At 41.2% G+C, this 72,089-nt stretch overlaps 1 protein-coding gene across 1 annotated transcript; it reads right to left on the reverse strand.

Moving 5' to 3' along the window:
* Nucleotides 1–328: 328 nt before the first annotated feature.
* On the reverse strand, nt 329–59,969 carry LOC144224315 (renalase-like). The gene is made up of 4 exons (XM_077755233.1): nt 59,804–59,969; nt 54,964–55,137; nt 22,495–22,670; nt 329–842 (listed from the first exon to the last, which is right to left on the reverse strand). Exons 1-4 carry the CDS (start codon nt 59,967–59,969, stop codon nt 690–692), a joined length of 669 nt encoding a protein of 222 aa, XP_077611359.1. The 3' UTR covers nt 329–689.
* Between the last annotated feature and the right edge of the window lie 12,120 nt (nt 59,970–72,089).

The raw sequence follows: 72,089 nt of genomic DNA on the forward strand, positions 1-72,089 counted from the left end.
ATCGATATATTTTCACTCAGTTTCTGTTTAATTGTCATTTTCAGATTAAGACTGATTTTTTTTTTAAGGTTAAAAACCATTGTATGACTTGGAAGGTCCAGTTGAATCTGGTTATTTTCTGAAAATGTGAAGACAGGCTTCTTCGTCAGTCAGTTGCCCTCCCACCACAGTCCTAGAGATGATGACGATATCTATGACCTACAATTCAGGATCATGTAATAACTTGCGAGAGACAGAAATTACACTGTGTTATCCACAGTTCAGCGGAATCGAGTAGTTCAGCAATCTGCAGAAACATTGAATCAAGGTCAGGCTCCAAGACTGAAAATGAAGATTTGATAATAATTATTCTTTATTTGGAATTGAAATTCTCAAAAGAATAAAGGCCTGGAACATGAACTATTATTTTGATTTGACACGCTCTTTTGGGGGAAGGGTCCTTTGTTATTCTTAAACATTATTTTTCTTTAGTATTCATGGCAATTCAGAACCCCCGTGAAAGGTGCACGGTACAAAGAATCTTCATTGTAACATGGGTGGTAACTATCAGAATCATGAAATCAATTTTATACCCCATATGAGACATTTTCCAGTAATTTTTCTCAACAAAATAGAAAACAAAATAATCGATCACGGGGAATTGTGAACCCCCAAACCGCAAGCTCATATAGAGAATAAAGATCCAGGTGCTAAACATGGTTCTTTAAAGCTTCCAGAACACACAGGGCAGAAGAGACGCAGCCGTCGAAGTTGGACTGGGTGAACCCATCCCCTCCACACACGAGGGAAGGTTCCAGATGAAGGGTCAACTGGCCATGAGAGTTGTCAGGGGCATTTGTAACCTAAAATGTTAAAACCGACAACAACAACAAATAAAGAAAACAATTGCAATGGACATTCTCTGCCCTCTTGTGCAGCTATGTCAACACCCACCCTGGGAAGCATCTCTGCCTGGAGAAATCACACTCTCTATCAAGGAAACAGCGCACCACACGAGGACCCCAAACCCCTCCCCTCACCCAAGTATTTACGCTGACGTTCTCAAATGTTGGCATTTTCGGTTGCTTGATAAACTTCTCCCAAGTGTGCCGAACTTCAAAAATGGTAGGTCATGATATGCTCAATTAGCTGAAGGCACAGTATTTTTTTGATAAGGGGGGAATGATATTCATGAAATCATTTACTGATTATCGAGGCCCAGCTATGGGCTAGACAAGGTAAACAGCAGAGATTTAAGGAATGTGTCTTGAAGGTCTTTCCAGCTCAGCACAGACTGCTAGCACATTACAGTGTCTGAGGGCTAAGACAGGGTGAATAAGAAGGTGCTGTGGAAACACTCGGCGGGGTGGGGGGTTCCCAACCCAGCACAACAGATAGAGAAACCTTCAAAGAGGAGGTGGCAGGTCATTTAAATTGGGTTCTGATGGATGCATAGGAGTTTAACAGTGTAGAAAACAGGAATAGGGTTTCCTAAAGAGAACAAGCATCATGGACAAACACCCCATTGTTCAGTCCATGGGCAAGAAAGAACAATGTGTGTTTAGGAAACTGTGAGGTTGGTCACACTGTGTGTGTGTGTGTGTGTGTGTGTGTGTGTGTGTGTGTGTGTGGTAGGGCTAATCTGAGGAAGGGACATGGCTGAGAGACAAGATAGGAGGCATCTAGTGTTTCAGAATTAAAATGTATAAAACTTATAGACACAGGTCTATTAAAAATGTAGAATTGACTTACTTACGAGCCAAAAAGGGAGAGAATGAGCTGAAGTCCGGGATTTATTTTATTTTATAGAACCAGGTTTGAAACATTTGAAATGGTGAAAAGGGCACAGAGGTTATTTCCTGGAGAAAAAAAAATATTCCCAGACTTGGGATGGATGTTGCTAATAGTCAATCCGAGCCTGGAGAATGAGTGGGTGGTGGGGGGTGAACTCAGTCATCTTGGACACTGAGACGATTTGGCTCCTGACACACCCAAAACCCCTAAAATCCACATCACACAAGTTTATCATAAAGGCGATCTCTGGGCACCTGGCTGGCTCAGTCGTAGCGGATGTGGCTCAGTCTTGGGGTTGTGAGTTCGAGGCCCATACTGGGGATAGAGTTTACTTAAAAAACATAATAAAATCTCTTTCTCTATAGAACAAAGGCAGTCTCACTTGGGGTCACACCCTGGCCCAACTTCGGGGGATGCCGTTCACACAGACGACAACCTGATCATTCTGCTCTCTTACACGTTTTCACGGAAAGGAAGGCCCAGGAAGACTTGTTTATTTAAACATTACCCCCCACCCTTCCAAAATCAAGATATATAACAAATATTATTTGGATTATGGGGCTGAGATTTGGTTCTAGATAGGCTGACTTAGTACATGCTTTTATAATTTTTTAAAACCAGAAAAACATTGCATAGATTTTTTTTTGTTTACAAGCCATATTTTGCTTTAAAAAGGGGGTTGGGAGGGCACCTGGGTGGCTCGGTCACTTAAGCATCTGACTCTTGGTTTTGGATCAGGTTATGAGCTCTGGGCTCTGTACTTGCAGTGAGAAGCCCCCTTGGGATTTTCTCTCTCCCCTTCTCTCTCTCTGTCCCCTACCCCCTCCCTCTCTCTCTCTCTCTCTCAAAATAAATAAATAAACTTAAAAAAAGGAGGTTAGGTACAAGTATTTCTTTGTTGAATTCCTAAAGATATAGACACTTAAAGTTCCATTGTCGCTAATATACAAATGAAGACTTTTAAGAGCGCCCTCTCACTTTTCTGGAGGTCATTTGACAGCAGCATTTTCGAACAAACTGTAGATAATCATTTTTAAAAAAAAATTATGCCATAGTTTTAATTTATTGTGTTCAATTGTGATTTCATTTTTTGCTAGCTTTCTTGAGGTATAATTGACAAATAAAAATTGTATATATTTAAGGTGAACAACTTGATGTTTTGGTATACGTGTATACTTTGTAAAATCATTGTCATAATCAAGCTAACTAATGTATCAGCTCACAGTTATCATTTTCTTTCTTCCTCTCTCTCTCCCTCCCTCCTTCCTTCCTTCCTTCCTTTTTTTCTTTTCCTGTCTTGTCTTTTCTTTTTTCTTTAGCATTTCTTGAATGTTCACGGCACGCCAACTGCATTACACGTGCACCCATTTCATGAGCACGGCAACCCTGCGAGGTGGTTATGACTATGCTCATTTTATAGAGGAGAACACTGAGACTCAGGAAGATTGTCACCTGCCCAAGGACAGAGAGGTAGGAGATGAGGAAAAAGAGATTCGAATAGAGCAAGCAGACTCTGGAACTTTCAGAAACTGTCAGAAACATTTCCATGAAGACTTGATTTAAATAAAAGAAACACAAATGAGTGATAGTCACTGATAGTTTTATGCATCTGGAAAATTCATCTAAATGGGACAACTAATGCATATACGTATATACATATGCACATAAGAACAATACAAAATAATGCATGCACATATGTATGTATAATATTTAAAACAAAACAAAAAAATTCAACAATCTCTTAGCTTAATGCATCTAGAAAATTCACATAAATGGGATAACCCATTCATATGTGTTCATACATATACATACATATGTGTGTGTCTATGTACAATTTAGACGTACACACACGCTCACACACTCATAAACCTCCATTTGTGGTAAAAGTTTGATACGTTCTGGTTGATATCCTTGTACAGAGAAACCATACCCTACTCAACATTAGCAAGTATTAGGCAGGAGGGAGCTGAAGGGAGAAAGTTCTGCCGAAGGGGAGGGGATAATTTACCAGAGCTGTGTGATTCCATTTGATGAGTGGCAAATGCCAGATGGCAGGCCACGTGGCTGCAAGGCCAGGCCGCCGGAGAGCCGTCTGCAGTGTGGAGGAAGCCAGTCTCCCTGCATTTAGGTGCAATCGTCCATTTTGCAATTACCCAAGGAGGAAAATACGAAAACACAAAGCGTGAGCTGGCAAAGCTCCTTCCCCCGAGTGATGCAGTCGGCCCCTCACCAGAGGGGCATGTGATCGCCAAAGCCACAAGCTGTCACTATAGTGAGGAACGAGCTGCAGTGAGGAACCACAGCTCAGGGCTATGTTTCAGGACAGACTTCAGGGCTGAACCGCCACCTTGGAAGCCCAGGTTGTCTTAGCTCACGTGTGTACCGGGGCTGGTCAGAGAAAAGTCCTGCTGCATCTGCTGCTGCTCTAGAATGCAACATTTCTAGATGCTTAGGTGATGACTGGACCAGACATACAAATTCGAAGCAGAAAAAGGAGTTTTATTTCTAAGCTATTTTAGCCCATGTGAATGTGTTCTATGCCTTCTCTCCACCTGTAGAATGAAATGGAAGCTCATCGGCTCCCCATGGAAGTCCTTCCATGACCACGTCTTCCCTGCATTCGAGCCTCAGCTCTTGTCCTGTCTCTCACCTTTGCCTGTGTCCTGTCTACATTCACACTGACCTTCTGCAAACATGCCCTTCTTTGTCGTGTTTCTGTGACTTTGAACAAGCCATCCTGTGTGGTGAAGCCGCACCGTTCCTCTCTTCTCTGTCAAGCAAACTGCTCATCCCTCAAGAACTAACACCCGCTCTGAGGCCTTCGTGCCCTGCAAGGCAGGGTAAGTACCTTTCCAAGCTGTTATTTTATCTGTGATGTTACTTGTTATTTTGCGCTGTAATTATGCCTAGTCTTGTCTCCCTTCTAGATTTCGCGCTCCAAGTGGGCAAATCTCAACTGTGTCACAGATGATCGTGGCGACCCCAGCGGGCCAACTCCTGGCAGCCATCACTAATCAACTGTGGCCTTCTCTCCCACTGAATCCAGCAGTGGCTGTGGCATTCTTCCCACCTCACAGCTTCAGCCAGCCACGGCCAGTCAATCAGAATTGGCACTGGTGGGAAATCCTATAAAACCCATCCTGGGTTAGAAGACTGCAGAGTGGAAGACTGCAGAGCAAACATGGAATTAGGCATAAGTGAATTAAGTATTCTTTACTGTTTTCTTTCCCTCTTTTCTTGTTACGCCAGGATAGTCTGATGCATCGCCTTCGTCTCGACCAGACATGTTTCAACGCCAAGAATTTGGAGCGCAATCAGGAGCTATTTCCTCTAGATGATGCCAGAGGCCCAATTCTAATTTCTTCTAATGACCTTCTAATCGTCATCTCCAACCCTTAATTCTTAACCTCCCTCCACACTATCGTCCCTCCACGGGTCACACTGGGGCTTTGACTGCCGGGTGAAGATACACCCGTATTTTGGCTACAGCTGCATGCTACAAATCTGGGCATCGCAAGTATCAGGGCTTGTGGGAGAGGCAGAGTTGGAGCAGATCATTCAAAACCACTAGAGCTCTGACCCAAGCGCTAGCATAAACAATCCCCATCCTAGTAAAGTGATTAGCACAAGGAATGTTCCCTGCATCTAGTGACACCTTTGCAGCCTGAACTCTGCTTCCTCCTCCAAGATGTGAGGAGACCATTTTCATCTAAATTTAAAATATCAGGGATGTAGCCTTCATCAAGTCGTCATCTCACCAAAGGGGAAACATCTTGGTGACTTCATCAGCACTCAACGATTTCGCCAGAGAGTTTACTGTGGCAGGAAACCCAAAGGTTGTTAAGGCCACCGTGACAACCACCGTTTGCCCTAAAAGAAAGGCACCTCTGGAGATTTTTTGAGTTTTTTCTTAAGATTTTCATATTTGCTAAGGCTTCGTCTTTGCTTGTGAGAAAACTTGCCCCGATCACTTGAAAACATAAACACGTACAAAACTAGTACGATCCTCCTAGAATCCTGATTTCCTGTTTCTCAACTGCATTTGAAATAATTCACATTAAAAAGAAAAACCCAGGTGCTATAAAAGACAGTAATTCTGTGGCTCTCTTGTGTTACATTCCATTCCGGAGGGTCACGTTAACTGGATCTGGGGATGCCTGAGTCCAGACACACAGAGATGTCTGAGGCACCCGTTGCGTTTTCGATACCCACGCTGAATGTTTACATTGATTTCTATCAATTCCAAAGTCTGAGGGCGTCTCTTTCCTCCAATTGTCCCGGGAGCCCAGGGAAACCTTACTGTCTCCTGGTGGCACACGAACTTGATTGGGGCAAACTCTGAGTAAAAATCTCCTTTTGTGGGCATTTCCCCAGACCATTGTGTGTGGGGGGTACTGACCACACTGGCAATAAGAACAGCGAGCAAGGCTGAGATGGAATGGGGCTGATTCATACATTTCCTCACTTCCTCCACTCCGCCGCCAGTGTAAACCTGAACCCATGCCATGGTACATAAACAGCTGAAACTGAATATTTGGTTAACTTATTCTTTTATAGCCCCGATGCAAAGCTCAAAGGTAGTGGTTCCCAAAAGTCAATCTATGGCAAGAAGAGAAAAAGTAAGGAGAATTATGAGCTTTTCCATAGAGCTAAATGTATTCTATTTATAAATCAGTTATGAGGTTCTATCTTTACTATATTTTTTTCTTTTGGTTATCCCTTCCATTAAATTCTGGAGGTTGTGTTTGTGCTTCCTAAATTCTTAATTGCAGAATGCAAAGACAGCAATATTATACTGGTTCCCAAAACATTTAGAGGGATTTTACTGGTCCATGAAATAACCACAGCTGTGGGGCGAGGCTTGACGTGGCTCAGAGCACAGAGATGGTCAGCCTGAGGGTGGGGCGGGGGAGGGGCAGAGGGGAGGCAGAGGTCAGCTTTGAAAAACGACCAGGAATCTCAGGTAACACTGCCTAACCTCGGTTTGGACTTGGTGAGTGGATGACTAATTAAAAATAAATGGAATAAAATCTCGTGTACAACTAATTTCCCAGAAACTTGTGCAGCCGTCCTCCAACCAAATATTAATCTAAACGGAACTAGAATCTAGGGTAACGCATTCTTCCTCTGTTCGCCTGTGGCTAAATACTCAGGTAGTAAACATAAGGCTTCAGAGAAGAATCGAGGTGGGGGAAAGACTTAATCGAACGTAGAATAAATGCCTACCTTCACACTGTATGACCCTAGAGAGAAAATGTAGTTTGTCTTGGTTCTATGTATACATCTCCCCATTCCTACCATATTCTCAAGGCACTGATTTTAAGCATCTATCATATGCCTGTTTACAAAAAACAGGGAGAAATGTAAACAAGTGAAGAGAGACCAGGGAGTGTGCTGATGTTAGTGGAAATGTCTGTTTACATATTTATAGACACGGATCCAGCCCAGGGCCTCAGAAAAGGATGAGACCTCATTGTTGGGTCAGTCATGAAAAAATATTATCAACCCCTAAGCATTTGTGTTTTCTTGAGTAAAAAAAAAAAAAAGTGTTCTATTGGTCAAATTAAAAATGTAATGTTTCTATGCTTTTATTTTGTAAAAGTCCCTTTGGGGACTAATGGAAATACAATAAAATGTTGCCAATTCCTCTAGCTTAACTCCCCAAACTGCAATTTGGTAAGAGATATTTGTTACTGAAAAGCCTTGTGCGCCCTCGGAAATCGCCAGCTACGAAGGTTGTTATTCGTTTTCATATTCCCAGCATCTCTGATTCCGCTGTCCGTAGCTGGTGTTGAATAAATGTTTGCTCAAAGGACATGTGTTTGAACGAATTCGAACTTCTGAAAGTTTTAAATTCTCAGCGTTCAAAAGGTCTTTAAACATGGAGGAACTTTTTTTTCTCTCTCTCTCTCTATGAAAATACTTTCCTCTGGTTTTTCAGTCTTTACATTTTCCTGTACCTCCTGAGTTATCATGGTCTTTACTTCCTTCTATTTCATAACACTTAGGGCCTGCCTGTCGTAATTCAGCTTGCTGGCACTCAAAGTGTCCACGAGACAACATTCGGGCCCCGGACTCCTTGTTCCGATGGCCAGAAAGCGGAATTCTCTGCCTCTGTCTGGTTCACATTTTGTAGGTACCAGGCAAAGGCACTGAGAATGTCTGACTCAGCCTGAACTGCAAAAAGCAAAAGAAGATGGGTTCCCATCAGACAATTCAGTCTCTTATAAAATACTACTTCCTGTAAACACCACCCTGGGAAGTGTGTGAGATATCACTGGATGAGTGAGTACATATGAATGTGTATATGTGTGTGATAGGATCTACAGATATGTGTCTTTATTTTTTTTTATGTTTATTTATTTATTTTGACAAAGAGAGAGAGAGAGAGGACATGAGCAGGGGAGATGGGCAGAGGGCGAGAGAGAATCTTAAGCAGGATCCACGTTATCGAGGAGCCCATCGTGGGGGCTCGATCCCACAACTTGAGCCAGACTTGGATGCTGAACCCACTGAGCCACCCAGGCACTCCCATCTTTATGTTTAAAAATGGAGACCCTGGTGCCACAGTCCTTGATGTTTCCAGTTTAATGTCAAAGCTGCAGTGAGCCTATGCAGACATAAAGCTACTAAATGATCCTTTATATAATTTTCTTTCCTGGGACACAGTGAATACATTCTAGAAAGCTATAGGTGTCAGGGAGAAAAGAAACCATTTTTTCTGGGTGACCTAGCCAATTTATGTCTATATTTAAAAAAATCTCTCTTAGAACAGTCAACTCTCTGTGCTCAGACTTTTGTGGTGCAGCCAGAAATCATACACATATGGAATATATTTGCTATATTATTAAGGAAAGTGATGATATGGATTATTTCTTAACCATACGTTGCATATTATTGAAGATAAGTGATACTGAGAACCGGGATAATAATGATAAATTGGAGTGCCGATTACTCCGTTCAGTCTATTTTTAGATATGTTTCCTTACAAAAGATTGCACTTCTTTTCGCCACTGGTGTTTGAGGCTCTCAGTCCTATATTATCTTATGTTACAGTACTTAATATTCATAAAGAGCTTTATCAACACATGGCTGCTTTCCTGCAGAGATGGTACATTCTTAATTGGCTCTTACGTGTTATGTTCATTATCTCATCTTGCCCCTGTTCTACTCATCTCTCCAGTGTTCTATTATATTTAATGGTGATTTCATAAACCTGTTTCTTTGCTGTGCTTTAGGGGAAAGTTTGCTTGTGGTGTGGGATCCCGGTTGTGGAGCCTTGTATCTGGTACTAGAGAGAGCTGCTGTAAAATTACTATTGGTTGGAATGCCCTAGATGGGAAGAAAGTGATGTGGTTTGGTCAATTCTCAGTGGAGCTTTTCGCTTTATTGGTATTTGTCTATTCTATTTTAATAAACCACGGGGTAGATGCAGGCAGAAAGTGCCACAAATCAATTATATGATCCATGCAGCAGTTTTAGTGGGGCTTGAACTGCGAAGGACACACTTTGCTGAAATTGTATATTCAATTCCTGAAGTCTACGTTGAATCCGTTTAGGCCTATTCTATCTTTCAAAGTCCAGGAAACACTGGAGTGGTCTGTTTCGATGAGGAGTTGTTCACAAGTACGCAATAAAGAATGAGATACTGTTTTCTCTAGTGCTGTTGCAGTAATAACAGACAAAACGATAGTCGCACTACGGTCCCCTTTAGAGTTTTTAATTTAGTAGACAATTGTCCTGCCCTTCAGCAAGTTTTAGTATATTCATGCATTAACTCTTCAAATAGGCGTCAGGTTCCTAGCAGTCACCGAGCCTGCGGAGGGTGCCGAGGGTACAGACGCCACTTCCTAGCCATGAGGTGATCTACCAGATGGGGATCCTTTTGCTTTTGCCTAAATATAAATGATCTCAAAGGATCCAACTGCTTAGGATCCTAGGATGCAGAGGGCCAAACGTGCTTTTGATTTGTGTGTCTAGACATAAATCTAAAATCATCTTTCCTACTCAAGTGAGCCTAATCACTGCTTCTCCCCCACTTAACAGCTGCTCAATTCCCCACCAATTCAATCCTTCCTCGTCCCTTCTCCCACTCTATTTCCCTCTCTTTTCTTCACGACCCAGGGGCATGGTCATATTTCTTTCTGGTCCTCACTCGTGCTGAACGGACCCAATTGCTTTTTGTTTGTGCTGTGAGATTTTTGGCCAAAAGATTGCCACCATTTTGATCTTCAGATCCAGAAACAGCCTCCTTTCTACTGTTACTACTGTGAAATTAAAAGAACCGATGCTTGTGCTCCTCAGACAGACAATAATGGAGGATAAAAAAACAAGGGGTTTTAAAGTCAGCTTAACTGACGTGTAATTTATATGCAGTGAAATTCATCCTTTTTATGCATACTGTTCTATAAACTTCAAGGATGTGCACAGTCATGTTAACTACCACAAATATAATATAGAGAACATTTCTGTCGCCCCCCACCCCCATTTCCCTGGGCCCCTTTGTAGTTCATCCCTTTCTCCCAATCATTGCTCCTGGCAGCCACTGATCAATTTTCTGTCCCTACAATTTTCCTTATTTTCCTTATTCCAGGAAGCCAGACAGGTAGAATGATACAAAAGACAGCCTCTGAGTGTGGCTTCTTTTGCTAAGATAATGCTTCTGAGATTCACTCGTGCTATTGCAAAGAGTAGTAGCTTGCTTCATTTTATTACTGAGTAGTTTTCATTTATGGATGTACAACCTTTTGACCATTTACCAGGTGATGAATAGTTGGGTTATTTCCAGAGTTTTTTTTCTTTTTGGCAATTATTAAAAAGCTGCTATGAACATTTGCAAATAAGTTTTTATGTGGATGCATGTCTTCATTTCTCTTGGGTAAATGCTGAAGAGTGGGGTCCTTGGGTCAGATGGTAAGTGTATATTTAACTTTGTAAGGAACTGTGAAACTTTTTTCCAAAGGAGTTGGCGCCATTTGGCACTTGCACAGTGACATGTGAGGATTCTATTTTCATCCTCACCAGCACTTGGTACCTTCAGAATTTTTGATGTGAGCCATTCTACTAGGTGTGCCGTGCATCTCACGGTGGCTTTAATTTACATTTCCCCAATGACTAACGATGTTCAGCATTTTTTGTGTGTGTGTTTCTGTGCCATCCAATCTCTTCTTTCTGTGCATGGTAAAACACACAGGACATAAAATTTACCATTAGTAATAGTCACTTGCAAACACTTATCTGCTTTTCTGTCTTTATGGTTTTGTCTATTTGAGGGATTTTATATAAATGGAATCATTCAAGATGCAGCCTTGTTTCTGCTGGTTTCTTTCATTTAGCATAATGTTTTCAAGATTCATCCACATTGCAGCATCTATCAATACCTCATTTCTTTTTTTTTTTTTTTTTGTCCTTCAAATGTTTAGTATGTATATTCCTATGTAATTTCCCATAGGTCTTCTTCTTATGAAGAAGAAATATGTTGAACATAGAAATATGTTGAAGATATATTTCCCACCTATCAAGTGGTTTTTTTCATTGAGGTCTATTTCATTGCTTTTTATGGCTGAATAATAGTCCATCTTATGGACATGCCATATTTTGTTTATTCATTCAAGTCCATGATGGGTATTTGTGCTGTCTCCATTTTTAGTTATTGTGCATAGTGCTACAAGCATTTGTGTATATAGTTTTGTTTGAACACTTGTTTTCAATTATTTTGGGTATTTAGGAGGGAAACAGTTTGGTCATATTGGAATTCTATGTACAATTTATTAAGGAACTGCCAAACTGTTTTCTAGTGTCCAAACCATTATATATTCCAGCCAGCAAGGCAGGAGCATTCCAATTGCTCCACATCCTTACCAGCATTTGTTCTTTTCCTTTTCTTCCCAATTATAGTCACCTTACTGGGTATGAGTGGTATCTCATTGTAGTTTTAATTTTCATTTCCCTAATGACTAAGGACACTGGATATCTTATCAAGGGCATGCAGACCATTTGTATCTCTTCTTTGGAGAAATCTCTATTCAATTCCTTGGCCCATTTTTAAATTGATTGTTTGATGTTTTGCTGTTGAGTTAAAACAGTTCTTTATATATTGTGGATTGTAGACCCTTATCACATAAGTGATTCACAAATATCTTCTACCATTTTAAGTGTTAGCTTTTAATTTTCTTGATAATTCTTTGATGCACCCAGGTTGTGAATTTTGATGAAGCCCATGTTACTTATTTTTTCTCTTGTTTATGCTTTTGGTGTTATGTCTAAGAAACCATTGCCAAATGCAAGGTTGTGAATATTTACTCTTATGTTTTCTTCTAAGATTTTTAGGATTTTAGCTTGTATAGTTAGGTTTTTAATCCATTTAGGTGAATTATTGCATGTATGTGAGTTCAGGGTCCAACTTCATTCTTTTGTATGCGGATATCCAGTTGTCTCACCACTATGCGTTGAAGAGACTATTGTTTTCCATTGAGTGTTTTTGGAAACTTATTAGAAATCAACGGATCACAGGTGTACGTTTATTTCCAGACTCTTGGTTCTATTCCATTAATCTATGTGTCTATTCTTATGCCATTACCACATTGTTTGGATTAGGGTAGCTTTGTAGTAAGTTTGGGAATCGGAAGGTATAAGTGCTCTAGCTTTCTTTTTTGAGATTGTTTTGGCTATTTGCGTTCACCTGCAACTCCATATAAATTTTTGGGTAGTTCTGCAAAGGCCATCAGGAATTTGACAGCAATTACAATAAATCTATAGATCACTTTGGGTAATATTGCCATCTTAAAAATATTAAGTCTTCTAGGGCACCTGGCTGGCTCAGTTGATAGAGCATGCAACTTTTGATACTGGGGTCATGAGTTCAGCTTGATGAGGGACATAGAGTTTACTTAAAAAAAAACTAAGCCTCCCAATCTATGAACACAGTGTATTTTCCTATATTTAAGTCTTTAATTTCTTTCAGCAATGTTGTATAGTTTTCATTGTAGAACTCTTACAACTCCATGGTTAAATTTCCATCTCTTCTTTAGTGAAGTGCCCTTTCAAATCTTGTGTCCAGTTTTAAATAATTGGGCCGTTTATTTTCTTATTACTGATTTGTGACACTTCTTTATATATTCTGGATATTAATCTTTTATCAGATGTATGTTTTTGCAAACATTTTCTCCAACTCTGTGTCTTTTTATTTTGTTTTCTTAACAGTGTCTTTCAAAGACACTGTTTTTAATTTAGATCAAGCCTACGTTATCAATTTATAATTTTATGGTGTATGCTTTTTGTGTCTTATTGAAGAAATGTTTGCCAAACCCAAAATCATAAAGATTTTCTCCTATGTTTTCATCTAGAAGTCTTATAGTTTAAGGTTTTGTGGTCTATGATCCAAGTTCAGTTAATTTTGGTATACAGTGTGAGGGGCATGGATTTTTGGATCTAAAATGAAATGCTCCAGTTTCTATTTTTCTACTTTTACTAGAGGCATCACATTAGGCAAAACCATGTGACATGAACCTGTTTCTTCATTTAAAACAAAGATGGTAATATTTACTTCCTGATCTGTCAGAACTGTCACGAGGATCAAACAAAAAGGAGTATGAAAGTGTTTTCTAAAACCAGAGCAAAAATGTTAACTATTATTTGTAGCTGACAGCAGCAAAAGAACGATGAGAGAAGAATGTGTCATAACTGGGGGAAAGCCAGAGCTCAAACAATTACTGGCAGTAGAGGGAGGAGGTGTTTGAATGCCTGTGTTTGAATTCCAGTTTGGCCACCTCCCAGTGGAAGAACCTCACGCAAGGTACTGAGCTTCTACATCCCCACTTCATCTGTGCAATGGCGAAGAAGTAGACTCTCCATGGGGTAGATGGAGAGTGAAACAAGTTAAGCACAAAGCCCAGTGAATTACACGGAGTAGGGTAGGGGATTAATAAATGACATTTTTGACAGAGAGAGAGAATGAATATATATAGAATATATAATGAATACACACACACAGTATAATAAATTGATGATGTACACTGTTATGTTTCTAAAAATGCTGTAACAGATGATGGCAAAGACCAAGGTACAAAGAAAGAATGCACCTTGCACTCTCCTGCCTCTGGGAAGGCACATGTGTTGTTAGAACATTGTAACATCATTCCCTTTGCCCGTTTGACTTCACTTTGTAGGATTTTGCTTAAGTTACATCTTCTCTTAGGAAGCTCTGAGTTACCATGTCTCAAACCGCACTGTGTTCAAAAGAGTATGATACACACCTTTCGCACAGCAAACTGCACTATATGGTGATTATCTGCTTTTTGGTCAGCTTTCCTGATTATGTAGGAAGCTCTTTGAGGGAAGGGAGCTGTCGTTGAGTCTTGAGAAACTTGTATAATGTCCGATTTAGAGTAGGAGCTCAATGTATGTACGTTAAATGGAAACATGAATGTACATTATTCATTTCTAATGTGGATATAAATAGCTTTTGTCAATGAAAATTTTTTGTTTGCTGTTTGCATAGCATAATACTGATGTCTACCCTAAAGACCAAGTAGACTTACCCTTTATGGAAATGGGCTGGAAGAGGGCCCATTTCTCTTAGGGTGTCTACACTCACCAATAACATCCATCATCAAGTTTTTAGTAGTCATACTGACTGCAGATGAATATATATAGCATTTGTCCAGGAGAAATGACACAGACTGCTTTAAAAAGCTTCCTATAAAGTAATACTGTTCAAAATAATTAGTTCTTCTGAAAACGTGTGACACTGAATCCATGGCAGGATTAGTCTCATGAGTGCTCAAGAAAAAATGATTTAATTAAGTGCATGTGTTAAAACATTTAAGAGCTCACATAATATGGAATTTTGTGAAGAAGGGAAATATCTGCTCATATAAACTTCAATTAAACTGTGACTGTACGCCCCTAATTCAATGATCAGAATTTCTTAGCCAATGATCTCACATATTTGCAGCTACCTCATAATAAACTGAGGCAACTCGTTAGTTATGAGCCATTGACAAAGAGGTAGGAGATTACTCGATGAATGCTTAGGACTGACACCTGACTTGCTGTTGATGGATTGGGTCATGCCACAGTCCACCGATCCCAGAGGGCCTGTTTGGGACTCCATATGTTACCGTAAACTTACGGTACCTCAGCAAGAGTGCTCTTGTTGCCATAATTTCATGCCAGGAAATGTTGACTCATGGCATGTGTGCTAAGCGACCAAACTCTAAAAACTGTGCAAGTTAGTCCGGGAACAAATTGCAAGAAGCCGAAAAATCCATAAACTTAAAAACAAACAAACAAATGAAAAAACCCTAACCGACAATGAGTCCCTTGCATTCATAGAGATGCACCTCTTTGGTCTCACCTTGCCCTGATGTCATTACAGTCCCTATGGTGTGACTGTCACAGCCCCTGGCGTTGAATCAGTCCTTCAGAAACATGCTTGTCCAGAGCTACTTGCATAAGTAAAGTGGAGAGCGCAGAAAAGAGAGAAACACAGAAAATACAGGAAGGGAAATGAAAAGGTAGGCCAGCATGTGGCCACGAAGGGAGAGAGTCAAGAAAAGAAAACACGGGACGCACGAGCTAAGCTGGTGAGAAACGGCCCACTCCCTCACTTCTTCCTCCCGCCATCCCTGTGTAGTAATATGCACCCAGAACTTGCTTTCTACTGGCATAGGCAGTAAATGTTTTCTACCGTGTTGTCAGTAGTCTACTGTGTTTCGTCCCAACAACAACCGCTGTGAGGTAGGGTCGGGTGTCACCATTCACACCTGGGCCCTGGGGCTCGGAGCGTCAAGTCTAGCACACCGAGTCCAGCTTTGAACCCAAGTCTGTCTGACACCAAAGTCCAAGATCATAATTCCATCACTAAAAATCCTAAAATTTATACAGATTTCTAAAAGTTTTATAAAATTTATAAAAATCCTAAAAGTCACTAAAACTTATAAAGCACAAATATGGGAGAAAAATCACAAGACTAGTGACAAGATGAGTGATAGAGCATGATCTCATCGTGGAAATAAGCTACAAAGCAACACACAGGATGTACTTGATTATCAGTGATTATTTCCTTTTCCAAGTACCTATCCTAGAAGGCTGTATGTTTAAATCTGTGACAGTGTACTGGCCAATGTCTTTGAGGTGTACCAGCTTTAAAAATGTTTTTAGAATTAGGGGTGCTTTGGTGGCTCAGTCGGTTAAGCATCTGACTTCAGCTCAGGTCATGATCTCATGGTTTGTGAGTTCAAGCCTTGCACTGGGCTCTGTGCAGCTACATTTCTTTAATTTCATAAATAGAATAAAAACATTAAAGTGTCAAAATTGACCACCCGTTTTATTAAAAAAGGTTTTTTAAAAAAACGTTTACTTATTTTTGAGAGAGAAAGAGAGAGAGTGTGAGAGAGAACAGCAGGGGAGGGATAGAGAGTGAGGGAGAGAGAGAGTATCCCAAGCAGGCTGACAGCAGAGAGCCCAACCTGGGGCTTAATCTCATGAACCATGAGATCATGACCTGAGCAGAAGCCAGATGCTTAACCAACTGAGCCACCCAGGTGCCCCAATTTTATTAAAAATATTTAAGTCCAAATGACTTTGTTCCTAAAACATCAAATTCAACCTTAAATTCCAAAGACCTGATGTAACCAATGACATGCTGAAGAACACATGTCAGGGTCTGAAAGAGGTGCCCCATCTTATTGAAATAAGAAGATAGCTTACCAAGGTGACTGACTACTTTGAAAAGGACAGTCCTTTGGATTTATACTTTTGGTATATTCATATAATCAGTCACTGCTTTCTAGTTTCAACCTGTGCAAAACAAGAAAATGAGGACAATAGAGGCACCTGGGTGGCTCAGTCAGTTAAGCTTATGACTCTTGATCTTGGCTTAGATCATGGTCTCACGGTTCATGAGATAAAGCCCCACTCTCGGCTCTGTGCTCACAGCATGGAGCCTGTTTAAGATAGTTTCTCTCCCTCTCTCTCTGCCTCTCCCCTGCTTGCACGTTTTCTCTTTGACTCTAAAAAAAAAAAAAAAAGGAAAAGAAAAGAAGATGAGGACGCTATAAGAGAAATACGTAAGAGAAAGAAAAAACGAAACTATCAATTACCACTTGACTTTCCAGTGCTGACCTAGATACAATTACACACCTAAAATTCATCTCACAGAGGAAGAGTAAGTACTGGATGATCTCAGGCTCTTCTATGTACTCACCTTCTCCCCCACCAAACACAAACCTCTAAGGAAAATTCTGGCCATATGCTGTTGTATGTTTCTTCTTTTCTCTTTTATTCCTTCTACTCCCGGAGCATATTATGCCAACTGAGGTAATGAGGAAACCAAAATGGGGAATTTGCACCAAAAAGGGCAAAGAGTTATTTGTTTAAGAAAAAGAAAAAGGACAGAGTCAAAAGTGAAGAATGGGAATGCGAGGCTGAGGGGGGGACAGACAGGAAGAGATAAGTCCAAGTGGCTGATGGGCAGAGAAACTTCGGTGGGGAATTAAGAGGTTAGGGTGCACAGAGGAGGCACGAGGTAGCTTCCAGAAGAGGGAGTTATAGGGAATGGGAAAGGACACTTCAAAAAGTGCTGGTGAGGGTGACAAATTTTGGGTATTCTTTAAAGTTTTATAGAAGATACTAGTAAAGGTTGGAATTACAGGCACACTTGGGAGATATTTTGAGTTCGGTTCCAGACTGCTGCAATAAAGCAAGTATCACAAGCAAGCACGTCAAATGGCTTTTTTTTTGTTTGTTTTCCTTGCATATATAAGTTATATTTACACCGTACTATAGTCAATTAAGTATGCAATAGCATTATGTCTTTAAAATAAAAATATTTTATTGGTACAAAATGTTAACTATTATCTGAGCTTTCAGCAAGTCTTAATCACTGAGCACAGATCACCTTACTAAATATAATAATAATGAAAAAGTTGAAAATATTGTGAGAATTGCCAAAATGTGACACAGAGACATGAAGTGAGCAAATTTCATGGGGGAAAAATGGTGCTGATAGATTTACTCGACCAAGCGTTGCCAGCAATCTTAAATTTATAAATAACACGGTATCTATGACATGCAATAAAGCCAAGTGCCATAAAAGAAGGTATGCCTGTATTTTAAATTTCTTTTGGTTGTGGAATTGTGCTTCCTTGAGTGCAACACAAGACTGGGCCATGAGGGGCTCTTGATTTATGCAGGTTATACTTGTGTAACATTTAGAGCAGGTGCTCTTAACGCTGGACTTGTGGGAGGGCTTTGGGTTGTTTAGAAATCCTCATAATTGTATGCAGTTTTTGTGGTCATGTGTCTGTGTATAGTTTGAAATGATGAGAACCTTCATGCTCAGCTTTGATCGGGTTCTTAAAGAATTCATGATTTAAAAAAAAAAATGAACAGACTGCCATTGGCAAGAGAGAAGGCATAATCTGAGGACAAAGAGCCAAGTAAAGTAACATAACTTCAGAATATACTGGTTTACTAATTGTACTGCAAAAGCTTAAGAGGCTAGTCCAAATCCGTGTATTTTGTCAAAGATACTGATGTATTCATTTGCCATCTCCCTCTTCTCTTTCTCCTCCCCTTAAATTCCTCTCCTGATTTCCTTGATTTGAAAACACATTCAGTGTTTTTTATTTGTTTGTTTTCTTCAAAACCAAACTACGTGTGTGCTAAAGAAAGTGGGGGAAAGGGCCACTGGTATTAGGGGGGACTAAAGAATGGTGGGGAAAATCAGAGTTAAACTCACATGCAAATCAGCCATCTACTATAGTTTGAGAAAGGCATCAAGATGAGTCCCAAAACAAGGGAAAGCACAGCAAATAGGAATGAGTTTTGGGACATCAAACTGGCTACCATGTCCCATCGAGGTACACAGGAAGCCATTTTTAGTTACTACTCTCCTATTGAAAGGGTTAATGTATCACCCCAGTTACAGACATTGTAACACAATGCATCACAGCTTAGATGCCAAGTTATACTAAATGGACAAACATTTAAATTATGGAGGGCAAAGAGCACCAACGAGAAGACTGAGAACCAAGAAAAACCTGCCACTGCTTTGCTAAGTTTGTTCAAACCACCTACTCAAGTGTTTTATTCAAACCCAAATGGGAGGCACCGAGTGGCTCCCAAGTCTTTCAAACATGCCTTCCTCCTTCATCCGCCTCTTTTCTCCTGGCAGAGCAGCGCCCACAAGAATGCACCGTTATCTTACTCGAGACTAAAAATTCAACTTCGTGTCTTAGGAGAAGGCCATCAGCAAATCCTAATCTCCAGGGTTCTATGAGCAGAGTACCAGGCATGCCGAGGGCATTTGTTAGGTGGCTTTTGAGCAAGTGAGTAGCCAAATGAATAATGAGCAGACATCTTTCACTGCCTGCTGCCACCGTGGTGACATTAGAGGCGGCCCTGGGCATGGGAGAGCAGGCACCGCCTCAGAGTGGCTGGAGCCTTACAGGGTGATGCTCTCCCCAGAGGTCTGGTGAGGTCAGGAGGCACTGCCTCTTGAAGGAACCTACCGAGAAGGTAGGGGGTAAGAGAGCGTCGTAGACAGAAATCATGCTCCGCCCTCCAAAGATGGCGGCGGCCTAATCCCCAGCACCTGTGAACACTGAAGGAGTATTAAGGCTGCAGCTGGAATAGACGTTGCTAATCACTGAAACCCAGATGGGGAGATTTTCCCGGATTATCTAGGGGAGTCCAAAGTAATCACTAGGTCTTCAGAGGAAGAGCAGGGGCAAAAGCAAGGGCCAGAGTGACGCACAACATGGACCTGACCGGCTGTCGCTGTCCGGGAAGATGGAGGAAGTGCTTCGAGCCAAGGACTGTGGGCAACTTGTAAAAAGTGTAAAAGGCAAGAAAATGGATCCTCTCCTAGAGACTACGGAGTGAAAACAGGCTGCCCACACTTCAAAACTCGTCTTGAACTTCTGACCTCCAGAATTTAAGATAATAAAATTATGTTGTTTCCAGCTACTAAGCTTGTGGAAGGCTTGATGCAACAGCCGTATGGTACGGAGGGTCCGTGAAGAGCAGGGAGGGACTAAGAGGCTGGAAGACTGGCTTTGTCATTACTAGCTATGGGACTTTAGGGAGGTCACTTAATGGCTCCGAGGCTTTGGTTGTCTCATCGTTATAGTGGGTGAAAACTAGCCACCTTATCAGGCTACTTCCAGTGTTAATTGGGATCACATATTTGAGTGGCCCAGCTCCTGGGCTGTCACAATGTGGGTGCTCATCATCGCTCTCTCTTTCCCTCTTCTCCCCTACCCTTCACAGCCACCGGGTACCAGGATGCAGTGCAAGGATCACTAAGGAAGAGAAAAAAAAGAAAGGATACAATGAATGGAGATAAAGAGTCAATCTCGCAGGGTCTAGGATGGGGAGTCCACACCACTCACCGCTGCTGGGGTGGGGCACCCATTCTGTGGTCTCTTTAGGGTTTCATAAAATGAGGGTTTGAAGGGCTTTATCATTTGTTTGGCAGAAAGGAGGTACAAAAGGAAGGGGATAGAGTGTGAGGAATAGGAGACGTTTGGGGGTGGAACAGAAGAGAGAGAGAGGAAGAAAAGAAAAGAAACATAGGGTGGGACCCAGGCTGGAAGAAGATATGGGTGGGCTCTCCCCATTATGGGGACTACACTTCTGAAGAGAACTTCAAAACAAGTTGGCTGTTCCTCTTTCTTTTTTGTCCCTCCCCCGACAGAATCCTACCCTTCGTTTATGCACACAGCAGACCACAGCCATGCACACACACCCATGAGCATGTTGAAGGTAGATTGTGGGTCTGGGACAGCAGGGGGACAGGTGCCTACATTTATGCCAGATTTCCAAGGTTATGATGGACCTTTGAAAAGCACTGGAGAAATGTTCTCTTGAGAACAACAACTAAAAACTAGTTAAATCCTATTATGTCTCTGGATCTGTCATTCAGATTCCTTTTTCTAAGGTGGTATGGGAGAGTATCTTTCTCTCTCTCACTCTCTGTCTCTCTCTCTCATCTATCTATCTATCTATCTATCTATCTATCTATCTATCTATCTATCTATCTTCCTACCTATCTACCTATTGTCTATTTCACAATGTAGGCAAGATATCTGCCATAAATGACAATGTTATGCTCTGTAGAATAACACTCAGGGGTACTAGGAGAAGGTTACAAAGAGTGGAAAATGCAAAGTTCTAAGTTTAAATGCGACGGCTTACTCCCTTTCAGACTGCAGCCAACGCAGATTCCATGACACAGAGCTGTAAACGCACTGGGACAATTTCAAGAGAGAGTATCCAAATTGTAATGAAAATCATTGCTATGGCTTGGATGTACTTTGTATTCAGATATTTTTTTATTAAGTTTTGTGATATTGCACAACTTTGAATAGGTCATCTTGTGGTTAGGACACATCTATTTCTATTAACACATTAAATTTGAAGAAATAAGGTGATTTTAACCCATCTTTTCAGTTGATTAAATTATTTTGCAGAAATCACAAGAAGAAACTCACAAAATATTGTTTCTTTTAAAGGGATATTTATAAATTGCAAAATGACTCGCTGTGTAATATATCTAGCTTCAAATTATACTGACAAGATGACTTCCCTTTCTTCTTTTTCAAGCCAATCTAAAATTGAATTAAGTATCACTTAAAGACATTAGCTATTGAGATCTTTCAATGCTTTTAGAAGGAAAGAGCAAAGTCTTCTAAAGTGACCATGATCTGTTTAAGTAAATATTTTCCCTAAAGGTTCACTGTATAATTGAACTTGAGATGACACGGGTAAACACACAGACATGCTGCAACATTTTAGGAAGTAATTTACCATTTCCTCTGATTTTGTCTAGCTCTTTCAGATGTACACATTCTGCTGCAATTTCTCACAGTACCGCTTCTTCTAGAGGCTTCCCAATGTGGGTAGCCAATCGTGCTGATAAATTGGTTAATTGACAGGCTCGGAAATCTTGGGGGTGGGGGAGGGAAGACAAGTCACTGCTTTTCTCCTTCTGACTTTTGCTCCACTATCCCCAAATGGCTTTACAACTGAGTTTACAGGTCAAAAGATTTTTTTTTCTACAAATACTCACAAACTTCTGTTGGGATATGCAGAGGTTTTCGCAAAAGTCAACATTTACTTAGTGTAAAGAGCTTGAGGTCTGGGCCACTAGAGTGGTCACCATACTGATCCAACCCTGAAAACCAGCTCGAGTGGCTGAATTATACAGGTATTCATCTTTGTGCCCCAAAGAAGCCTGCTCGCGGCAGTCAAAACCAAAGTGGGAACTTAATAAAATTGAAAACTGTGGTAACGAAATACACTTACAAGGTTAATCTAACATACTGCAAAAAATTGGGGAGGTTAAAGTGGTTTCTATATAACCACAGTACTGATTTAGAAAAAAACCAGAGAAACAGCTGCATTTTGATACATGACCTGCCTTGCTCAAATAGGAAACCCCAGATTTTCAGGGTGCATCAGTCTTGAGATGCTAGCCTTTGAACATAAGTCCGGGGGAAATCGTATGCATCGCTTATTGGGAAATAACGGGCTAAAAAGACCTGTAGAAGTTCACAGTCACGTATGAGGGAAACACGTATTTGCCTCAGAGATCACATTGTTCATTTCTTTTACTGCAGAGAGGCAAAGATGAGAAAAAGTAGTCAGTTCTGCTGACCCAGTCAGTTTTGAATTTAAGAAAATTGTGACCTTACCCCTGGGTTCTCCAATTACCTGGGAATGTCTCCATTTCTGGCACTTGGTGGCAACTGGCTGAGGCAGACCTGGCAGAACGCTTTCCAGCTGCTGGAAGATGAGCTCCTGCACGTCCTCGGTGCTGTGCTCCAAGTATGTAACTCCGAACGGGACAGTGGTGTGAACCACCAGGGAAGGTCCGACTTCTGAGGACTCTGGTAGAAGAGGGACACAAAGACACACCTTAAAGATGGTAACATGCAAGTGTCTGTCAGCATTGCAAACCAGAGTTAAGAGAAAAATCATAATAATCAGATAATAGAAAGAAACAGATTCTAATCTACGACCACAAAATGAGGCTCTCTCTGAAATTCAAACTCAAACTTCTCTGAAAAGAACAGAGTTATGATGTTATTATTTAATTTAATTTTATTTTAAGTTTATTTACTTTTGAGAGAGAGAGAGAGAGAGAGCACACGCCTGCACAAGTTGGGGGGAGGGGCAGAGAGAGCGGGAGAGAGAGAATCCCAATCAGGCTCCACACTCTCATCGCAGAGGCTGACACAGGGCTTGATCTCACAAACCATGAGATCATGACCCGAGCTGAAATCAAGAGTCAGACGCTTACCCGACTGAGGCCCCCAGCCCTCTCCCCCCAACGTATTTTAAAGAACACATTTTTAAGTCTTACTAAAGAACTGGAAGGAAGGAGAAGAACATCTAGTAAGTTCTGCCTTGGGTAGAATCAAATTTGTCATTGTGTTCATCTTCTCTCATCTGCTAAATTAGAAGGTCTCCAGGGCAAGAGCTGTTTCTTATTGATATAGCTTATGTTCTTCTTAAATTCTGAGAACAAAGTAGATGTCCAGTAAATATTCATTCATTTTATGTTTAATGGGTTGCAAAATATTTTGTTGAAATTATATTAAAATACAATATCTTAGTGATGCCCAGGTGGCTCAGTGGGTTGAGAGTCCAACTTCAGCTCAGGTCATGATCTCACAGTCCATGGGTTCGAGCCCCACATCAGGCTCTGTGCTGACAGCTAGCTCAGATCCTGAAGCTGCTTCAGATTCTGTGTCTCTCTCTTTCTCTGCCCCTCCCCGGCTTGTGCTCCGTCTCTCTCATTCTCTCAAAAATAAATACACGTTAAACAAAATAAAATTAAATTTAAAAGTAAAATAAAATAAAATATCTTTACCACTTAAAAAACTCAACCTTCTCTCTAAATATGGGCCTGACCTCATAATATTCTTCATAGCATTAAGAGAACAAGCTCCCTTGTTCATAACATGGAGCTACTTTCCAATTTTGTTTGCCATTGAATTTTTTTTGCTATATTTTCATAATTTCAAAAAATGTACATCTGCTTTGTACCTTTCACTCTTTCATAGAATATAGAAAATCGAGTGAAGTTTTAAGCTTAAAACAGAGTGGTCAAGGCATTAAAAAATATAGTTTTGGCAGGAGCACTAAGGGTTCTCCTATTATTATTATTTGTTTAAGTCACGCAGAAGAGAAAGCTGGGAGGAAAATAATAGATCTGAGATGCATAAAAATAATATTAAGATATTTGGTGCTTGCCCCACCCTTTGCCAACATAAAATATTAATGTGTAGAAGGGACTGATGGGGGTTGGCAAGCCCGATTCTGAAAATTCTAATTTAGGATTATAAAGGATAAGACGACCTATTGGAGGTTGGTTTGTACAGTTTCACACATTAAAAAAAAACCCTGTTGAACAACATAAGCCCCTTGCTTGCTATAGGCCCATTTACTCTCTTTACTTTTCAAGGTTGTTGTTTTGTTTCCTGTAAAATCGGAATGGTAGCACATATTGCACAGGTCTGCAGTGGGGACTATATAACATAATGTGTGTGAAGTGCTCAGCACAATTTCTGGTATAGAGTAGGCACTTAATAAATGTGAGCTATGAGACTAGAAGCAATAAACCAGATATATACAAAAGAAAAGGTTCTCTGGTGTTGCCCAAATGGTGGGTGTGCATTACTTTTTTAGGTACTTCATTTTTTCCCACTGCTCTGAGAATACTGGATTATGAATTTTACAGCAAAACACAAGGAAAAGGAGTCCCAAAATATGTTGTAAGCCTTTTAAAGTGAAGTGGGTGCTCCTAAATGTTTTTATATGTAAGAGGCGGGACAGCTGGTTTGGAATCTGTGCAGGAAATACAGGGGCATGGAGACTGGCCACTGTTTTCACAAGGGGGGGACCAAGGATTGCAAAGCCTCAGGGCCTGTCATGAGGCTCTGGGCTGGGTCAGTCGGCAGAGTTTGGGACTCTTTCTTTTTTTATAAATTAAAAAAATTTTTATAATGTTTATTTATTTTTGAGAGAGAGAAAACACAAGTGGACAAGAGGGGCAGAGAGAGAGAGAGAGACACAGAATGTGAAGCAGACTTCAGGCTCGCCCGATGTGGGGCATGAACCCACACATCGTGAGATCATGACCTGAGCCAGAGTCGGAGGCTCAACTGACTAAGCCACCCAGGCGTCTCGAGCTTGGGACTTTTAATCTCAGGGGTTGTAAATTTAAGCCCCACGTTTGGCGTAGAGATTACCTAAAAATAAAACCTTAAAAAAAAAAATCCTGTCACCCATATTGCCTCAGAGAATGTTATTTATGTGACTAGGTAATAGATTCAGAAAGGCTTGCTCAACAACGGGGTGTCAATACCACCCCTCTTCCGTAAGGTACCCAATCTTCCCAGAGACAGAGAAAGCTTCTGGGTGGACATTCTAAGGCACAAGAGTTGGGGTTCTGAGCTGGCTCATCGATGGCAGGCTTCAAAGGAGAGTGAAGGGCTAGCTGCGTGCTGAGAAGCTGGAGGTGCGCTGACCCAGCTATTTGTTCTAGGGGGGACTTGAAAAATTACCAAGGGCAGTGGTGGTGTGTTCCCAGGCTCCTCCCACTTAGCCATCCAGGACAAGAAGAAAGGTAAAAAAGGAAATTTAAGACCAAGATGCAACGATTCTCACACGGCAATGAGAGAACAACCTGGCTTCTTGGTTTTATTGGAATCAGACTAAAATTTTTGAGAATTTAGATTAAAATCTGAATAGCTACAACCTAACACAACAGATTTTAAGCGAAGGCTCCCTCAACCCCCAAATGAAATGGTATTTGTAGAAGCTGAAGTCCCAAAATACAAAGCTGAAGTCCAAAAATACAAACAGCCAACCAGAGTTTCAACACAACGAAGGTTTGGAAATAGAGCATGGTAAAGAGCCACAAATATGGTTCATTATTCCTTGGTCACTGGGAAGCCAATGTTATCTTCCCCTTTCTTCTCTTTATTCAGTTTTACAAGCACAGCTCTTTGCTTTTGGCATATTAAACATAAGTCCACAGCAAGGTGACAACTATTTGTGTACACTGGAAGATCGATGGCTTTTGTCCGAAGAGAAGTTCTTGAACCCAAGCATCCTAACAGCCCGGTGGTCCTGGACAACTTAATCTCTCAGGCTTCACCTTCTTACATCAGTTAAAAGGGAGCAATACTACTTACCTTATAAGGCTGTCACAAGGATTAAATGGGTTAGGACGCATACAAATCCTTCTGCAAATATGAAGTACTACACTGATGGAACGCATCCCCACACAATATTCTTGTTCTGACCTGTCTCTAGTGTACTAAAAGCAGTTTTAGAAAGAGATAACGGAGTTAGCTTCTCTCAAAGCAGGAAGATTGATTATTATACCAATAGTATATCAAAACAGTGCCAGACTATTCCTAGATATAGGCACAGCAGTGTTGAGATTTTATTTTTATTGTGGTAAAATATACATAACATAAAACGTATCATTTAACATATTTTAAGTATACAGTGGTCTCGCCTTAAGTACTCCCACGTTGTCCTGTAACCATCACTGCCATCCGGACCCATTGCTTTTTAATCTCTCCATATAAACTGTATACCCATTAATCACTGACCCCTACTTCCGCCTTCCCCCAGCCCTTATCAACCACCATATCTATCTCTCTCTATGAATCTGACTACTTGAAGGACCTCATATAAATGGAATTATGTAATATTTGTCCTTTTATGACTGGTTTATTTCATTTAGCATGATGTCTTTCCGGTTCATCCATGTTGTAGCAGGGCATCAGAATTTCCCTCCTTTTGAAGGCTGCATAATATTCCAGTGTGTGGAAGGACTACATTCTGTTTATGAATCCATCTGTCAATGCATTCTTCCGCCTTTTGGCTACTGTGAATAATGCTGCTATGAACATAGGTGTGCACACACCTCTTTGAGGACCTGCATTCACTTCTTCTGGATGCATATCTGGAGGTGGAATGGCTGGTTCATATCGTAATGCGGTGTTTAAATTTTTGAGGAATCCCTGTATCAATTTCCCACCATTTCTTCGTTCCCACCAGCAATGCCAGAAAGGTTCTAATTTCTCCATATCCTCAGCACTTGTTATTTTATGTGTTATAACAGCCATTAGTCTACAGTTTTGAGTGGGGGTCAAGACTTGAACGGTTGGTAACAGCAGCAGGAGCCTCAGTAGTAGCAGCAAAGCAGCATTACCATCTTTGTTGATAGAACATTGAGCTCCAGAAGTTCTTGAGTGAAACACTTATAATCAAAGCTCTAGAAGTCCCCTGCTCTCCAAACAGAAAGAGAAACTTGTCTTGAAAGAGTACATGAGCTGCCTCGGATTCATGGTCATAGGAGTCATAAAAATAACCACTAACAGGTTAAATATGCTTAAAGACCTGATGCTACTTATAATAAAACACATTTTTAAAGCAAATCCTAACTCAATTGTGTTAAGTCAGAGAATGTGATCCTAATGATACTCTAAGATCTCTTGAATGGCTTCATACATAGTCTGTTTTCATTAAGTGTTATCTGGGTGCTTGAATAGAAATTTTTAGCTGTTGAATTAAGTTTTACTAAGTCCATTAGAACAATCTTATCAACTGTGTGCTTCTAATCAACTAAATTCTTATGAATTCTCTGCTTGATCAATTACTGAAAGAGGTATATTAAAAATCTGTCCTGAATATGATATAATTTCCAATTTCTACTTTTACTTCTGACATTGTTTGCTTTATATTGAAGCTATGTTACCAGTTTCTGGCTATTTCCCTGTAGCTTGTAACAAGATGTTGTGAACATCTTTACATTTAGGAAAGCCTTGAAGTTTATTTTCTGTTTTTTATTTGTTTCACCTTTCCAACATTTCTTTGTTTCTTTTTAAAATTAAGGAGCGCTTGGGTGGCTTACTCAGTTAAGTGTCCAACTTTCGCTTGGGTCATGATCTCGTGGTTCGTGGGTTCGAGCCCCACGTCGGGCTCTGTGCTGACTGCCAGCTCAGAGCCTGGAGACTATTTCAGAGTCTGTGACTCCCTCTCTCTCTGACCTTCCCCTGCTCACGCTGTCTCTCTCTCTCCTAGAAATAAATAAAAATATTTTTAAAAAATGTTAAAAGAAGTTTCTTTTAAAAAAATAAATAAATAAAATTAAATTAAAAAAAAATGTTTTTAGAGCCGCCTGGGTGGCTCAGTCAGTTAAGCATCCAACTTCAGCTCAGGTCATGATCTCACGGTTTGTGGGTTTGAGCCCCAGATCAGGCTCTGTGCTGACAGCTCGGAACTTGGAGCATGCTTCAGATTCTGTGTCTTCCTCTCTCTCTGCCCTTCTCCTGCTCATGCTCTGTCTCTCTCAAAAATAAATAAACATTAAAAATAAATAAATAAATAAATAAATAAATAAAAATTTTGCCTTCTTTTTGATTAAGCCACTTTTACTCCCATTCCATTTTCCGTCCTTACCAGTTTGGAAATTACATCCTTGGTTTCTGTTTTTAGGGATTACCCATAGACTTAAGCATTCATATTAAAGTCAAAAGTTAATTTCTTTACCTTTCTTCAGAATAATATGAGAAACTTCGAGTACTTTAATTCTGATTTTATATGCTTTTTTTTTTTTTGGTACAGAATTCACTTATTCAGTTTTGTTTTAATACATTCAATATTTGTTTATATTTATCCATCTACAGCTTCCTTCTAGATTTCACATCTTGTCTCCAGGGTCATTTTCCTTTTCCCAAGTTGTATCTCAAGTTGAAGTTCCTAAATGAGGTTCTGTTGAAGGCTTTTGCTGTCCTAAAAATGTTTATGTGACGTTCATTTGCAAAAGATGGTTTTCCTTGGCATGTAATAATAGATTAAAAATATCTTCTCTCAGCACTTGAAAGATATTGTGCATATAGGTTAGCTTTTACTGATGCTGTTACGAAGTCGAGTCTTAATTTGATTGTAGGTCATCTGTGGGTAATTTCTCTTTTATGTTTGGATGTTTCTATTGTTTTCTCTTTGCCTTTGGGGTTCTGCAGTTTCAATTGGTTATCTTGAGGTGTGAGTTTTGTTTTGCTTACCTCTTTTGCATCTGAGTTTTCTGAATCTTAAGACTCATGTTTTGGAAATTAATTTTGGAAATAATTGAGCTGGTTGCTCTGCCCTTCTCTCTAGTCTGTCTTCATGGAACTCAGGTTAGAGATAGAGCAGGTGGTCGGATTCTGTCTTCATGTGTCTCGGTCTCTTTCTAATATTTTCTGTCTCTGTCTCCGGGCTCGATTCTATGTGATTTCTTCTGATTTATCTTTCAGTTTACTGTTCTCCCTTTATCTGTGTTTATTCTCATGTTTACTTTGTCCCTTGAATTTCAAATTTAAATTATTTTCTTCTTCCTTAGTAAACATTTTTCAGATCTGCATGATCAATTTGGATTGTTTCTTTCTCTCTAGTCACACTATCAATACTCTTTTTATTTCTTTAAACATAGTCAGTGTAGTCTATTGTGTGATTGTTCCGAAATCTGCAGTCTTTTATGAGTTTGATTCCTCTCTTTGTTGTTTGGGATAACTATTGCCTTATGCTCATGATGATGTTTTCCCCGTGTGTTCGTGATATCTTTTTTTTTTTCCCCTGTTACGAGCCTAAAGTTCCAGGCAACTTTATCTGAGAAATTCTCAGAGGCCTATGTTTAAAAAGTGTCCATTTGGAGATTTACTTTTCTTTCTGCCAGATGCCCTGGGAGCAATACTGCCCATGACTACTGTAACTAGATTTCTGGAATATACTGGCAGAATGATTTCTGGCACCAAATCTGTCTGAGGGTGGATAAGTGGTTTGGCATCTCAGGGGAGACATTTCTTTCTTTCATTTTCNCCTCCCTCCCTCCCTCCCTTCCTTCCTTTTCTCTCTCTCTCTGTCTCTGTCTGTCTGTCTGTCTGTCTTTCTTTCTTTTTATCCTGCCCCACTCAAGGACAGGCAAGCATCCACACTGTTTTCTTCCACCAGATAACATATATCAGATACAAAGTTCTTTAAGGCCAGAAAAGCGTACATGTCCATGGTGATAAACTTTTAAATCTTAAAGAAACAGATTTTTCTTGGAACACAAATGTTATCAAAATTATCTCAACATAAAAGAAATTGGTATAAACCCAAATCCATAAAAGAAATTGAAAACACACTCAATAAATGAAATAAAAAAGTGACTTCAGGATCTGGTTGCTTTCCTTGTGATTTGTTTAAAATTGTCAAGCTCGTATAAGGTTTATTACAGACATACACATCACATTTACACATATAACTATAAACAGAGCTGCAAACAATTTTTCTGTTAATATGAATAGGTATATTTTTTCAAATCAGTATGTATAAGTAAGAAAACCATGATAACCTTAATATAATTAAAGGCATTGGGACACCTGGGGTGGCTCAAGTCTGTTAAGCATCTGACTCCTAATTTTGGTTCAGGTCATGATCTCACGGTCTGTGAGTTCAAGCCCTGTGCCAGGCTGTGCTGACTACACGGAGACTGCTTGGGATTCTCTCTCCCTCTTTCTCTGCCCATCCCTGGCTCATGCTGACTCTCTCTCTTTCTCTCTCTCAAAGATAAGTTAAAAAACTAAAAAAAAAAAAAAAAGGCATTCATTAATATTTAATATCAATCATTGGAAAAAAGATTTAATATGAAAAAAAGTTTCTCAAAATCAGATAGAATATCTTGAGCTGATTGTTTATATCACAATTTACAGTGCAATAGTAGAGACTGTCACAGTAAAATCAGCATAAACCAAAGATTCCTAGTAACACCAGCATTGTAAAATTTTGCTCTGGTCAGTACATTACGAAAAAAAATAGAAATAAAATTTATAACTATTATGAAGAAAGAAAATCATATGATTGAAAACAATAGCGAAACCAACATAAAATCCATCAAATTAATTTAAAAGTTTTGATATTAAATTGATTTCCCTATATATCAGCAATAACTAGTAAGAAAAAGAAATGAATTCTACAAAAGTTTATTGGAAATTGAAAAATGATCATCTTCTTAAAAGAAAGCAATGAGAATAATTTTTTTTGAAAAAAATCAGTGAGTCAAGACTTATTTTGCCATATGTTTAAATACATTTTAAAGCCACAGCAATTAAAAATGCCTGGTCCTGGGGCACCTGGAGGGCTCATTCAGTTAAGTGTCTGAGGCTTGATTTCAGCTCAGGTCATGATCTCATGGTTCATGAGCTTGAGCCCCATGTAGGGCTCTGCGCTGACAGTATAGAGCCTGCTTAGAATTCTCTCTCTCCCTCTTTCTCTGCCCCTCCCCTGTTTGCTCTCTCACTCTCTCTCTCTCTCAAAATAAACTTTAAAAAAAGCCCAATCTTGACTAACAATAATAGTCAGTGAATCAAAATAGATATTTCTGGAAACAAATCCCAAAATATATTAAGTATTTAGTTGCTAACTAACTTAAAGGCATGGAGGAGGGTATACTTTTTATATGATGCTAGAAAATCAGGTGTATAGAAAATTAACTTAGATATTCCTCTCCCACGTCTGACCTAAATTGGTCACCATTTCTGCTTTCCTGCTTCCATCACCATATGAGAAATGCACACTCTTTGGTCACACATGAAGCTCAAACTCCTTGGGACACTTTCATCCAAGTAAAAATGCCAATAGAGACCTTTTCCATGTGATAAACCCTTTTTTTTTTTTTTTTTTGGCAGTATCTATCCAGGGACGGAAGTTGGGTCATCAAAGGACAGAAGTGTCAGGCCAGCTGTAGGCTCCATGTCCTACACAGAAAGAAGGGGCGTCACATACTATAGCTACAGGCTCAGAGCATCAAGAAATGGGTGGCAGCATTTCTTGAACTACTGACTCAGCTCACATGCATGTGGGTGCCTAGTGCAGTGCTCGCTGCTGCGGGAAGGAAACTGCTTGGAGGCCTTTCAGAAGCTGACGTCTTAACTGGGGGGAAGACACACAGGCTGGACAAGCAGCCAACCGTTACCTGCTAAAGGGTGTGGTGCTGACAGCGGGGGCGGGGGGGCGTGGAAATGCAGTTCAGCAGACAGACAGGTCCACGTGAAGAAGGGAACTGCACCGGAAGTAGAGGGTCATGACAGGTGCGGGTGGCTGCGGGCTGCCTCCTCGCCTCCCTCCTTCCTCCTGGTGGAAGGAATTGCTGAGAAGTCTCCCTCTCCCCACTCCAAGCGAAACTGGCTCAACCGCCCTTGTCCTCTGGCCAGAAACACTCTTATGACAAGTGAGCCTTACCGTGTGGTGCCAGGGCCCAGCAGATGCAACAGATGCTAAGCCGAGCACATCCCCAAGTCCAGCAGAACAATCCAACTCACCCTGATGATGAAAGAAAAAATGGGCGCCTGGGTGGCTCAGTCAGTTAAGCGTCTGACTTCACCTCAGGCCATGATCTCCTGGTTCGTGGGTTCGAGCCCCGCATCGGGTTCTGTGCTGACAGCTCGGAGCCTGGAGCCTGCTTCAGATTCTGTGTCTCCCTCTCTCTCTCTGCCCCTACCCCACTCATGTTCTGTCTCTCTCCTTCTCTCTCTAAAAAATAAACATTAAAAGAAAGACAGGGAGAGAGAAGGAGGGAAGGAAGGAAGGAAGGAGGGAAGGAAGGAAGGAAGGAGGGAAGAAAGGAAGGAAGGAAGGAGGAAAGGAAGGAGGGAAGGAAGGAGGGAAGGAGGGAAGGAAGGAGGGAAGGAGGGAAGGAAGGAGGGAAGGAGGGAAGGAAGGAGGGAAGGAGGGAAGGAAGGAGGGAAGGAGGGAAGGAAGGAGGGAAGGAGGGAAGGAAGGAGGGAAGGAGGGAAGGAAGGAGGGAAGGAGGGAAGGAAGGAGGGAAGGAGGGAAGGAAGGAGGGAAGGAGGGAAGGAAGGAGGGAAGGAGGGAAGGAAGGAGGGAAGGAGGGAAGGAAGGAGGGAAGGAGGGAAGGAAGGAGGGAAGGAGGGAAGGAAGGAGGGAAGGAGGGAAGGAAGGAGGGAAGGAGGGAAGGAAGGAGGGAAGGAGGGAAGGAAGGAGGGAAGGAGGGAAGGAAGGAGGGAAGGAGGGAAGGAAGGAGGGAAGGAGGGAAGGAAGGAGGGAAGGAGGGAAGGAAGGAAGGAAGGAAGGAAGGATGACAGACTAGCCAGGAAAGGGAAGGACGCAGAATGAGGAGAGAAAGGGAGACAGACAGACAGATGTGCCCTCCTGAGGCCTTTCTCCCTCTCTTCACCTTCCTGGCAGAGCCAATGCCAGAAGCACAGAGTGTCCACCGCATGGCCATCTGCCTCCTTGGCAGCGTGTCTGCCCCTCTGTGCACCCACTGCTGGCCCAGAATCACCAAGGAGGCTCTTGAAGAGGCACTCTTCAAGGGAACCACCTGCAGATTTTATTTGCTAATTTTTATAACAATAAAACCTGTTCTCATGTGTAGGTGAGAAAGGCCCAGATTCTTCTGGGAGCCCCCACTGGCATCCCCGGCAATTTCCTCACCTCCTGCTCAGGAGTCCACTGGTAGGTGACTTCACTGCCTCTGACTTCAACTGCACCAGTGATTTGGCAGTAAGTATTGATATCTGACTGATACAGTTTCATGGTTTTAACTGAAGAGGAAGATTCTGGAAGTAGAAACGGCTGAAATAACAGGAGGCCAGGCATGGAGAAAAGATGGTTTTACCCAAAGTCCTCCCTCTACTTATTTCATTGTTATCCTGTCATCTTTGAGGAGAAAATAGTTGTTTTATTACCCACCCTGGAGAAGGGGTCTGTATTAATTGATAATAGTAATTGTTTTAAATATCCAATGAAAACCAGTGAACAGGTCTGAATGCACAGCCTCATTTGGGAGACATGTATTTGGGAACTCAAGTATAGTAGTGCATTTCTTGTCCCCATTCCTGTAGAAGGTAGTACCTCACTCTTCCTAGGAAACTGTAGTCTATTCTCTGAGATTTACAGAAAATTCTGGAATGCTATTTCCCCACCTAAGGAACAAGATAAGTTTTACTTAGTATGAATGAATCAGAATGCCCCTGCTCCATTCTGATTGCACAGTAAGCAGTTGAAGGACATCAACTGAACTTTTAAGTATTTTTTAAAAGTTTATTTATTTATTTTGAGAGAGAGAGTGAAAGAGAGAAAGAAAATGCACAAGTGGGGGAGGGGCAGAGATGGAGGGAAAGAGAGAATGCTAGGCAGGCTCCTAGCTGCTTAGCACAAAATCCAATGCGGGGCTTGAACTCACAAATCGTGAGATCATGACCTGAGCCAAAATCAAAAGTCAGATGATTTATCGACTAAGCCACCCAGGTGCCCCTCAACTGAACTTTGGATCTTGAGTCAGAAACTCTGTCTCCCACTGTCTGGCTGTATGATGGATGTCAGGGTGGTCATAATGTCCCTATGATTCCTTAGGACTCATGTAACATATTAACAGTTATTAGGCAAAGCAAAGCAACAACAGTGAAATTTTTTGGACAAATAGATTTTTGAAATGCCTGTTTGAAACAAAACTAAGTAAGACTTCTTAGAGTCCCTAATATGATTATGTACAATATGATCCTTTAAAGGAAACACAGTAGAAAATTATTTTTGGTGGTTTAAAACTAGTTTTACTTAAATTAAAAAAATTGTAACAAACAAAAAGGTCCCTCATACACTGTGGAAGGGTATAAAGTGAAAAATAAATAAAAGCATTGCTTCTATCTCAGCCTGGCAGCCCCACTCCCCAGGGTAATGACTGCCAATAGTTTCTATGTATCTTTCTAGAATTTTCTACACACAAGACTGTGTATCTATCCTATTTATCTTTTTTTTCAATTTTTTGAGTTGATTTACTTATTTTGAGAGAATCAGAGACAGCACGAATTGGGGAGGGGCAGAGAGAGAGGGGCACAGAGAATCCCAAGCAGGCTCTGTGCTGCTAACCCAGAGCCCAATGTGGGGCACGAACCCATGAAACTGTGAGATCAGGGCCTGAGCTGAAACCAAGAGTTGGACACTTAACCAACTGAGCCACCTCAGGCACCCCTCTATTCCCCTCTTTAAAAGGAAATACACTTATTATACCTATTGCTCCTGAACTTGCTTTTGTTCATTTAACATATCTGGAATAGCTTTGTATCAGTTCATTTGGACCTACTTAATTTATTAGTATGTTATTAACCACGGTTTATTATTGGTCTTCCTTAGCCAGATATTTCTCTTCCTTTTTACCAGTTTCTGTAATAAGCAATGAAGGTCGTAATGAACACATTTATTTGTGTATCTTTGTTGCACTTATATGAGACTACTAGAATAAATTTCTAGCGACAAGATTGCTGAGTCAAAGAGTAAGCACATTTAGAATGATCTCAGATATAGCTAAAGGGTCGCCCAAAAGTATACTCTCCCTCAATAGTATAGAAGAGGTCTTGCTTCTCCATACTGTTATCAACACTAAGTTTTGCTAATCAACTAGGTTAAAGTATATCTTATTTATTTTCAGTTTTCAGTCAGTTACATGTGGATGGGGTATTTCTGCATATAAACTCAACTTGTACATTCTTTTCCTGCCTTTGTCTTCCCCTCCTGGTAAACATGGTGCCAACCTCAGGACTACTGGGTAGATGAAGTCCATGTAAAGTGCTAAATTCAGAGGTCAGTGTGCAGTTTGGAAGTCCTACCTATGGAGGGTGACTTGCTCCATTTCCGAGGGCTATGGTTACTGAGGTTTCTTTGTGCCTTCGCTCTTGCCTTGCACCTCACTGACGGGAAACCTAAATTTCAGAAGATGAAGCATCACAGGAGGAAAGCATGTCCTGGAATCACTGTATTTATCACTTTGTATTTCAATGGTCTATTTACTTGTCCATTTTCCCTCTAGACTGAAAGCTACCTGAACTTATGGATCCTGCCTTGTTTTACGTCTCTCATTCCTCCCTCAGGATCCGGCACAGTGAACCGTCCATATTTGTTGAAGATCTGGATGAAGAGAGGAATGAATGCAGGAACAGTTCTGCTGGGGGCATGGACAGGTAGAGAGAGCCTCGCTGTCTACTGAACAAACAGGATGGGTTCAGCCCTACTGGACAAAGTGGCAGCACATTTAGAATCTGACAGCACTGAATGCTCACAGCTTAACAATTATAGCTCTGGTTCCATATGTGACCCTAAGAAACTTTTCCATCCTTGAGTTGGAACTACTAGCTTTCAGAAAAACGAACACGCCTCTTAGTCTCTTCCCTTCTTTTGGTCTTTGACTTGTTTATTCTAGGCCTGTGGGTGTGCATTTTCCATGAGAGTCTTTGGGTGTTGGTGTATCTATGGATGTATGCATTTGCCTTTATTTAAATAAAGGATAGAAGGGAAGTTTTAAAACTGATACTCATGTGTGTTTGTAATCCTTGTTGTCCCAGGCTACATATGTTTGGACTTCTTATGTTTAGCAAGACACGCAGACATCTTCTAAACAATTCCGTATAAGATGACCATACTGATAGGCATTTAGTTAAATATAAACAAGTGTATAAAACCCCACACGATGAACTGAAAATAAAATGAGAATCCCCCTACAGTTCATACTTCCAATTTCAGAAGATGTTTCCCCACAGCCCCAGTATAAATAAATGTATACAAATTCAGGAAATAACCTCCCAGTAAACAATGGAAAATTGCTCACAGAAGAGTGTGTTCTGCCTTCTCCAGCCAGCTGAGAAAGTAAATGATAACATTTGCCAGTAATCCACGCTACTTGAAAACTAAACAGCATCTTGCCTATGTCCACAATACCTGTAAGTGCTGGGGGCTTGGAGATGGGGTTGGAAGGGTGGGAACAGGGACTGGGCTGGACCACTACCTATTAGAGAGGCATCCCCAAGCCCTGAGAGTAGAGGAGATGTAAGAAGGCAAATTTGAGGCAAATCTTCAAAGTCGACAAGGCTTTCTAGTAGACCAGGTGACCAGTGGAAAGTGCTGACTTACACTGAGGTGAGGGATGACCCCAGCGCTGGGTGTGGAAGCTAGATGGAGAGTACTACTAGTTCCAGGAAGAAAAAGTACACACTGCCTACACAAATTCACTTCCCTATTTCTTTTCCTATTGGACCGGCTTTGGGTCTTCTGAAAGGGCTCAAACCAGTTCACAAATGGTGAAGGTCTTCAACCTGGGGTCTACTTAATAGATTCAAGAAGCCCAGAATCTTAGAGAGAAGGCATGGTGAAAGATAGCCAAATATTCACCTCCAGGCCAGTTATGAGAATCACAGGAGTGAATGTCTATGTGGCGGACATCACCTGCTCAGCAGCTACTGGCTCTTCTGTGGCACTGTCACCCAAATTTTTGATTTAAGGGGTTGCACCTCCCCCACTTTCAGCCCCGACAAAGGTAGCCCAGGCAGAACTGACCAGTTAATCCATTCCGCCTGGTCACAATGATTGGTTCAGCAATGGGCACATACGCTGAGCCAATCAGGGCAATGAGGTTCAATTCCAGGGATACTGCTGAGCTTTTGGAAAATGGGCTCTCTTTTGGCCACTTGGCCCTGACATGCTTGGTACCACCTGGTAATTTACCATAAATGGATTTAAATCAGCAGAAGGTAGGGTCAAGAAATGGTCAGAAGCTAAGCCTTTATGACGTTGGTTGAATCAATCCAGACAGCTTTACTAGTTTTACAATTCTGCAGTTTGACACCTAGATTTTTCAGGAACAGTACTAATAAATTCCCCTTTTTTTGGCATGAGCCCTCTGAGTTGGGTTTTATGTCACTTGCAGTCTAAATGTGTGAAGCATCTATTATTCTGGCCGGCACATGTGTGCTTGCTCCCACAAATATCCCTTTCCTTTCCTTCTCTCCTCTCTTCCTACTTGCCTTTAATTTTACTCCCTATCTCCAGTATAGACAGGTTAGATTGTAGCAGTGTCTTTAAAAAGCTTGACCAATTAATTATGAAAAAATGCTTCATGGGCCATTCTTTCAAGATTCCTTCCAGCTTTGATTTTCTGTGAGTGTATCAAGTGGACATCCAGTGGGAGTGACAGTCACTCCCTGTTGTCACAATGGTAGAAATTCCTGGTCCCTGGAGACAAAAGCTAGGAATCTATAAGACCAAGGCGATGAACAGGTTTTCCTTCATCTGAGCTTTCTCAATCCCTGAGGATGCCCCAGATTTGAGGACCTTAACCTCCATCCCACTTTTGAGCCTTAAACACAATGAGCTAGTTTACAGTATGGTGAGAACAGGTGCCACATTGTTTAAGGAACTTTTGGTCCAGTAACAGCTCTGCCACGACACCTAGAACAGCTCTTGGCAATGCCACACATACTCGGTTCACACACTGAAATGGATACACAATCCTCAGGTGTCACAGCTCCGTGGAAAATCATGCGTAACTAACAGTAGCAAAGTGAATGGACCCAGAATTAAGAATATTTTGCTTTGTAGAGACATATGAAGTTGGATTCAAGTTTATTCTGAAAATAACATTACCCTTATTCACATGCAATTTGACAGGTATGATCTCGATGCGAAAGAACAGCAGGGCTCTCAGGATTCCTAAGAACTTGACTTGCTCCCATGAAGGGCATTGTGAGGGTGAATGTCGTTTGTCATGTGAGCAATGGTAGGAAAACTAGATTTCTAAGTTCTTGCATGTCTGGGACTTTCGATGGGGGCTGGTGCTGGCAGAGCTGGGACTGGACTGGGAGGGCTGTGGGCAGAGGTGTGCCCTTGAGGGTCTGGTAAGTGGGGGAGGGGAGCAAGTGAAACCTCAGATAATGCATTTGGTGTTATTATCTCATCTTTCAGAAACGAAATTTAAAAGCCACTGTTATTTTCAATAAGACAGAAAGTATAGATTGGAGAAGAATGTAAAAAATAAGAGTCTTATTTCCAGGTATCGATGAATCTCAGTGTGTGGGAAGGTGAGCGGCAGAGCTAGAGAAGTCTCTGTAGGGAGTTTTCCTCAGGTGCTCCAGGATAGAGATTTTTACTTTTATCAAAACAGTATGATTTAGAGACAAAGAAAGCTCAGGCTGAAGTGATGGTTTTACTTAATTTCTCTAAGCGTTCGCTTCCTCGTCTGTAAAGTAGGGATAATACAATTTACTTCACAGAGTTGTAGTAAAGATGAGATGCAATAAAACATGTCAGGCACTTAGCGCAGCTTAATAAAGATGACGGGCACGGGGTTTCCAGAGGTTGAACAACATTGTTCTGGTTTTCATTTCAGGTTTTAAAAATTTTCCAACTCCTGACGCAAGTTGTTCTAAATTCAGGCTATAGAAAACTTCCCTTTGCTTCTTACATAGAAACAAGTTGTAATGGAGGAAAACCCTGTTCTTATTTTTTTAATTAATTTTTTAAATGTTTATTTTTGAGAGAGAGAGAAAGACAGAGCATGAGCAGGGGAGGGGCAGAGAGAGAGGGAGACACAGAATCCAAAGCAGGAACCAGGCTCTGAGCTGTCATCACAGAGCCCGACATGGGACTCGAACTCACAAACCATGAGATCATGACCTGAGCCAAAGTCGGATGCCCAACAGACTGAGCCACCCAGGTGCCCCAAACATGTCCTTATTTGTAATTTAAGATCTAATCAGCACACACATAAGCTGATATATATGTATACACTGCGACAGCAAGACGGAAGGGGTAACTTAGGCTGTAAAGCAGACCCCTGGTGTCCCCCAAACCCAGATACACATTGGATACATCAGAGCTCAAAACTCATGTATTTCTACATCAGTAGGGCCTTAGATAATAGTTCCCCTACCCCCCTCCCTCATTCTCGGGGCTTGACTTTTCCAATCACATTTACTACTAAATTGGCAGCTCTGACTATCTTTTGAATAATTCTGACCTTTTCAGAGGAAACACTTTCTTAAAGCTTTCCGTTGGGGCAAACTAAGGAGGCAAGATTTCCAGATTCCACGGCAAAGAGAAATCCTTACAGATCAACAGAATCCCTGTTAAAGGTTGCCAGGAGGTTCTGTGCAAGGGAAGTCCCCCACCCGGCCAACGACTCACGTTCAAGTCCAGTGCCCTCCATCATTCCCTGGGTTCCTCCCTTTATCTGCATGGGCAAGAAGTGGATCTGGTTTTGTGCCCGAGACGGGCCTCTCCAGAGGAGTGCCTTCAAGCAACCTGTGTCAGTCAGGAGGAGAGACTTCAGGAGCCAGGTTTCAAATTATAGAAATGTTTCTGCCTTCTATGATGGAGCAGATATGTTTATTATTGTCCCTTTAAAACAAGGTACATTTTTATATTCCTGTAAGTGTCACGCAAGGATTGCCAAAGACCCAACAAGGATTACTGGCCAGATGAAAAGACAATGTCTCATGGAGAACCAGATATCTCAATTCCACAAACATTACATCAACTTCAAAGTACAGATCCTCAAAAAGTTTGCGAACATAAAACAAGGGAAAAAGAGAGTATCAGATTAAACACTGTTGAGGGGAACCTGAGCAGCTCAGTCAGTTAAGCATTTGACTTTGGTTCAGGTCACGATCTCATGGTTCATGGGTTCGAGCTCCGCATCGGGCTCTATGCTGACAGCTCAGAGCCTAGATCCTGTTTCAGATTCTGTGTTTCCCTCTCTCTCTGCCTCTCCCCCACTCACGCTCTGTCTCTCTCTCTCTTTCAAAACTAAATATTTAAAAATTTTTAAAAAATAAACACTAAAATTATACTTATCATCATGTTCAAATATGTTTTAATATTCCTTGTTAAATGCAACCACTAAGAGAACTGTCTCATTCACCCAAACCCCTAGAACACTGTCCAGGTGTGGGAATGCAGTAAATGTTGATTGCATGTTTGACTGATGAATCACCTATGTAGACATAAATAATTTGGGGAGGAAAAGAGAAATGACATAGATTTCTTTCCTTGGAAAGATCGCTCCCCTACAGTCAATTTTTGGACTATGATCTTTTCTAACAAAATGTGCCATAGGATTTTTTTTAAAATGGCTAAAACTTATAAAATATACAAAAAATCATGGTCATAACGGAAAATTATTGCAAAGCGAGCATTTTCCTCTACTAAACATTAGAAGTCTGTGTAGACAAGTATCTGAGGGAGATATGAGAGTAAGGCACTGGTAATTACCACCGAGTGAGCTTTATCATAAACAAGGTAAATTTACATGTAAGGAAAGTTTTTTAAAATTGGTAAAACATATATAAAAATATGGGTAGCATAGCAATATGTGGGGTTTAAAGTACCTACAGGGAGTCAATTTTATTTAATATTAGGAAATATACTTGAACTGCTTGTTCTCTTCACTGGCACAGGAAGTTCATGGTTACCAGGGACTCCTTGAGCTCGCTGCCAATTCCGAGGCTACTCTGCAGATAAGCTGGAGCCACGTGACTAGATTCAGTCAGTGGATTATGAGGGGAAGTGAAATGTGTCAAGTCTAGTCCAAGTCTGTTAAAAGCCATGTGCCTCCTCCACTTCTTTCTTACCTCCATACGGACCTTCAGACCTTCAGAGTTCTATTTCCAGATGGCAGAGCTACAGGGAAAATGGTGCCACCCCCCCAACCCCCCCGCAGATGACTTTGTGGAAGTCACAGCATGTCAACCACAAGTGCCTCTGTAGCATTAAGATTCAGGGACATGCCTATTAATTACCCTGACTTGTATCTATTATTTATTTCAAGGGCAGAACTTTTTAAATAAAATAGTTTGGGAACTAACGGACTTAAAGCGACACATATTTCAGACCTGAGCCCAAGTTACTATCTTTTGTTTTAACTTCATGTTTTGATTAGATCTCATTAATTCATTCTAAATTTAGCAAACGTTTAATTAAGAAATGACTGTATGTGAAGCACTGTTCCAGGTGGTGGAGATACAAAGATGGGCAAAGGAAATCCAGTCTTTACATGCACAGATCTCACAACTGAAAGGTGAAACGGACAAGTGCTTACACAAATCAAGGTAGAGTTACTGGTAATTAAACCAAGTTAAATCAGGAATTGTCTCTTTGGAAGGGACACTGACAGTGAGGCAGACAGTCTGCCCAGAGGGAACAGAATGGCCATGACCTTCAGTGGGTAACACCATGGCAGGAATGAGAGATGTGTCAGGAGGGCTAAATGAACTAAGGAGTGAGCAGCTAGTGAAATCGGCACGTGCTAGATCAGGGGTTGGCCAACTAAGGTCCTTGGGCCAACTATCTGGATGGCCATTTGTGTTAGTAGATAAAGTTTTATTGGAACATACCCATGTCCAATCCTTTCTATAACGTCTATAGCTTTTGTTACACCAGTGGAGCTGTGTAGTGTGGCAGACACTGTCTGGCTTACAAAGTCCAAAGTAGTCACCATCTCGCCTTTACAGGAAAAGCTTGTGACCCCATTCTAGTTCATTCAGGACCTTGTAGGTCATGATAAGGATATGAGATTTGGTCTGGGTACAAAGGGAAAGCAGCAAAGGGCTCTGCCTGGGAAACGGAGTGGTGTGAACAGGTGTGTGTTTTAAGAGGATCATGCTGACTCTAAAGAATGAACCAAAAAGGGACAGCACAGAGAGGCCAGTTAAAGTAAGACGGTGTCTAACTTGTGACAGCGATGATGCAGAGAAGTGAGTTCAGCGTCTACTTTGGAAGCAAGGTCAGTACGATCTGGTCACAGATTGGATATTGGGGGGAAGGAGAGGAAGAAACCAAGGATGATTCCTGATTTTTGGCTAAGGAGCTAGGAGGTTGGTGGCTCCATTTTCAGAAACGCAGTACATTAGGGAAAGGGACAAGATCTGAATTTTGGAGACAGGCAATCAGGAGCCAGTGCTGCGTATGTTAAGTTTGATTTTAACATATATAGTTTAAACAAAGTAAGGCGACTCCGGTGAGTATATTCTGAATTCTACTTGCTGTCCAGAGCTGGAATAATCTTTCTTCTATGTTCCTCAAATTAAGTCTTTAAAAATTATCATGAATTCCAGGGGTGTCTAGGTATCTCAGTTGGTTAAACATCCGACTCGATTTCAACTCAGGTCATGATCTCATGGTTCCTAAAATCGAGCCCCACATCGGGCTCTGTGCTGGTGGCACGGAGCCTGCTTGGGATTCTCTCTTCCGCTCTCTGCCCCTCCCCCACTCACCCTCTCTCTTCTCTCTCAAAATAAATAAATGAACTTTTAAAAAAGTTCCCTGAATTCCATAGATTCTACGCATTTAAAGAAGGGGGCCATGTTTAGGGGGACAGCATATATTTTAGGATCTGTTTGGGAGACGTTTTTTCTCTGGCTAAGACCTCCCAAGTTTTATGAAAACATCTATTTATCCTGAGGCACAAGGAGATTTTCAGCCCGTTGCAGCTTTTGTTGGCCCTGCCAAAAGGAAAAACGGAAGAATTTCAATAGTCCTTTAATTGGGCCCTACCCAGGTCCCCAGAGCAGAGGATTTGTCCTAACTGGCACTCGGGCTCGAGTTCTTGGAGTTCTTCTGTGGTGTGAAAGCCCTGTTTTTCTCTGCTGACAACCACTGTGAGGCTCTTCTTCCCCAGTACTCACCAGTGATCAGCAGCCACCCCCCATTATACACTGTTATTTTGGCCTCCTCCTCATCACTCCATATATGAAATTTTGTGTGTTAAGTGGTATTATGATTGGACCCTTTTCGCGAATTGGGCAAGGTTTCCCCTTGAACCAGAAGGCTGGTTTGCCTCTAAGAATATCACTTTATCGCCGTAGTTGTGAAACTGGGCTCAGCTGTAGGTTTGTAACTGTTCCAAAGGATTCTGTGAGTGGATGAACGGTATCTCTGGGCTGGAGGATTTGACCTAAAGCTTTTCTCTATTTCAAGCAGTGCATAAAAGAGAAGCTTTAGTGTTAACAGCATGAAATGCTGACTTACAATAACTGACACTAAGCAGATGGTGAAGATTTTATTTATGATTGTGTCAAAATATTTCTGGCCCTTTTCACAGAGGAAATTTACTGGTTTATTGTGGACAATCTTATCTCCTTCACTAATAAGACCAGTGGAATTATTCTATTTTGACAGAAAAAAAAAAGATTGAATTAGGTTTTGGCAAAAGTTCTTAAATCGAAGGGACTATAATCAGGGCGCCTGAGTGGCTCAGTGAGTTAAGCGTCCGACTTCAGCTTAGGTCATGATCCCACAGTTTGTGAGTTTGAGTCCCGCACTGGGCTCTGTGCTGACAGCTCAGAGCCTGGAGCCTGCTTCAGATTCTGTGTCTCCCCTTCTCTCTGCTCCTCCCCTGATCATGCTCTGTCTCTGTTTCTCAAGAATAAATAAATGTTAAAAAAATTAAAAAACAAAAACAGAGAGACTATAATCTATATGATATTATCAACTACTACCGAGAAACCATTATTATAAATATAGATGCTAGAAAATGGAACAAACAAGACATTTCACTTCATTTTTAATAAAAAAGAATGAGTTAGTTTTGGTTGAGCTCAAGGTTCTAAAATGTCCTTCCTGACTCTCTTAAATAAAGTAAGGATATATAACATCACCAACAAAGATTTCACCAGGTATGTGGATAATAGAAATCTATTTCAGTGAGGAAAACTGTATTTTAAATTCAAGGATGCTTCATTCTTACAAACACAAATTTGGAATATTTTATACTGAAGAATTCCCTTAGTCCCACGGATCGGTTATAAATATTAATGGAATTTCAATATATTCTTTTCAGATTTTAATGTTTAATATTCATTCACGTTATGCAGGGAATCCAATGACCTGTACAGTACACATAGATACTTCTCATTATCTCAATGAGCGCATAGATGAAGTCTGTGGGGGCAATGGTCATTAAAACTAGCAGGGCCCACATGTGATCTTTAGAGGGCACATCAAAGCCTCCTCAGCTCACTTAATAACAAGAACGTCACTCCTAATAAACCAAAGGGCTCTTTAGGTGAAATTGACACAATAACGTCACATCTGAGCAAAACGATGGACTGGTGTTTCTGGACAGAGTTAAAAACACTAACTGGCATAAAGTATTTATGAAACACAATGCAGCGATTTCCTGTGGTGAGACCCTGCCATCTGATGTGGAAACCTGCTCTCACGTTTGTCTCAGCCTTTTGATTTGCTGACAACTTAACTCCAGTGTCTCCCTCTTCTCAGAGATGCTGTCGTGGTAATTTTTTTGGAGTCACGTGCATGCAAAAAGTCACCTGAGATTCTATAAAAAAGAAGAACCGCATCTAACTTAATGTTGTCCCTTTTCAACACCTTATTCAGGTAGAGAGATATTGTTTACTCACCTTAATAATGTAAGTGTTTTTATTTTTAATGAAAGATAGTATAATTTATAATGTCTATTTATTTTTGAGAGAGAAGGCAGAGCATAAGCAGAGAGAGAGAGGGAGGCACGCAGGCTCCAGGCTCCAAACTGTCGGCACAGAGCCCAACATAGAGTTCAAATTCATGAACAGCAAGATCAGAACCTGAGTTGAAGTCGGACACTTAAACATCTGAGCCACCCAGGTGCCCCGAAAGCTAATATAATTTGATTAAACTTGTACTACTGGCAATTTCCTTTTCTCTTGTCTTTCTCAAACTCAAAGACGTTTGTATAACTGATAGACTGAGACCATAAAACAGTTTCTATATAACAGCAACGATGAAGACAGCATTTTCTGTCCTCGTACTTGTGCCAGGCATGGTGCTAGGAGTTTCGGAAAAACCTTCGCACTCACCCCCTACGACATTCCTGGGAGACATTATCAGCCTTATGCTTACAGTCCACGTTAGTGAAGCTTAGAGAGAGTATGAAACTCACTCATGGTTAGCAGAGCTTTGAGGCTGAATCACACGAAAAAGCTGGTATGCAATCTTGTTTTTTTGGTTTATTTACTTATTTTGAGAGAGAGAGAGGAAAAGAGAGAGAGAGAAAATCCCAAGCAGGCTCCGCCACCTCAGTGCAGAGCCTGATGCAGGGCTCGATCCCACCAACCAAGAGACCATAACCTGAGCTGAAACCAAGAGTTGGATGCTTAACTGACTGAGTCACCCCGGTGCCCCTGGTATTCAACCATTTTTAATCTACCAAGACTAAAGCAATATAAATGGCTCAACCTAATTCTAAGTGTTGGGTTCTAACTCCACGCTAGGTCTAGTGACTACAAAGCCCATTGTATCATGCTGGATAACACCAATTATTTCTGACCCTCCATGATAACAGAAACCAGGTCATGATTTAAACAATGAAGCCCTTATCACTCCTGAAGGTTGGGTTAATAATATGAACTCATCATTGATGGCAAGGTTCCTATGCAAGATACCATTTCATTTCAATGCCATTGGGATATAAAGAAGGAGTTAACTGCCAAACTGTGGCAGAGAAATGACACATTTGCAGAGCTTATCACATATTTCCTAAGTTAAATATTTCAGCCAGAGCACAGCTGCTCTTTATCCAAGTATTAAAAAGAACTGTCTTTCCCAAAGACAACAGTGGGATCCTCTGAAGCGTAACCTTGGAAATCAAGGTCTTTGTTACAGGGCGTCATTCAAAGTAGATGTATATTCCCTAGAGATCACGGTAAAATTGTTCCTGAGGGTACTCGAACCTCTTTGGGGAGAAGGCTCCATGAAATGTCCTGCTCTTACTGGCAACACCTGTGATACGGTCTCGTCAGCTAGTCCTGATGATTCCGGCGTGGTACGGAGCCTCCGGAAGAGGCTGCTCATCATCCTCGTTGCCGAGAACTCACTTATGCTTTTCAAAGGCTTCTGCATTCAGCAATTATAAAGAAAGCTCATTCATTTAACATGGTTTAAAGGGACCAGGTAACAGACTCCTGGATTGTATTAGAGATGAACAATTGGCTAACTAACCATTACCTTTCCTTGCCTGATAAGGAGGTGACCAGTGCTGAAGTATTAATTCTTTTTTTTATTTTTATTTTTTTAATGTTTTATTTATTTCTAGGAGAGAGAGAGAGAGAGACAGCGTGAACAGGGGAGGGTCAGAGAGAGAGGGAGTCACAGACTGAAACAGGCTCCAGGCTCTGAGCTGGCAGTCAGCACAGAGCCCGACGTGGGGCTCGAACCCACAAACCGCGAGATCATGACCTAAGCGAAAGTCGGACGCTTAACCGACTAAGCCACCCAGGCGCCCCGAAGTATTAATTCTTACTGTCAGTGATGTATTGCTTCTCAGGACCCGGGAAGAGTGGCTCAGAGGTGCATTGAGGATGATGGGCTCAGCAAATTATTGAGCGCCAAATACACATTCTTGTTATGTCGTGATGTCAGTGTCAATCTCTTGTTTTCAGTCTGAGGTCAGATAAGAGGAATCAGCTAATGAACAGCGTGCGTGATGCACCATGTTATATATCCTGCTATGTGAGAACTTCTCATTCTGGAGAAAGCAGCAGCTCTGCAAACGGGGTCTATCAATTCTTCAGCCCACGAGATGTTTAGCCTGATCTTAGGAGGAATTCTTGACAGGCAGGAAAATGGTGAAATCTTTTCTGAGGCAGCTCTGGGCAAAGGACCCCTTTCAATCGATGTTGTCATGTCCTAGATAAAAAACGGACCAGAATGAAGACTTATCAAGCTCTTGTCCAGCCCAGCAGTCTACACCGTCTCCCAGAACCTGAGGTGTACAAGCTGCCTGAGTGCTATGCAGCTCTACAAGACTGTTCTCAACTTGCAGAGGTTCAGTGAAGATGCCTCCAGAATGACGAAAACCAGGCACTTATCTGGGAAGCAGAGCACATCATTTTGGGTCTTGGCTGTTCACCCAATGTGCTGACAGCTTCCCTTCAAACCACAGTAAGGACTTAACTTCAAGATCCTTTGGAACAGTTAGGTCCCATGAAGAGAGCTTTTTCCTAATTCCCAGTTTTCCCAATGGGTTGAGCTGGTCATAGGTATTATAGAAGCAGCAAGTTGGGCTTGGCTTGACGTCTAAAGGATGAGAAGTTCTGTCTTGACTCAAAATAAGGTTCTCAAACAGATGTGGGCTTGCCATACTCCAAGCTTCTGCCCAGAAATGAACCTGAAGAAGCCTTAAAGTTCCTATCTAATTTCGTCCTAGAGATTCCAAAAAGGGCCTGGACTACGTTGACTGACTCAACAGGACCCCAATAAAAATCCAGCATGGATTTAAAGCAGTTGCTGAATCCAGACCTATATTGGATTGTAGGGGGAGACGGGAGGGGCCACAGATTAAATCATCCAGCAAACAAGTTACAAATCCACACAGTCATCCCTTAGGTCAAGCCAGAGCCTTTCACCACCTTCTTTTCTTTTTCCTCTTCTTCTCTGCTCCCTACCATCCCCCATGGTCTCGGGATGTCTGAAATTTTCTCCTCAATTAGGCAGAGCAATTTAGCTCCCCCTGTTTCCACTCCCTATCGGCATCTCCTCGCTTTTGGGTGCTCGGCAGACAAAAGAACCAGCCCTTAAAATGACTGTAATCACAAACAGCCAAAATCAGATGGTATCACATTTAACGCAGCAGGGTTTTTTCATCAGATAAAAAAGTTATACGACCTTTGTTAGACAGAGAGGTCAGAAAGGCCGTGACAATTCCCACCTGTGCCCCTCTGCCGAGCCTTCCCCCTCTGCACACGCCGGCCTTCCTCACCTCCTTACAAAGCTGACATAGGGTATTTCCCCCCTTTTCTAAATCAGCAGCAGTGATGACACCCTTTGTCAGTTTTCTGTTGCTCTCGTCTATGACCTGTAAATTCCAGATCCACACACCCATTCCCCATAAACCATCACCTGATTCTCCTTCCCGCCTCTCACCCCACTGACAGTGGGTAAAGCCACACGCAGTCACCAGCACATCTGGCTCTTGCGTTCGAAACCAATTCTTGGCCAACATGAAGGTCTTTGGTAAATCTCAGCCCGACAGCCATGACCTGAGACCAATAGCCCAAGTGAAAATACCACTCTTAGGGGGCAGGGCAGGCAGGACATGAAGGTGGAAAGCTGACAGGAAAAGGGATTTAGAATATTTAATGTTTAAGACTCACTTCTTAGTGTGACTGCTGCGTAAATTTGTAATTTGTCATTGTGTGGAGTTACAGAAATGCCAGGAGGCTACAGACCCCAGCCTCAGCCTTTTGTTCAGTGCCTCTCGGACATTTCATGACTTATTTGTAACTACTGAACTTTTTAGTAGCCCTGGAAGGAAGTTAAATAATGGACCATGCTAACGTTTCTAATTTATTCATGGATTTCAATGTTTCATAGCCCCCATCTTTCATTTCTTCACCTAAAGAAAGAAGCTTTTTGGCTTCGTGTCGACAAAAGGTCTTCAGTGTTCTTTTAAAAGTTCATAATATTGGGGTGTCTGGATGGCACCCATGGTTTTGATTTTTCAAACCCACAGCTTTTTTTTATTACAGATGTGAATTAATATTCTCTATATTGTACATATCAGTGGGTCCATTTATGAGGACTCTTCCTTGACTCCAAGTCACTCATCCAACAGAGACTTGAGATCTCTTTCCTTCAAAATTCCTCACGTGATTAGACATCACGGAACTTTGTTTCATGAGGGTGGGGACTAAGAATCCTTAGTTCTTAGCACAGTGCCCGGCCCAGAGGCATTCAAGGCATATTTATAAATAACTGCTCAGCACATTGGAAACGGAAACATATAAATCATATACTTCTGAGTTCAGTTTCTCTGAAAGAAACATCCATAAAATATTCTTTCCTGGTAATACACTCCACAGGATATTTTTAAGGTTTGCTTTTGATGTTATATATTTACCTGCTTTTCCACTTTCCATCTCTGGCACTGATTTTCACAGGAGTTACTTTGCTTGGCAAGTGGGGGAATGGGCTATCTTGGAGGTAAATCTTTCTCACCAAGGATAACCTGATAGGGAAACCAGGGGCTGAAAGCGATCAGTTTTGTTTTTACTTTGTGTGCAAGTGTTCTCCTTACAAAAATGTTACCCTCCAAAGAAAATCCTTTTTGTTTTTAGAATCGGGAAATATTACGTGGAATGAGGTCAGTCGATTTCATAATTTTTGCCTATTGATTTCAGTGACAACAAACAGGCCATTTATTTTTACGTCTACTTCTATACACGTGTATACCCACACATCTGTTTTTCCTCCTGAGAGACTGCCGCATGGTTTTGATATTACAATCATGTGACGGTTCTGGGGCATCACTGTAATGATGAGATGGATATTTGTAATTAGTATTTGCTCTTTAGTAATTGTCTTTATACGGACAGCAGCAGTTACATAATTGAGTCACAAATGACTACGTCTATTATACAAAAGACATCGTATCGTGCATTTTGCAACTGGCCGTCACTGCTTATTTTGAGATGGTGATAGCTCTTTTACCGGAGAGCTCTGCTTCTGGAGTCGGTATTTTAAAACAAAAATCTGAACAGGAAACCTGACAGCGTTTCGTGATTACAGTTCTTTTTCTTTTCCTTTCCTTTTCCTGCTATAGCCCCGTTTCCTTCTTCTCCCTCCTGCTTTTTTGTTCTTAAAAAGTGCTACCTATGTGGACTGCATTGTCTACAGGTTTAAGGGGAAACAATTCCACATTTATTTGCATCCTAAAGCGGCCCCCTTTGTGTTGTCAACTATATGGCTCTCTGCCTAACAGAAATTATCATAAACTCCGCCCCCCTTTTTTTTTTACTGTTTATTTTTGAGAGAAAGAGACAGAGCGAGAGCAGGGAGGGGTAGAGATAGAGGGAGACACAGAATCCGAAGCAGGCTCCAGGCTCTGAGCTGTCAGCACAGAGCCCGATGCAGAGCTTAAATCCACAAACTGCGAGATCATGACCTGAGTCAAAGTCAGATGCTCAACCGAGTGAGCCACCCAGGCGTCCCAAACAAACTCCCTTAAGCAAACCCAAGATGACTAGATTTAAGGCCCCCGGCTCATCTCAATTATTTATGGGATTTCATATTATGTTCCTATCTTTTATAAAGAATAGATGTATTAAACATCTGTATGGAATAACATTTCTGCATCTTTAGTATAACAGCTATTAAAGGCAATACACATTATATTAGTGTTTGTTACCCAAGGATCCCTAACAATAAAGTTCTTGCAGGTATAAATTCCATGGGATGAAAACGTTTGTTCATCTGTTTGTTTTCTTTTGGGATGAACTGAAGTCTTTGAGTAGTTACTGAAAGCTATGTAATTACAGTCATTGGCTACCACATTTCCAGAGCTGCAGATTATATTAATCTCCTCGGATTGCTTCCTATTGGCTATTTTACTACCATTAACACTCTTCCAGATGGCGAACAGGGAAGGATGCTAAAATTGTGTCCAATCGTTTTCAGGGTAACTAATATATTTTATTTATTAAGGCCACCCTGCTTCCTATCGGCCTTGGTAGCAGAAGGTTACATTTACCAAAGTTAGGCTTTTATATTTATGCTCTTTGCTTTGGAAAATATAATATTCAGATTCTAGACTGGCATCACCAGTTGTAACAATAGGTACCACAGATACTGACTTATTATTTGCTACATGAAGCTCTTTAAATGTTTAAACCATTTCATCCTCAACTCTTTGGGGTTGGTATTTGTTTCCCCCACAACTTAATGATCAGTAGACAGATAGGTTAACTAATTTATCCAACCTTACACAGCTATTAAGAGGTAGAACTGAGTTGAATCTAGGAACTTACTCTGGCCAGCTCAACTCCAAATATAAGATCTTGAGAAGGACCTCTGAGATCTTCTTGGAAGGTGTGAAATAATAGGAAAAATATCTATATCTATATCTATACCATCTATATCTATATCTAATCTATATCTATATATCTATCTCCCTTCGGCTCTTACAACAGAACTCCTAAAATCTTTGTAATTTCCCAAGTGATAAAAGCACTAAAAACATCTTTTGTTCTAATATTTGATCCTTGATCCTGGCTCCTAACACAGAGCTCCAAAATCCTATGGAATTTCTTGAGTGATAGGAGTGTCTTTTGAGGCAACTTTTGGTGGGTTCCAGGGTAGCTTCTGGCTTCTTCCATCTCCAAAAAAAAAAAAATCAGTATTGATGGCTCCCATGCCAGCCTTTGCTGCCCTCCTCACGGGCTTACGATTCCTGTCCAGGTCCGAAGCCAGGGTTTCTCAGGGGTGTCCGGCGGAACCATTTCTGTGGGATATTAGTAGGTGTGGTGCTTAAACAAAACATCCCATGGTCAAATGCATTTGGGAAGTTCTAGATGAAATGACATGAGAAGGTGGCTTTTCTATAGGAATGTCTTTTAATAGGAAAATATGACCTGAGACTTTAAATTAGTAGTAAAGTCAGTAGCATTTTGCAAACTTATGTGTTGACAGAACTCCATTCCAAAGAGCATGTCAAGGAAGTGGTATTCCATCGAACACATCTGGGGAAACGCAAACCCAAGTATAATGGATCATAGCCGTACGGCAGGGGTCTATAGTTCAAGTTGGGTCTCACACACCTTGGTATTTAGACCCTCTGCCTAAGGAGATTTGGGTTCCGGGGTTGGCTTTCTGCACGTGCTGACTATCCCTAACATCTGACACATGACTATTCCTTGTCCTTTGTCTGGTCCGGGCCGCCAGTCCTTCCTTCTCTGGCTCTCTCTCCAACACTTAACAACAGACTGTATTTTGTGGACACGATCCTGCTACCTTGTCTTTTGTGGCTGCCTCACCCTGACAGAACAAACCTTCCCCCCGTCATTAGTTGAGTGTGTACATTTACAGAATTAATTCTAGATTCAATCCAACACTCCAAGTAAAGTGCTGGTCTGGGGTCAACTCTTACTGGTCTACTTCAATATCAATAAAATACAGTGGAGTCACTACATGGACCTTTATATTGTGTGAATGCAACCAGACACGCTTAGAACCCTGGCCCTATATAGAGAGGGGAAAAAAAGTTTAAATGCAAGGCAGTTAGATTTTATGTTAGGGGATGACATTACTGGAGGCCTCTCATAATTTACAACTTGCATAATCCAAGATTAATTTTCCACAAAACTCGCAAAGAAAGCCAGACATTTCTTTGCCGCCTGAAGAGGCAACATCAGGAGCTGTAGCAAAAACATGGTTTGCAATCCACCCAGGCTTCCTGCTTTAAAATTGTGTGGTTGCAAATACAAAACAAAAACAAAAACAAAAAACACTTTCTTTGTATTTCGATTATTTCATGTGATGCTGCCAATCACATGAAAATGCATTAACACTTTTAGAATGCACCGTTTCAAATTTGTGTAACTCTTTAATAAATTGCTACCACCGTGTACCGTGGGTGTCTTCACTCGCCACCCCACTCTCATTTGTATGGCGATTTAATCTGTTAGGAGATCTGACTGCTTTTTTCTTTTCCTGTGTGCCTTTCACAGTAGAAAATATCACTCTGTCCTATAAATGCAAGCCAACTATTTCATCTGGCCTCACCCAAAGAAACTGAAATCTACTAAATGTTGGGAAAATGGCTACACTCAATTTACTGAAAGTTATGTCACTCTCTGAAATGTCATGTCATTTTAAGGGATTTTCAAAGAGAATTTTGAATATCCATGATTCTTCCCATCATGTGTTACCTCCCATGTAAGATGTGACCCTACTTGAAAAGAAGTGGTGTTCACGTATTGCCAACCTAGCGTCCACTACTCCCTTCTTTTTATTTATTTATTTATTTCTCTCAGCCCCAGAGGCTGAGAAGTCCAAGGTCAAGGTGCCAGTTGATTTGGTTTCTGGTAAAGCCTCTCCTCCTGACTCGCAGAGAACCCGCCTTCTCGCCTTCCCACTATCCTCACATGCCCTTCCCCTGGCATGGGCACAAAGAAAGAAATCTCTCTCTTGCTCACTTAATAAAGCCACCAATCATACAAGGTGAGGATCCCACCCTTGTGACCTCATTTAACCTTAATGACATCCTAAAAGCCCATCTTCAAATATAATCGCACTGAGGATTTGGGCTCCAACACAAGAATTTCAGAGTGACCCAATTCAGTCCATAGCGGATAATATAACAAATGACCTTACGTTGTTTAAACAAGTTTAAACTGGTTTTTCTGTTATGTATTACTGAATACACCGATCAGATATCGTATCTTATGAAGCAGTACACAAAGGATAATGTCTAACTCATGACCAAGACCATGAGAAGATCAAGGGCTCTTCTCCTTTTCTTAGAACAAAGCAGTTGTAGAGTTAAAAGCAGTCCGTTGCAGTTATAGGGCATTTCATGAACTGCTGATGGTACATGTATGTGGTATCATGTTAACATAAGCAGTCTGGCCCTTAGGGAGTTTTGAGTTATAAAAGAAACATTTTCCTAAGATCATGTGCTCTGATAGGAAAACCGTACTCCAGCCCAGTTTTGGTCATTATAAAGTTCTGGCAAGCCGGGCAACGTTAGTTGGTGATTTTATCAAACAAGATGTCGAACTAACAGCTTGATGAAACCATCCCTGTATCGTAAAACACCATGACAAATTGAAATGACGATTCCCTTCAAGAATTCAGTCATTTTCCATCATTACAGTTCACTCTTCAAAAAAGCAGTATCGTAGGGACCATTCTGATCCTACAAATCAGAATGCCCTTTCTTCTTTACCCCTAAGATGAGCATCATGTTTATTCCAGCAATTCAGACCTAATTTTAATAACCACCTTCAACAAAAAAAGTGGAGTGGAGATTTTAGCTCTAGAATTCTAGTAAAGCTCTTAGGAAATATGTTACCTATCATTGCCCTCATATTGTATACAGAGTAATTTTATGTAGTCGTCCAGATGAAAGTTAGATAAATAAAATGGTATGGAAGTGAAGGGTTTTTGTAACATAGTAAAATTCACTTTTCACTTCCAGCCTGGGAAGTGCAAAGAGCAGCACGTACCAAATTTTAAAAACAAAGCCAAACAAACAAAACACAATGAGTAGAGACACGTCAGCATATGGATGGACCCATATTAAAGCAATCACACTTGTGCCATTTTGAAATCTTCAAACTTCGGACGCTATTTCCATGAACTCGGTAATATGAACCATGTGGTGAATGATTTTTCTGAAAAACTTTGCTGGTTTCACTGTGTATTTTATTATTGGCCAAATGTGACATTAAATTTTATCCCCTGTGGCTTGGAGTTAAATGCTTGCTCTGTTCAGAATGGCAACACTCAATTAAACAGCATTTTTCATGATCTACACCCACCATTGTTACTGTATTTAAGGGAAATAATGGGGGTACTGACCTATATTGCGTTTCTTATTATCAATGGAGATGAAGCGTATGCAGGGATTACTGGTGATGTACTGCCCGGCCCAAGGGACATCAATCTTCGTACCAGCTTCATAAAAGAGGCCCAGAGCGTAGCGAGAAGAGTAGCTCACAGACTCCAGTTGCTGCCTTTGGCATTCACTAATTACTGTGGGAGAAAAAGTACAGGGCATCAAACTTGAAAACATCATCTTTCCTTTCAGCATATCAAATACAAAACTCTGTAAACCAGGCCCAACCATGCCCCTCAACTCCGTCTCACTCGTGATGAGTTCTGAAAGGGCGTGCAAACTACCGTCAGCTCTAATTGCTTTTCGGAATGATCACAGACCTTGGCACAATTGTTTTCATCAGGCTGAAGGTCCAAACTCATTAGACCGGCATTCAAGGCTCTTGAAATCTGAAACCAAGTTGCTTTTTTAGCTTTGTATCCTGGTTATTATCCTGGGACTGTCTGGCAACACTAGAGAACCCTTACACTGAGCACTTCCTAGCCGTCAGGGTCTTTGCAAACGCTTGATGTAGGCATTTCACGAATGTTAGGTAGCCTAAAGACTCCTGTATAAAGTAGGAAGAGTATCATTTGCATGTTCCAGGTAAGAAGGCTAATGCGCAATTCCTTATGGACCTCTTTAAATTCTTCCATGTCACATAAGGATTTGTTTGTCACCTTTCTTGCAGTGGATTACAACAGCTCCTTAAGCATGGTGACCACGCCCTAGGCATCTCGGTCATACTCAATACCCTACTCATCCAAAAATGAAAGGATAAAGGAACAGAAAGGCAAACACAGACACACAAAGTTAGTTAAAATGTAGGAGGTGAATACAGTAAAGCCTTGGTTTGCAAGCATAATTTGTGGTAGAAACACACTTGTAATCCAAAGTGAATTTCAAGAATGATTGACGCAGCTGTGATCATGTGATGTTCAGTAACACATGCTATTTGTATTGCAAAATATCGCTGGTTTATCAAGTTACAATTTATTAGAAATGTTTGCTCGTCTTGTGGAACACTCAATCCACTTGCAATCCAAGGTTTTACTGTAATCAGTCAACAAACGTAAAAATTAGGCAGGTTTGTGTTCAAATTCTGACTCTACCATGTGACATTGGCCAAGCTACTTACTCCTTTTTTTAAAGTTTTTAAATGCTTTTGTTTTTGAATGAGAGAGAGAGAGAGAGAGAGAGAGAAACCACAACCACACAAGTGGGGGAGGGGCAGAGAGAGAGGGAGACACAGAATCCAAAGCAGGTTCCAGGCTCTGAGCTGTCAGCACAGAGCCCGACGTGGGGCTCAAACCCACAAACTGTGAGATCATGACCTGAGCCGAAGTCAGACGCTTAATGGACTGAGCCACCCAGGCGCCCCTCAAGCTACTTATTCTAATTATAGTCTTCCTGTCTACAGGTGGCAATAATAGTACAGGATGTTGTTTAGAACACATGAAATAATACATAGCACAGTGCTTGGCATACGATAAGGGTTCACTAAATAGTCACCTTTTCTATTACAGAGAAGACAATGTTTAGGAGGGCACACTGCTCCATGTTGAGATGGGGAAGGAGGAGATTTCCCTCACTTTTCAGTCTCCACTTCCAATCTTCCTACCCTCCAGAGTGTCAGGGAATTCCTTGTTCCTATCTGTGTGGCATTAGTAATCTGGAATTCAGAGGCCATAGTTCTATTCTGAAGGCTTAGGTGGGAAGGTTCAGATATGACGTATACAACTTTTTCATTTAATTATTGAAAACTATCCTAATCTACAATAGTAGGGATAGGCAGAGCTCAGGGAGAGGGAGTGCTTTAGCTAAACCTTAGGGACGTGGCGTTAGGAGGTAGACAGAAGGTTAAGAAGGATATTCAATGATTTAAGGACACTAATAACCCTATACATTATCACAGCCTATTCTTGGCTACAAAACATTTTTAGAACAAAGACCTCATGGAATCTTCACAAAACTCCTGCCAGATAGGTGTTTTTACCAGCCTCATTTTAGGAGGACGATGTTTAGCGAGGTTAAGGGACCTGCCTTGGGTTACACAGCTTCCAAGCTATGTGGCCACTGGAGTCAGAACTCCGACCTCACAGTCCGGTTTATATCCTGATTCCTCCATCCTCTCCCCTCCTGAGCTGGAAGGCGGAGCTGCAGAAGGAACTTTGGCATTGCCATCTCCTCTGACATTAACGGTTATTTCGCACTCACTTAGAAGTAAAAGCAGCCTCGTTCCCTTTAACCATCATTTTCTGCCTTATTAAAAGATTGAGCTATGTGGTGAGCGAATGATCTGACACTGGGCTTGTTACCCTCAGTGTCTCTTGGGTTTCATTTTATTATTTAATCCGCTTTTACAGTCACGGCTTCATGTTATGCTTCCTGCTATCTGAGGGGGAGGAGGGGAAGGAGACCCTTAGTAACGGTGGGCCATGCACTGTGTCCGTGCGGGCTTATCCCTGTTGCTCATTTGATCAGTTAAAGGACAAAGCAACAAAACTGTCCTGGGCCATGTAGTCACTGAAAGGGCCGGAAACTAACTCTCTCTCTCTCTTTTCATTAACCAAAACCGAAGGGCCATCCAGGCTGACAACCAAACTGGACTGCCCCCTCCCCCTCCCTCACCCCAACATTTGCACATTTAAACAGGTTTTATTTATTTTTACTTACATTTTTAATGTTTGTTCATTTCTGAGAGAAAGAGAGAGCACAAGCGGGGGATGGGGGACAGAAAGAGAGGGGGACAGAGGATCCAAAGTGCGCTTTATGCTGACAGCAGAGAGCCCAATGCAGGGCTCGAACTCACAAACCTTGAACTCACGGACTTTATGAAGCTGAAGTAAGACGCTTAACCAACTGAGCCACCCAGGCGCCCCTTAACCAGGTTTTAGATAAGCTGCTGAGGGGCAGAGCCTACCGGGTAGCTCTGTGAAAAGGTAAAATTCAGACTGAAGTTAACTGTAAACAGGAGCCCCCATGGTTCATTCTGAGGACAGGGACGTAGGACTTCGGATGGAAACAATCTCAATTTCTGGACATATTCACTTAGGAAAAATTCATCTTCAGGACCTGAAAAGTGTTGAGTTGTTGTAGAACCTAACAAAATGGTGTTGTCTTGTTTAAAATTTTCTTCTGCGGAATACTGAAGGACATCCCGAGGTCCCCAATCCATGTATTTTTTGCAAAGAAAAATGATAGGGTTTTTACCATCATGTACTCAGAGTGGCCATATATCCGCAAAACAAGACTCTTATAAAAATGCCTAATTCCAGTGTAATGAATCTTTACCTGGATGTCTCCCTCATTTGATTCTGAGCCGTCAGGATTATAAAATTACATCACACAGCTGTGTGCTGTGTGCACACAGAGGAGATGAATGGCAGAGGGAGAGGGAGAGAGAGAGAGAAGCCAACTTGAGCTGCTCTCCTGAATAACATCAAGTAAGTGATTTCATGGTTTTTGTTTGTTTCCTACCCTATGAAAGAGGGTTAAACCTACAAATTCTGCCTATTTCCTATGTGTTTTTGGTGGTGACCTCATTCATTCGTCCATTGCCTACTTTACGCCGGGCCCCGTTCTAGATGTCAGGGCCATAAAGCAGAAAGCAGAAGTCCCCGCTCTCATGTAGCTTACATACTAGTGGTGGAGAGGCCGGTTATAAATCAATAACCAAGTCAATGGTATGTCAGCTGGTGAGAAGAACTATAAAGAAAAATGAAGCAGGATAAAGGGATAAAAGTGACAGGTGTGGGTGGTAAGGCTACTTTATGTAGGCTGTCGGGGATCTATGCCTCCTCTGAGGATTTTATTCTGATTGACGTGCAGAGTTCCTGCTGGTTATGAGCCAAGGACAGATATCACCCAGCTTCTGTTTTAAAGACTATTATTCCAGCTACAGGCAAAGACTCCAAGAGAGAATTGGGCACACAGTGATTGGAGTCATGTTAAAGTGATGCTCAGAGGAGCGTCAGAAAGGGTTATATTTTGGATGGAATATATATATATGTGTGTGTGTGTGTGCGCATGTGTACATACCTACGTGTGTATAAATACATTTATATTATATATTTCATATATGTGTGCATGTATGTGTGTATATGTAAATATACACACATTTATAAATATATATCATGTGAAATTTTAATGTTTGTTTATTTGAGAGAGTGAGAGAGCATGCATGCCAAACAGGGGAGGGGCACAGAGAGAGGGAGAGAGAGAATCCCAAGCAGGCTCTGTGCTGTCAGAGCAGAGTCCAATACAGGGCTCGACCTGACAAACTGCGAGACCATGACCTGAGCTGAAGTCAAGAGTTGGATGCCTAACCGACTGAGCCATCCAGGTGCCCCTATCCTATAATTTTTAATTGATGATTATCATACATACAGAAAAGTATGCCTTGATGACTCTTCATAAAAATGTACCAGTATAACTGCCAGCCAGGTTAAAAAACAAACAGCATATTACCAGTCTTCCAGAAGCTACCTTCTCCCCACTTTTCAGGCACTCCCTGCCACGGATAATCAGTAATTCTGAATTCTAACTTCATAGATTAGTTGGTTTCGAATGTCACCTAAACGGAATGATGCAGTGCCTACTCCTCGTGTCCTGGCTTCCTTCACCCAACACTAAGCTTGTGCTATTTACAAATGCTATTACACATAGTTGTGGTTAGTTCTCACCACCTAGAGTTCTGCTGATACAGATATACTGCCCTTTATGTATCCATTCTATGTTGGTGGACATTTGGATTGTTTGTAGTTTTGGGTGATTACAAATATAATGTGAAGAACATATCATGTGTTTCTCTTGGCTATGTACCTAGCGCTGGAACTCCCGGATCACGGGGTCCCCTTACACTCAGCTTTGGTAGATCCTGTCCAGCGCTTTCTAAAGCGATCGTACCAATCTGCACTCTGCTCTTGGTGCACAGAAGTTCAGTGGCTCCACATCTTCGTCCACAATTGCTACTATCTGCCTCTTTCATTTGAGGTGTAGTGATAGCATATTGTGGTTTTAATCTGCGTTGCTTGAGGACTAATATTTGGAAACCTCTCCGCGTTGATCTGGATATCCTTTAGTGATTGCCTGTTCAAACCTTTGCTCATTGTTTTTTTGGGTTGCCTGCCTTTTCCTTATTGTTATGTAGGAGTTCTTTACATATGCTGGCTAGGAGCCTTGTATGTGACTTGTAAAGATTTTCTTCACGGCGGCCTCCATTTTTACTCTCTTCATCGTGTGGTGTGATGGACAGAGTTTTAATTTTAATTTAATACAATTTACCATTTTTTTCTTATTAGCACATTTGTGTGCTGTTTAAGATCTCTTTATCTTCTCCAAAGCCTTGAAGATATTTTATTTATTTACTCTTTCTGAAAGCTTTATTGACTTGCCTCGGGTTTTGGACGTGTTTGGAAGGTAAGACAGCCATGATCCCTGTGGGCTTGGAAAGGTGGTCTGAGGGACGGAGATCAAATGGGGAATAGATGGGACACGGCTTCTCACCTACTCTACTTAGACAAACAACACCTTTCTTATTCTCTAACTTCTGAAGTTACAATCTGAAAACAAGACACTAGACTGCAGGCACATTGAGTCAAGGGCTGTGACTTCAAGAGCTTTGTGTGTCCAGGTCCTCGTAACAATGATTAGCACAACGAGGGCATCAATAAATATTCACAAATGCATCCTCATCTTAGAGTATTGGGAAAGTACACAAAGGCATAAAGAGGAAAAGGGGAAATAATCACCATAATTCTCATTATCCAGAGAAACAGCAACTATTATGAACATTTTGACATTTTTTCTTCAATATTTTCTTGACTTTATTCTTTAAACCTATCTGTGCTGATATCACACATACAATTCTACGTACTGCATTTTGGCTTAACTTATGACCAAAAAAAAAATCTCATTGTAAACATGATTTTTAATGCCCCCATAAAATCTGATGGAATGGACGTTTGTGTAATTTCTTAACCATTCTGTTAATGTTGGACATTTGTTTCCTTTTTTTTGCTCTGTTGTAGGTAAAGCCATTACGTATATCTTTGTAAGTCGATCTTTATCTGTGTTCTTAATCATTTCCTTAAGACAGAATATTGGAAGTGGAAACACTGATAAGCTGATTTTCAGAAAGACTGCACCAATTTACACTTTTATGAATAGTTCGTACTGAAAGACCCACTTCCCTCTATCCTTGCCTGTGTTCGATATTACCTATTTTTCTTGATAATTCAGTAGGAAAGTAGATCTTGTGTTGGTTTTAACATACATTTCTTCTCCGCTGATGAGACAAAACAGTCTTCACCTATGTATTTTATCTTTTGGAAATAATTTGTTCCTATTTTGCTAATTGGTCTGTTAGATTCTTCATGTTATTACATTGATTTTTATTAATGGGTGATCTATTATAGAAATTCTCTGTTTATTGGTGCATTATGAATTTTTTCCTATGTGCTGTTTATTTTTTTAGTATTGTATAATATAGTACACATGGAGATAATCTGTCTATTGTTTCCTCTCTCTCTCTCTCTCCCCCCCACCTCGCTTGTTGAAACATGGAGGGACCAGACCTTGGTTTGCACTGGTTATCCCTTGTCCCCCACATCCACCTCTGCCCTTCTCTGCTCTGCTCAGCGTCCAGGGTTACTACAGCCTCTGAAGGCTGAATTCCCTTGAGCTCTGCTTTCTGGAAGGCTGTGGCCAGTGCAAGGCATAGGCAGGAGACGGAGGCTGGAGTACCTATTCCTCCTCTCAGGCTGCTCTGCCAGGTGCCAGCGATGCCTGAGCTCCTCTGCAGGTAAAACCTGCTTCCAGGCAGCCCTCCTTCCTTGAATCGAACCCACAAGGGGCATCAGATACCTTGTTTTTCTCCTCAGCCCTTTTTGGCTTTGGACTGGCAACGGCTCCCTGCTCTCACTGTCCCAAGGTGCCACAGTATTCTTTGCAGACGGCATCACCTAAGCACCGTTTAAATGCCCTCTCCTTAAATTCTTCCCATTAAAACCTTTTTTTACCCTCTTTCACTTGCTGGGACCCTGACTGAAACACCCTTTAAGCATGTTTTCTTCTAGTTTCTTCTAGCAAAGCCCTCTGAAAGCAAAACATGCTATCTTCTTTCTACTCTTATGGTCGGTGGAGATCCACTTCTTTTTTAATAAAACTTTTTAATGTTTATTTATTTTTGAGAGAGACAAAGAAATAGAGCCCGAGAGGGGGAGAGGCAGGGACAGAGGGAGACAGAGAATCCAAAGGAGGCTCCAGGCTCTGAGCTGTCAGCACAGAGCCCGACTGGAGCTTGAACTCACGGACCTCAATATCATGACCTGAGCCGAAGCTGGCCACTTAACCTACTGAGCCACCGAGGGGTCCTGAGATCCACCTCTTAAAAGCAAATCCTTTTGCTTGGAAGTATTCTGAGTGAGAATACCTTGTGATCTCTGAAGGTCTGTGTTTCCAAAGGTAAACAAAAGAGCTTTCAACTGCGTTTCTCTTCATCTACTACCGAATTTTTGTCATGACAGCCAATATTTCAATGTCCATAGGACAACAGACACCTTCTAGCTCCAACTTGACATCCATCACCAATTCATTATCAATAGTGTTGTCAAGGGTAAATGCTGCTCACTTTGATGGCTGGTGCTCAAAGCCTCAGCCTCTTCCTAGAAGTCTGGTTGCTTACAGCCGATTATAGGTGATTGCTGATTTCCTGGTTTGCTACTAGATATAAAGGATTTCAGCTCAGGGACAACTGAAGTTTGGAAGCCAATTTGTATGGTAACTATTTAGGTGCTGGATCAGGGGACACCAGCTGTTATCGGTTTATTTATTATTGCTTTTTAAATTTTTTTTCTAAACTTATTTATTTTGAGAGACACAGAGACAGCAAGAGCAGGGGAAGCGCAGAGAGAGAGAGAGAGAAAGAGAGAGAGAGAGAGAGAGCGCGCGCTGAGAGTCGGATGCTTAACCCACTGAGCCACCCAGGCTCCCCTATTATTGCTTTTTGAAAAAAGTTTTTATTCCAGGTGTACAATACAGCAACTCAACACTTCCATATGGCTTTTTTTTTTTTTTAATCTTTTACGCTGAATTCCAAGAATGGCAAATTTATGCACCAACTCAACTCCTACATTAGCCCAGCTAATCCTGTGGTTACACGAAGCCAATAGTATTTTAGCCGGATTAGCTGGTTCCTCTTTTCTCAAAGTGGCTGTAGAAACAGTGCTGAAAGACCCATTTTCCATAAATAGCTCTCCTAGCTGGCCAGTACAGAGCTTGAACTTTTTACCATTCATGAGTCATTCCTTTCATGTAAAAGCATCACAGAATCAGTCTTGTTTCACTTCACCTGGAATAAATTGAAGGTTCACTTGGACTCTATAGGTATAGAAGTCATTAAGCCTAGAAGCACAGTTTCAAAAATAGTTTTGGCAAGCAATAAATCTAGAGTTTATTGGTGACAGACTTCAGCAGTTACATCTATGTGGGATTTCCCTGGGGAAATATTTCCTTTGTCCTGAGAGGCACCTCTGGAGTCAGAAAAACTGGGGTTTGAATTCTGGTTCTGACATTTATCTATGGGACCTTGGTCACGTTGCCTAATGTCTCCAAGCATCTGTTGCCTGGTGAAATGAAAATAATGGTAGTGCCTGCCTTCAAGGATTGGTAAGAAAATTAAATGAGGTGATAGTATGTGCTTAGCGCAGCGCCAGGCACGTGATCAGTGTATTGCGAAAGCCCAACACTATCGTTCTTGACTTTAAAAGCCTTTGGAGGTGTTGATGTGTGTATTATACTTCAGAAAAAAGTTTTTAAAAAGCCTTTTGGGGAAACATCCTAACATTTCAAGCATATCAGGATACAACTAAGTCCAAGACAGCTTCTTTGGTTGGTTTAGTATACTGGATACACCTCACTTGTCAGAGCGAAGGGTCAAAAAAAAAAAAAAAACACCCAACATTTTTCTTTGAAAAGTAAGAAGTAGTAATGATGCCAAAAGCATTTCGGATGAGAATTTTTTTAAAAAATGAACATACATTGGGGAACTCTTTAGCTATCAAATTCAGGATGCTGAATATTTAGAGATTTATCTTTTGGGGAGGAATGAAAACCCACATTCTGGGGAATCTGTCTTTGGTCTGCCTGTATTATAGTTGCTAACACCTAATCCTGTCCCACACGGTATAAACATAAAAGGTGCCCAAGAAATGGGTTTCTCTGCATTGTCTTTCAGTTGCTTGATAAAAATATTCTGACCAAAACTTACGACAACGAAGCTGGGTTTCCACTCCTGTGTTTAGGGAGAATGCTAATGATTAGCTGGATGCAAACATGCACGGAGACCTTCCATCTAGCTGTTATGCAGGCCTGTTGTTTGGACCTCATCAGAATGTACTGGAAAAGCATAAGCATGTTAGGACAATTAGGTTCATATCTAGTGAGAGAAGTTTATCCTAACGTGCCCCAAACTTTGGGGGACCCTAAAGATCAATGCATTCAGTGGAATCAAAGAAGGAAGAAAAGACCATCAAGATACCTAAGGTTTCTAAAATATAATAATACTTCATTGATCCAGACTTCATCTGACTTTCTAGTAAGGATAAAAAATTATAGGAGCACGTTGTTAGGCGTCCATGATTAAACAGGCAATTCTGCCTCACCACGGGCGGATTCCACACTAGAAAGTCTTCGCAGTCAAGTGAAGGCCCAAAGGGTTAGTGTTGTTACCAGCTTTCCTGATGAACTGGCCTCCCCCTTCTCAATCCAGGAAGAGAGTTCCAATCCCAGATACGTCCCCTTCTCCGGAATCATAAAGAACACTGTGTCAGGGAGAAATGACAATGTTTTCCCACTGCTCTCTGCTTCTACTGCCTCCTGGTTACACCGTGCTGGTGGCCTCTGAAAGAGACCTTTTCGCCATCTAGACGTGCCTGTAGCTGGCTTGCCCTAGCGCCTCTGACGTTCCCGCAAACACACCAAGTCTCTGCTGCCTTACAAACTCACTACCCACTCTTCTCTTTATCTGGATGGAGGGCCTGTGAGATTGAAATGACTCAATTGTTTCTACGGCAACTAGTTCTAACCGCGAGATTAGAAAAATAAACATTTTTTTAAAATGTAGGAACTGTTTTCTGAAAAACTGTGGGGTTATTTAACTCCAGCACTGATTACCATAGGCTCACTCTGCGCCCAGCCCTATGCTGGTCACCGTAAAATACCTCTTAACAGCTCTGCGGGGTCTAGGACAGATTGTGGACCGAGACATAAAATGATCTGACCCTGGTTATTATCAGTTTTATCCTTGGGAGGCTTCTCTTTGGATTTCAAAATAGAAACGTAGTTGGCTTTCCTGTTGTCTTTACGCAATATATACGGTAAGTCCCAAACCCAAAATCATCAGGTTGGAAATGCTAGCCTCAGTTCCATGTATTTCTAAACTTTTAGGATCCTATGCCATCATTCTTTTTGTAGGAAAAGTGCTGAGTTTCAGACGAGAGAGACTATGAAAATAAAGCATTGAGCGCATGATTATGCAAAATGTCACACAATACCGTATATATTTTACAGCCACTCTTCCCATCCTATCCATTTAATTACTTTATGGCCATGCCATTTGTGAGCAGTATAGTCATTCCAAAATTCATAATAATAAAAACTTTATTACATGCCACCTCATATTTTTATACAGATATATATTTTTATATTGATGGCCAGAGTTACTTTAGATCGAGGCAATGACTTGGCAAATTAATAATCTAATTCAAAACTTTTATGGTTTTAGAAATCAGAAACCCATGTTTGCGGGGGTTTGGAATCTGTGGTATTGAGGGAAAATGTCAGAGTCTGGTGGTGTAAACTCTAGGACACTGAGAAATACGTTCATCTTGTACGCGGCAATTCTGCTAGCTTCTTTTCTGTTGACATAATAACAACTCCCCACAAGGCTCAGTGAAAGCCAAAGCAAATAAATGGGATGTGGGGGGGGAAAAGTGAAAGTGGCACCAAACTTCATTTAGTGGAAGCGTTTTCCTTACTTTAAAATCGGCATAATTGCCCCTATAACTAGTACACATCTCAACTTGACAGAAACACAATTATTTTCGATCTTCCTATCAGCTTACTTTTTCTTTGTCATACTTTTAAACTTTCTCTTACCCATACACTAGTTTTTACATTAGTACACTATTGTCCTTTTGTCTTTGTTATCTCTGGTTTTTTTTTTCCTTGTCATGAGAGAGAGAGAGAGAGAGAGAGAGAGAGAGAGAGAGCGAGCTTAGTGCAGAGGAGAGGGACAGAGCGGGGGCGGGGAGACAGACTCTTAAGCAGGCTCCATGCTATCGGCACGAGCCCAGTGCAGGGCTCAATCCCACCACTCTGAGATCATGACCTGAGCCAAAATCAAGAGTCAGACGCTCAACCACCTGAGCCACCTAGGGGCCCCGATTATTTTTGTTTTGCTTCCACTTTATTCACGCTATTGAGCTGAACGTTTTTACTGCTGGGTTTCAGTCATTTCTCCCTATTTCTCATCTGACCTCTACATCACTGCAAATGTTTAACCTGAAAGATCTGATGACTGAGGTCTTATTTAGCTGAAGGCTCACATTTCTGAGCCTCGGCAAAAATCTCGATGTATGTAAATAAATGCATATCAATATTATGTGATATATACATTTCACCTCACTGAACTTCAGTTTCCTTATCTGTTAAGTGGTGAGTATGACTGAACTTACAGGGTGGTTATGAGGACTGGACTGGAAATTTTATATCCTAAATACTACAAAAAAGGTTTAGAAATGTTATATTCTAAATACGATAAGGGGGCTCCTGGATGGTCAGTCAGTTAAGGGTCTGACTCAGGCTCAGATCATGATCTCACGGTTTGTGGGTTTAAGCCCTGCCTCGGGCTTTGTGCTGACAGCTCGGAGCCTGGAGCCTGCTTCAGATTCTATGTCTCTTTCTCTCTCTACCTCTCCCCTACTCACACTCTGTCTTTTTCTCTCTCAAAAGTAAGTAAACTTAAAAAATTTAAAAATAAATAAATACGATGGAAAGTTTTAGAAATTTTACACTCCACATATTATAAAAAGTAGGAATATACAGAATACTCAGCACAGAGCGGAGACAAATAAAAAGTAACAGTGACAGTTATGACTTGCTTGCCATCACAAGGAAACGGATGAACAAGGCAGCCTTAACTGGTATGGGAAGGGATAGTTGCTAACTCAAGATTCACACGTGGGAGCCAGGAGGAATACAAAGAATTTTTCCTGGCTCATCTCTACAAAGACGTTTTTATAGCTTCATGATCTAACACTGAACTTCCAATTTATCAAAAGTTTACTCTATTAAAAAAATTTTTTTAACCAGGTATCTCTTCTTACCAAGCCTCTGTTGTTAATCAGAGTTAGGATATAACTTAATTCTACTGCAATCAACCATAGGACCTCTGTAGCCTGAAACACAGTAAGCAGTTTTCTTCCTTCTTATGACCCATGGTTCTATCATTTGTCATAGAGTGAGACACATAAATTCCTCCTTTGCTCTCCTGCCCTAACACACTCACCTCACACACCTGTTTACTCTTGCTTGCAGGGAAATGTGTACATCTGCTCGGGCGTGATCTCCATCATGGGATGACAAATGGGATCGTGTCACTGTGTTATTTAAAGAGCAAATTCCAAAGAGCAAACCTTTCTCCGCAACTGGGTCTGCTGAGGGACACTCTATTGGAGCTGGTCTCGTCGATTACAAGGAAATGTAGAGTAAAATGACTGGGTTACCTGCTGAAATCTTTTCAGACATTATCTGGCTTCACGGTAGGTTATGGATACCCCACATGTACGAGAATTCAAGTGGAGGTTCTCTTTCTGGGCTTCCACCCCACCCACCGTGCCCTCAGTCCCAGCTTAGGCAGCAGACAGGCTGTGCTGCTCAGATGTCACTTGGTAGCTGATTCTCGGCACCTGCTTTCCTCTGCTGCAGACCCTGGTCACCTCCCCACATGCCTTCCTTCTCACCTAAGGTGTCCTGCCATCAGGAAGATCTCTTCTGAGTGCACCCCACACCTTCTCTTCCCTTTCTCTTTCATTCTACTCAGGAACAAGACATGGGCCATTATCACCACAACAGGACAGAATAAGCCCTTGCCCAACATAAACTGAAAGTGGCTTTACTTTTTTTTAAAGTTTATTTGTTTATTTTTGAGAGCAAAAGTGAATGAGAGAGAGAGAAAGAGAGCCAGAAGGAAGGGCAGAGAGAGGGGAAGGGAGGGAACCCCAAACTCTCCTCTTGCTGTCAGCACAGAGCCAAGGCGAGGCTCAGTCTCATGAAACATGAGATCATGACCTGAGCCAAGATCAAGAGTCAGATGCTTAACCAACGGAGCCACTCGGGTGCCCCGAAGGTGGCTTGAATAGTAAGTGATGCAGGGATAATGAAAGCCACATATTTGGTACTGAAATCAGAAGTAATGAAGGACCATGTTTGTAAGAGTCCCCTGACGTCCCCTTCCGAATCTCATGAAACACTCCATCCACGCCCTCATCTGGCATCTCCTCAATAACCAGTGTCCAGTATCAACACAATAATCGAAGCATTCTCCATCTTATTCGAGCAAACGGAAGTATGTCTATTTTGTTAAGGATACATAAGTTTTTGTGGGCTAGACTGAGACAGCAGATTAGAACTTCGGTTCTATGGGAATACACATTGCTGATCTGAAACAACAGATGACCACAAGGGAGTTTATAACCTGAGAGCTGCCAGAAGCGGGAACTGAATTACACTGTCATTTCTCCCTCAGTACCAATTGCACTGTGCTGGCTTGTCCTCTGCATAAAGATTCAGGGACACAGCGCAAAATGAGAACATCCGAATAGGCAGTCCCTAAAAAAATTAATTCACCTCTATTTCTAATAATGCGTACTGAGAAATTGAATGGAATGGTGCAGCAAATAAAATATTTATTTCTTATATGCAATATAGATGAGTCAATGTCATTCTGAGAAATCTAACTTTTTAATTTGCTAACTTGGTGTTTGTATTTTATTAGCAATTGCAAAAGAATAATCTATTATTCTCTTGCAAGTGTCAAAAAGATGATGTCGCGGGGAAGGCAGCTGCATCTATTATTACTCTAGCATGGCTGGAAAAAGCATGTACTCTCTCCCGTTCTTTGCTAGTCCCTGAATCTCCTCTCATTACTTCCGTGGCAGAGGATACCACAATCAGGGTGGGATTATGAATTTGCATTAACAGTACGTACAGTGATTCAGTTGTGTGAGAAGAAGCAAAAGCTGCGGCTGCATACTGCATAGCTACTTAACTGTACAATTAACATTTATAAATATCCCAGGTACAGTAAATACACATAAAATCATACAGTTACACTTATAATTTGAAAAGAACCCAGGTGGCTTTGGTAAAGAATGGAAAACTTATTTTCTTTGTGGAACAATTTTTCTCTGTTTTAATGGTCCTGGTCAAAATACTACCCTCCAGGCTAATGCACTTAGCACATAAAAAACAATGTAACACCTTACACTTCACCAGAGATAGCAACCCATTAATTAAAAATCATTTATTAAACTCTAATGAATTCTTTTATACAGGCAAATTCTCTTGGAAGAAAATAATATTTGTATAGCTCATCAAAACCAGACAAAATTAGCTACACTGAGTTTCCTGTTTTCACAAATATTCCTCCAAAACTCAAATCCAACATAAGGCGTCTTCTCCATGTCTCTCTCTCATACTCTCAACCACACATGTAGAGGCCACTCTTTTATTCACTTCTAAACTTTTTCATTCAACTCTCAGTAGAAGACAACTATATATTAATGACTACAGGGGGAAAATGCAAATTTATGGTCAGTAGAGTGCATGCTTTAATATCTAAGAGTGAGTTAAATTAAGGAAAGGGTCTCTCTTTGTTTTTGCTCATTTAAATGCAAACATGTACTGCTATTTCAGCAGAATAATTTTTTCAAAATAAATACCTTTTTCATATTTTAATAAAATGGCCAGTTTTTTTAAATTTTTTTAAAAATTTATTTCTAGGAGAGAGAGAGACAGCATGAGCAGGGGAGGGTCAGAGACAGAGGGAGTCACAGACTGAAACAGGCTCCAGGCTCTGAGCCGGCAGTCAGCACAGAGCCCGACGCAGGGCTCGAACCCACGAACCGTGAGATCATGACCTAAGCGAAAGTCTGTCGCTTAACCAACTGAGCCACCCAGGCGCCCCTAAAATGGCCAGTTTTTAATAATGTTTTGAACAAAAAATAATTCTTCCTGGACCAAGGTTTTGTTTTGGTTTTGTATCATTTTTTTAACTGGGGGAAAACACGGTGATAACATTTAGTTCATTCTTTTTATTTTCTCATCTTCCGTTGTATCTTCCTTCCTGCTCTTTCTTCCAAAGAATGAGTGAAACTGGAAGAATGGTTGATCTAACTCAAGATCTAAATGGTCTTGAGTTATTTGATTTGCATTTTCTTGATAACCAGTGTTGTAGACAGATTTTTCCCATTTGGTGGCAACAAAACTCATCTTATATCATTTGTACCAAGAAGTAGGGTCCTTATCCCCTTGTCTGGAATCTGAGTTTGTGCCTAAGGCAGAATTGACACTATGTGACTTTTGAGTGAAGTCATAAAAAAATGAAATGATTTATGCCTGGTTCTCTTGGAACACTCAGTGTTGGAACCCAGCCACTATGTTATGAAGAATCCCAGGCCACTTGAGAGCATACACAGGTTTCCGGTCAACAGCTCCAACCTACAGCAGCGTCAACCCACAGGCATATCAGCAAAGATGCCTCCGGAAGATATCACCCTCCCACCCAGCTCTTGAGTCTTTCCAGCTGAGATCCCAGACATTGTGGAGTAGACATACACTGTCCCCACTGTAACGTGTCCAAATTTTTAACTTGCAGAGTTCTTGATGTAGTATGATGATTGTTTTATCACTAAATTTGGGGGTGATCTATCATACTGCAATAGAAAACAGCAACAACAAAGCAAGTCGATCATCTTTTCCGATGTTTACTAAGCATTTGCTTTTCTTCTGCTTGTTGCCTGTTCATAAACTTTGCCCATTTGAGTCCTGCACTGTTTTTGTTTTGCTCATGTATTCTGCATGTAATCCTATACTTGTGACATATACTGTAAATATATTCAACTGGCAGCTTGTTAGGAGATAGAACACTTTCTACTTTACATAGTCAAAGTTTTCAATTCTTTTCCTTTTTAAATTTTGGGATTTTGTGTCTTTTTGAAAGAAGAGCGTTCCCAGTTGAAGGTTATTTAAAAAAGAAACTTCTATTTTCTTCTAGGAATTTCATATCTGTATGATCAACCTTATAATCCATCTTTAATTTATAATTTTATATGGCATGGAGATAGGGGAAATGGAATTCTTTTAAAATAGATAGTCTTCCTTTTTTGTTGTTGTTAATTTTTTTTATTAAGTAAACTCTACCTTGAACTCATGACTCCAAGATCAAGAGTCATATGCTCTACTGACTGAGCTAGCCAGATGGCCCTAGATAGTCAGCTGTTTTTATACTACTTATGTAAATAATCTTCACTGATTTGAAATGTTTTCTATCAACTAAATTCTTAAACATATGTGTTTTTATTTGCTCTTGAGAGAGAAAGAGACAGAGACAGGGCATGAGTGGGGAGGGACAGAGAGAGAGAAGGAGACACAGAATCTGAAGCAGGCTCCAGGCTCTGAGCTATCAATAAAGAGCCTGACGCGGGGCTCGAACCCACGAACCGTGAGATCGTGACCTGAGCCAAAGTCAGATGCTTACCCGACTGAGCCACCCAGGTGCCCTGATGAGTTTTAAATTTTTAAATGATTCAAAAATGTCAAAAAAAAGAGTAATATTTTGTGACACATGAAAACGACCCAACACTAAGGTATAGTATCCACACATAAGGGTTCGCTGGGACCAGCTATGCTCATTTTGTGCTTTACTGTCTCTGGGCTGCCCTCCTACCACAATGGCAAGGAGAGCGGTTGAGGTACATTCTCTGACTACTCTGCAGTGTTACAAAGTAGATGCACCACAAACCACACCAATGCAGTTATAACCTGT

Source organism: Crocuta crocuta, unplaced genomic scaffold (assembly GCF_008692635.1).
Source record: "Crocuta crocuta isolate KB4526 unplaced genomic scaffold, BGI_CrCroc_1.0 scaffold2, whole genome shotgun sequence".
NCBI lineage: Eukaryota > Metazoa > Chordata > Mammalia > Carnivora > Hyaenidae > Crocuta > Crocuta crocuta.

Bases quoted from the DNA above. Each gene is read 5' to 3' on its own strand.
- LOC144224315 (XM_077755233.1), bottom strand. From the start codon at position 59,969: ATGAAAGAGGCAGATAGTAGCAATTGTGGACGAAGATGTGGAGCCACT. The intron at 55,138-59,803 runs GTACATAGCCAA...TTTCTCCCACAG, and splicing joins TCCGGGAGTTCCAGCGCTAG to TAATTAGTGAATGCCAAAGG. The intron at 843-22,494 runs GTAATTGGAGAA...TTAACATTTTAG, and splicing joins AGAAATGGAGACATTCCCAG to GTTACAAATGCCCCTGACAA.